The 56,409-nt window shown below is 42.0% G+C and overlaps 2 protein-coding genes across 6 annotated transcripts in view; both read right to left on the minus strand.

Moving 5' to 3' along the window:
• Positions 1 to 309: 309 nt before the first annotated feature.
• tpm3 (tropomyosin 3) lies at positions 310 to 36,276 on the minus strand. 5 transcript variants are annotated; one of them, XM_079522369.1, is made up of 10 exons: positions 35,997 to 36,276; positions 31,687 to 31,812; positions 18,665 to 18,798; positions 18,139 to 18,256; positions 16,430 to 16,500; positions 12,884 to 12,959; positions 9,915 to 9,977; positions 8,894 to 8,963; positions 8,467 to 8,545; positions 6,543 to 6,994 (listed from the first exon to the last, which is right to left on the minus strand). In XM_079522369.1, exons 1-10 carry the CDS (start codon positions 36,108 to 36,110, stop codon positions 6,991 to 6,993), a joined length of 855 nt encoding a protein of 284 aa, XP_079378495.1. In that variant the 5' UTR covers positions 36,111 to 36,276; the 3' UTR covers positions 6,543 to 6,990. The 5 variants fall into 5 exon arrangements, with proteins under 5 accessions (XP_079378496.1, XP_079378495.1, XP_079378497.1 ...); XM_079522371.1 differs by lacking the exon at positions 12,884 to 12,959 and adding an exon at positions 15,364 to 15,439; XM_079522370.1 differs by lacking the exons at positions 6,543 to 6,994; positions 8,467 to 8,545 and adding an exon at positions 310 to 1,967.
• A 9,065-nt stretch (positions 36,277 to 45,341) lies between these two features.
• arhgef2a (Rho guanine nucleotide exchange factor (GEF) 2a) overlaps positions 45,342 to 56,409 on the minus strand; it is a 47,837-nt gene continuing 36,769 nt past the window's right edge. Inside the window, exons 19-26 of the mRNA XM_079523063.1 lie at positions 56,258 to 56,409; positions 55,695 to 55,793; positions 55,256 to 55,305; positions 52,823 to 52,864; positions 51,778 to 51,828; positions 49,408 to 49,746; positions 48,432 to 48,588; positions 45,342 to 46,929 (exon numbers count right to left, since the gene is read on the minus strand). The exon at positions 56,258 to 56,409 is cut by the window's right edge and continues 37 nt beyond it. Of these exons, the coding sequence (XP_079379189.1) occupies positions 46,859 to 46,929; positions 48,432 to 48,588; positions 49,408 to 49,746; positions 51,778 to 51,828; positions 52,823 to 52,864; positions 55,256 to 55,305; positions 55,695 to 55,793; positions 56,258 to 56,409 (961 nt within the window). The 3' untranslated portion in view covers positions 45,342 to 46,858. The remainder of the gene's footprint in view (positions 46,930 to 48,431; positions 48,589 to 49,407; positions 49,747 to 51,777; positions 51,829 to 52,822; positions 52,865 to 55,255; positions 55,306 to 55,694; positions 55,794 to 56,257) is intronic.

Raw genomic sequence — 56,409 nt, forward strand, 5'->3', positions numbered from 1 at the left:
GCGCGGCGCACGCTGCAGCTCACCGCTCCTTGGCTGCGGCTCAACCGCTCCAAGAGATGGGTCAAATGTGGAGAACAAATTTCAATGCGGTAACGTGTGTGACAAATCGTATGACTTTGACTGTCACTGAGCTATATAAAATATGTTAACATATAGAACCGTGTTACTTTTGACTGATTGTCACTGAGCTATATAAAATATGTTAACATATAGAACAGAAGAATGTGCACCATTACACCATATAGTCTATGTATGTTTTATAGAACAGAAGAATGTGCACCATTACACCATGTTTCAAAAGACTTGCAATGTCAAAGAAGTATTCATTTATTTACCATTTGAGGTTAATGAACCACCAAGAACAGAAAACAATGAGTTGATCTGAAGTGTTAAAGATGAACAGAGCAGCATGCAGAGGAGAGAGAGAAGCCCATGTCAACCCAATGAGACAAAGCAAAAGGGCTGCTGTGTGATTATGGTCACTGGTAGCCACTTCAAACCAATATAGTGAATATACCATCAAGGAAAAATATAAACATTGCCAGTCCTCAAGATAGATTAAACAAATGCATTTTTAAACTGTGACATGTTGACATGGTGAACATTCATTGAGTTGGATAACTTAATCGCAAGTATAACATGCCTCCTAACATTATCCTTGTAGTATTAAGCCAAATGAATACTCCGTAGAAAGACAGTATTGCTTGCTGATGCAAATTGATTTCCAAGCTCAGTTTGTGTCAGCAACACTATTGTGCGATCGTCTGTCAATTAACCTTCTAAGGTCCGTACAGACTGGAGGTGTTATTTTGTGCAATGAATTCACGTTTCATTAGTACATCCACAAAGAATGCAGATATTAGGCAGTGATAACAGGTTTTATTCAGGACAAGGATGATTTTTCATCACGAATAAAGGCATCAACCTGAATGACGCATTACCTATGTGAATATATGTGAATGAGTTTTGATGTAACAAGTATTTGCAACAGATATAGGAACTTGTGCAGCGACCTTCGGGCACAAGGTACACTCAGGGTTAAACTGAAGAAACCCAGGACTGATAGTCAACACTATCAATGCTTTACTAATGCGTTCAAATGATCTCAACTCTTCCAAACATCCTGTAGAAAACATAAGGGGGCTGTGTCCACAGATTTTTTCAAGCTGCCAGCACCTTGCTGTCATGCATTTCCATGGTAAAGACTCAGTGGGGCACTCTTCTTACCAGCACAGTGCCTCACGTTTCAGCATTGTCACATTTCAGCACGTTTGACATTGAGGATCGAGCACCGCTCATCAATGTCACATTTGAGCCTGCTGGTCATTAAATTTACTACAACCTAGTCACATGAGTCAGACTGTTGCCTCTCACAATTTTCAAATGTTTCCGTGACAGAGATTGAAGCATAGAATCGCTAATTGAAGCACGGTAAAATGGATGGCCCTCTCCTGACCTCTCCCCGTCGCGCTTCCGTATCGTCTGTCGTGTAGATTTGTCCTTCCTTTCTCAGCAACACGGGACAATTTACAACCTGGCTTTGAATCTTCACCACAACCATGAACCCATTAGGCTATATTTGTGCTAATAATGTGCATGCGCACAGCAACGATTGATATGTTAGAACATTACAGGCGTCAATAAACATTCTGTGCACTTGGTTAAGAAGCACTGTGGACATGATATGCAAAGTGCTCAAAAACGTACTGTGGACACAGCCCCTATCTATCATACAGTATAATCGAGGTGAATTACACCGACCCACAACATTAAAAAACAAGACAGTCAACAGGACATAAAGGACGGGTGGGTTCATTGGGGGGAATTCAGGAGGGTGGGGTTAGTGAGGGGTGGGGTTGTCTCCAACAACATCCGTGCATATCATCAGAAGCTGTTGAGTTCGGCCATGGTCTGGTTGAGGTCTTCACTCAGCTTCAAGTTCTCGACCTTGACGCCTTCCAGCATGTCTGGAAGAGACGGAGTGGTGCATGGAGACAAACGGTCATCTTCAGTCGTCTCAAATATCCCACACAGTGCAAATAAAACCACATATTTGCCCAGGCTCATCATGTGACATGCAATAGAGATGGGAAAGTGTAACAGTCTCGTAGGCTGAAAGTTTGAATCTACGCCCTTTGAATGTATGATTGGGATTTTCAAAAGGAATCACATAATAATGTATTGATTACAGAGGTTCATTACCTGCCAAAGGCATTGAAGCAAAATACTTCATCAAGTGAAAGTAAAATGACGGATTTTAGAATGTTCATGTACTCAGTTCATGAGAAAAAGAGGGAGAAAAGCCTACTCTCACATCCACCCCTGGTCCGGAGATGGGCAATATGACTTCAAATGCAGTGGTGGATAGTAACAAAGTACATTTAAATTTACATTACATTTACAATTCGACTCCTCTGAATTTCTAGGAAGGTTGTCTTTAATTATTTGAGCAAAAGTCTTCAGCTATCTCAAATACTCCTATACTTCCCCATCCAGATTTGTCCTACTACTTATCTGGGGAATTGAACCGTGATGTTTCTTTTTGTTCTTTATTGTATTTTCTCAGATTGTGCCCACACAAAATGGCAGCTTCCACTAAACAACTCTGGGAGATGATGAGGCCTTGAGATAAAAGTGAACATATCAAATATCGGTTGACAAAGTCACCACAAGAGGGCAGAGCAACTCAAAGCATGGTGCATGAAGTGTGCGTGTGTACTCTTGGGTGTGTACACTTGCGTGCTTGCGTGTTCTTGCATGCGTGCATGTGCATGTGTGAGCGTGAGTGCGAGCCTTTGCATTTACTGGGGGACTTGGCAGCTACCTGTATCAACCACAACATTAATGTGTTGCATCACAGCATGTCATGTTTGCTAGTTTCTGTTGCTTTCAGGCTGCTACATACACTGATGATACCTGATATGTTTACAGCTGAGCAGGGGGCAGAATATCCTACTCAAATATAAGCAAAATAATCTGACTTAGATATTACTCAGGTAGAAGTAAGATTAAGTTAAATTGAAAGCAACTCAAATAAAACACAGCAAACACAGCTGTTCATGAAGATTATTTAACTGACTATTTAATTCCCCCCCCCAGAAGATTTTTCTTACAATAGCCGATCTACAAGCTCACAACGTAACATCATGCTGTTGCGGGTCACTTTATTCTTTTTGAATAGCCAAAGTATAAAATAATGGATAAAGTGGTTAAAATCTAAAATGAAGGATGCGTTCCCAGTCTTAATCGGTAAAAGCAAAAGTTGACAATGGCCAACTGGTATTGTATAATTTGTATCCGGTATTGCAATTTTGGGCCCACAGCCCGGAAGAAAGTTCATGGGTCGCCCAAAGCGCCTGATGCGTGGGCTCGCTATAATGGAGGTAGTTTGTGTCATAGGACACATAAGGCACACTAATGTATGTTTGTATAATGCTCTATAGCCAGGTCCACTTCTAGAAGGACTCAGGAGAGACACACTTCTGGCCTGGGGGAGTATGCGCTTGGTGAGCAATGAGTAGGCGGTGATTTTCGGAGCCTTCTCCATTTCTCATATGGCTCTAAACTATGCACACTCCTCCCTGCCTTCTTTCTCTCATTATCAACTGCTATGTTCTCTTTCTACTGTGCTATTCAGTCCTCTGCCTCATGAACCCAATGAAGCGCTTTGCCTCTGTGCTGATTGAAGCTTTGTCACCTACTTACAATTACAGTTTAAGCATTTAGCCTTTCCAGAGCAACTCAATAAGCGAGGGAATTACATACTGTACATAGAATGCAGAGAGAACAGTGTAGGCCGTAGGGCCTCAATAAACGAAAAAACCCTGGTAAAACAAAACTTTGATAAGAAGGTTGACTCTCTCATTTTCCCACCAATCCCAGTGTCTAACTAATCCAATGTGATCCCCCAACATAAATAATCATGACGGTTCTCCTTCTCTCCTCTCTCCAGTTGATGTAAAACTAATGACACAGACCAACAACCTGTGAAAATAGCCAATCTGCAAGCTCAACACATTGAATCGGGACGGGTTGTGAGCTTGTAGATCAGCCATTTATGAAAATCAATTATTGTATTAAAATTGATCATTCTTTTTCACACGTAATATTTACAATACAGACCTTGTCAGATAACTATGAAGGCAGCAAATGAAATCGTTCATTAATCTTAATCGAGGCATAAGTTTGTCCTTATTCTGACATTGATTTGAAGACATATCACCCCAGCCCTACAGCCCAGAGTCTTATACAGGCCTCAGTCATGATCCATGCTTAATACAGGTCTGTCTGCATGTTCTCCCAACCCTCTAACATCTGCTAAAGAGTAAATTGTATACATATGGTCACATCCTGAGTGTAACCATTTCAGCATGAAGAAACATTGTCAACTAATCCCTACTTTAAGAATACTTAAAAGTACCAAAAGTAAGATGTCCCATTTCAAGTTTTCAAATAACAATGTTTTGAAAATAGCAGATCTATGAGTTCACAATGTGTCACGATGCAACGAATTGTGAGCTTGTAGATTAGCTATTTTCAAATAGCCAAAATGTATATTGGGCTGAAGTGGTTAATGTATGTTTTGTAATAATAATGAATAGCAAAGTATCAAATAAATGTAGTGGAGTAAAGTACAATATTTGGATCTGAGATGTAGAGAAGTAGAAGTAAAAGTATTGGAAAAGGGAAATACTCAAGTAAAGTACAAATAACTTAAAATTGTACTAAAGTACAGTACTTAAGTAAATGTACTTAGTTACTTTCCACCACTGGAGTACTTGTAGTTAAATACTTTCCACCACTGGAGCTAGTTTGTGATATCCACAATATTTCCGATATACTGTCTGAAATGACATAATGTCACGTTTTATCTTAACGTCCATGTTTACACATTTCAACATATTTACTATGACTGTGAGACAGATTGTTGTATTTATTTGATGATTTTAGGTGTGTGCATTGTGTGTGCATTGCAGAAAATTCTAATATAGTTCTGACTTTCTTTCTTTCTTTCCTCAAAAAAGCAGCTCTGTTTCTTTATAAAAGGCATCTAGTGTGAAGATTGTAACAGATTCAGTATTCTGGATATCTTATGTAAACTTAACCAGTGATGACCTTAAGGAGAGAGATAAACCTCTCTACAGAGAAAGCAATAATAGAGTGTATGCGGCTATGAGTGTGACATCATCATCATACCCGGAAGTTATGCGGGAACGCCTACTGACTGAACAGAAAAGTCCTATCTGATTGCATTAAACACCGTTAAACTCTCTTTGCCACTGCCCTGGCATTGCCACTCCATTTGCCACCTACAGTGTATGCATGCACATACCCAGTCACATTCATGATGGTTCATCATTGCAAATAGCAAGCACAAAGCTGAGATAATTGTCATTTGTCACTGCTATTAAAATGTAAATAACTAGAATTTCGCGGGCCTTCGGCCCGCTCATCCCAGAGTTGCGTTGCCCCGCGTTGCGATACAGAAGTCCACAGATACAGAAGTGCACAGTGACACGCGTTGTATGCAGCTGTTTTGTGTTGCAGCGCGCGTGTAGTGTTGTTGTTGTTATCCATATATGCGCCTCGGTTCGTCCCGTTTGTTCCACGCCAGGTGTCGACGCAGTCGTTGGCGCAAATTTCTTATTATTGTAACTGTGTATGTAATCGCGGCTAGTAGCACACATTTTTTTTAGGAGCACGATGAAAAGTTATCAAATAATGTGTTTGAGGGCCCTCCTATATACAGCTTTAGTCCCCACACGTCTCAATATTTGCCATTGACAAAGAACAGACAAATTAGGTCGAAATGCCGCGAAATATGACGTAAATTAAAATGTATTATATATTTTTTTCTGTTTAATTGAATGTAAATACTTTACTTATAAAAAAACCTGGCAACCCGCACCCCGCGGTCATTTTCCGCTAACCGGAGCGGTGCTCCCTAGCCTGCTGGAGGGGTTCACATCATCCCATGCACCCTCGAGAGGAAAAAGAAGGAAAATAAATGCAGCCTTGAGCCTACCTACCAATGTGGTGTTGTGGAGCTTGATCACCTCCTCCTCCTCCTTTTCTCCCCAAATTGCCAATCCCAATAAATGCAAAAGTTGCCTAGTGTGAATACTTCCACAGCCTAATTACTAAAGGATAAACTATCAGTGTTCTCCGAACTCGGCCAATGTTTGTCAACTCAGCACGTGTTGACAACGCATAGTAAACAGAAGCCGTGTGTGTGTGTGACACCAAAAGTGGTGACCTATAGAATCCTGTACATCGAAGCATCAAGCGTGTTGCAGCGTGTCAGTGACGTAGTAGCTGGTGACTTTCTTTTCGTGGTTTAGCTTTTGGGCACACCTTTTCAAATGTATAATAGATGTTGTTCAAATAAACAGTTACTATATTATATTTTGATTATATGGAACTGTGTGGGCCAACATTAAAATGTGTTTTTGCTTTCAGTTGCGTTGTAAAAATCGATTGAGGCAATCTGGTATTATCAAGTCTTTAGCTAATCAGCAGAAAGAATGAAGTCAGACAGAAAAGCAAGTGAAGACAGATGCCCTCATCATATTTAACATTTATAGAGAAGAAGAAGAAGAAGAAGAAGAAGAAGAGTTACATAGAAGACAAAGCAAGAGAGCCTAGATTAGGGAGACAGAACAGGATTCACAATCCTTGATGTTTTGTACTTGCTTAGGCAAGTATCGGTTGACAAAAACATGGGGCTATGACAAAAAAGGTGAAAAAAATAATAAAAGAAAGGTGCAACTAAAAAATTACAAGGAGGCCAACTTTAAAGGAGAAAGGCTTTACAAACATTAAAAGGAATGAGCAAAGAAAGACAGAGAAAATTAAAGGGAAAAAAGGCAGAATTGGGGGAAGAGACAAACTGAGTACAACAGAAATGAAACCAAGATGGAGGATGAGTTCAGTAGCAGAGCTGCGAGTCTTGAAACCATATCTTGAGAGAGTGACACGGCTTCCTGGCTTTTATCTGGAAGTACAGGAGGGTAAAGTAACTAAATCGGTTTACGGTTTTAGCGCGGTTACGGTTACGGTCTATGATGTCTGGCACACAGCCATGCAATGATGGTGCGTTAAAGTTTTAAAATTAGTCAGTTTGATCTCTGTGACATTACATGAACTCAGTGACCAGTCAGAAATCTAAATAGCTTATTTCCTGAATGGGAGTCTATCAAAATTCAAAAGCCACTTATTGTCATTATGGTTCATTGTTCTTGCCATGTCTTTGTATATTCAATCTTTTTATTTATAATAGTGTTGTGCCTGAGCTGTTTTTCTTTTCTTTCTTTTCTTTTGTTTGTTATTATGTTCTTGTTGTGTAATGTCTGTTTGTTGTCCTTAACTTTGTTCAAACCAATAAATATACTTTATAAAAAAAAAAGAAATCTAAATAGCTGTTGTTGATGTAGAAAGTAGATCGCTGGTTCTCAACATTGGATCTGAGGACCATTAGGAGTCCAAAATTCCAAATAGACCATTAGGTTGGTCTGATAGCAAAATTTACTTTAAAAATTAATTCAACTAAATTAAACCATCTAAACAAAACCATTGTCTAATCTTAACCATCTCTAAGCTAATGTGTAAACGCAACCATTTTAACTTTATACCCACACTTAACCACCTCTAACTGAATGTCTAAACATAAACATTTCCATATAAATATACGTTGTTCCTACTGGGAATCAAACCTAGCATCATGATTGGTGTATCGTGATTGTACACAGTTGACATACCACTACACCCCAAGTCTTAATGAAGGCCACTGTTTCTACAGTAGACAATAAGCTTCCAGCTATGGCTGTTCAAAAATGTGTGATAGCTGCCTTGGACAGTGCATTACCATGCCGACTATCTACAACTATTATCTACTATTGTGATCTTCTGCAATTTGTTTAATTTGTGAGAGTTTTAAGTGCATCAAAATCACACCAGTATATGAGAGAGAGAGAGAGAGAGAGAGAGAGAGAGAGAGAGAGAGAGAGAGAGAGAGAGAGAGAGAGAGAGAGAGAGAGAGAGAGAGAGAGAGAGAGAGAGAGTTTTGCCTTTAGTCAACACAACAAAAAAGATGCAGCTGTTGGGGCCAAAAACAAACAATTACACTAATATGTACAGTTGCTCACAAGGTATTAAAGAAACACAAACATGTGAGCTGAAGCATTCCACTCAAATCAGATCTAATCAAAAGTGGATTAGTTGGAACAAAGTGGAAAAGTGAAATTAATACTGGATGTTTCACTGCACTGCAAACTGTTTAGTAAAGTTTGAAAAGTGTGCATCTTCCAGTGTATAGCATGCGCACACACACACACACACACACACACACACACACACACACACACACACACACACACACACACACACACACACACACACACACACACACACACACACACACACACACACACACACACACACACACACACACACAGAGACGGTATTTACATGGAGGTCATATCATTGAGGGCATGGTCCAACTCCTCACTAATGGCTTTGTACTTGAGTTTCTGTGCATAAAGCTCATCTGTGGCACAACCCCAAGGAGGAGAGAAGACAGTGTTGCAAAGAAATAATATTAAAATATAGGTATTAAAAGAAAAGCAATAAATAAATAATACATTCCATTGGCTTAAAATCTAGTTGTCATTGTTGGCGTATAATCTTCATCTACTTGTTTTATCAGCCACCCGTCTACTTCAGTGTACATATATCAATACACTACACAGCGGTTAATAATCTCTTAAATCACTTAAAACTGTATAATTGCATTAAACAGTGGAATGGGTGATGAGGATAACACTCTGAAAAGGTGGTTGAAGGTCTCATCATGAAGCTGTGAGGGGGAAAAAAAGGAAAAAGGTAAAGATTCTACCTTCCAGATCGTCAATGGTCTTCTCCAGCTTGGCCACAGACCTCTCAGCAAACTCAGCGCGGGTTTCAGCCTAAAGCAGAAAATAAACCAATGAGTTCAACAGACAACTGTTTGTTTACATTGTATTTTCATACTGGGGAGGTGACATAAATGGTTTCCTAAGCAATAGGCACCAAGTTTATTTTGTTTGTTTTTTAAGTGGCTGTTCTAGCAACTACAGTACCTTAATCATATTAATTAGACCCATTTGAACTCACATGGGAAATTCAGTTTTCAGCTTCACCCAGCTGATTGCTTCATGCTAAAGTGGTCAGCGTCAGACTAGAGCGCAGGGGGACGAGCACATAGGGGTTAAGTGTCTTGCTCAGAGATACCTTGAGACATTACTGGGGCCGGGAATCGAACCTGGGACCTTCTGCTTCCTAGGCGGGCTCTCTACCCATTGCATTTAGAGGTCAGAAATTTCTGGCAACGCACAGATCTGCACCATCTGGGGTGCACTTTTCTATTCTCTCTACAATCTTCATCTCACAAATGTAATCTTTTTTTCTTCTTTTTTTTAATGTTTTTTTTTTGTGGCTTTCGCCTTTATTTTATATTTTTTATGGAGGGACAGACAGTAGGCTGACAGGAAATGGGGAGAGAGATGGGGGGATGACATGCAGTAAAGGCCGTCGGGATCGGGAGTCGAACCCGCGGCACACTGCCAGACTGGATTGCCAGCCAAGGTGCCTGGACCGCTGAGCCATGGCCCAGGTCTCACAAATGTAATCTTTCATGACACCATTGCTTTTAATAGTTCCCACGGCACATTTAAACGCCCTATATACTTTAGAAACCGGGGTCCCCACAGGGGTCTATACTGTACATGTGCCCCTCCTTTTTTCCCCTCCTACCAAATCTTTTCACCAAACATAGATGATCAGCAAGCTGATAGCGTTGTGGCTATTTTCGCCAAATGTCCGCCTATTATATTACAACATGCCCAGAATGTGGAGCTGCTTAACTGTGGCCCACTCACCTCCTTCAGTTTGTCTGTCAAGATCTTAATCTCCTCCTCATACTTGTCTTCCTTCTGGGAGTACTGTGGGGAGAGAGATGCAAGAGGGATCAGTCTCCTACCAGAGAGAGATCATTCTCCCTCTAGAGACAAGTGTCCTGTGAGAGAGACAAGTGTCCTATGAGAGAGAGAGAGAGAGTTTCTGCCTGTGGTTGAGAGATACGAGAGAGATAAGTCTCCAGATAATCTCTCCCAGACAGACACAATAAGACACTCGACATCAGTCAACGTTGTTGTTTCACACATTCCTTAACACCTCATGCTGAACTGATCAACACAAAGTCTGTCAAATGAGCAACGCAAGTCATGAGGTCTGACACAGACCTCATGAGCTACACCACACAAAAGATTATCAAAATTATCTAAAATTGTGGTATACATTTTTTGTTTATTTTATTTATACATGTAGATATTTATTTATACATTTAGATGTTTGAATCTCTGCCCCTCCCCTCCCTGGTAGAAAACAGCAGACAACACTGACATCACCACATTTGGAGCGACGCCCATCTGCACTGTAGTTCACTTCACTCCCAGGAAACGTGTCTCGTTTCCGCAGGCTTTTCTTTTTGAGGCGAATGCGAACGAAATTAAAAGCCTGGGTACAGAGGCTAGTGCCCTAGTAACTCTGTTCCGTAGAATAGACGTGCTACTGTCCTTCAGATTGCACCTCTACAGTGTCTACTGAAGGTATTAACTAATTAAATACTCACCCACCAGCATGTGTGGAGCAGAGCCACCGTGCTCTCAGAATATAACCTAACAACTGTAGAGCTTTGTTTATGAACAGAACAGATTTGGACCAGCATAATAGGCAGGAATGTTTGCTTAATATGATCATAGTACATAATGTTTTCATATTTCTTTTACTGGAGATCAGGTGAATAACAGACTGGCAAATGACCCAGACATAGTCACTGTTGGGCAGAAGCGTATCTCCATTTTATTTATTATTATTTTGTAATTGTTTTTTTCAATAACTGCATGCCCTACTGTATGTTACACTTAGTCGCATGATAGTGTCGCGGAAACGTAGCCAATCTACAAGCTTTTATTTCCGCTATTTTGGAAAACATTTTGAAAGATTTTGCAATTATTTAAATTTTAATATAAAACCCATATTGACATGTCCAAAATCGGGTCACCAAGTTCAAATGGTTAAGTCTGTCTGTGAGTTTTATAAATATTGAACCAAATAACCAATGAAAAGTATTAACAAGAGCTTGTAACTAAAATAATAACACATGATCCATTGGAACACAGGTTATTTCTTTCAATTTCCTGTAAAGTAACAGTTTTGGACACGCAAGGTTTCCACCTGACAGCGACGATATGTGGGAATACTAACGTGCTTTATTTAATTAAAATTTACTGGAGGCTCAGTAAGTAACGGAATGAAAACAAAAGTGAACCAGACATGTACTTGTCCATGTCATAGGGAATCAAAGCAGCTCTGCCAGTGCTCACCCAAGCCAAGGCAATGGCTGAAATCGCCCATGCCCTTAATCCATCGTAAAAGTAACTCCATCACAGACACAGCTGGCATCTGCATCCATCATGAAACAGTTTGACCTTTTTAGAATCATGTTACAAAGGGCATGCATGGCAAGACTAATGCCTTAATGGTTAACCCATTGAGTAAATAACCCACGATTGCAATCAACTCCACTGGAATGAAACCAAACCTAGACAGTAGACACCACATCTCCTCTCGTACACAGCTACATCCTCAGTGTTTAAAACAACAATCTGAAATGTTATTTTAACCAACTCGTATAATGGTAGAGCATGATAATACAATACAACATCTGCAGTGGCTTATTGTTACTGAGACACTTAGACCCTTGTGTCCGGTTATTGACCGAAAGGTTCACAGTGGAGGAATGTACATTTACTCAAATACTGTACTTTTACAGTTACACTTTTTAGGTATCTTTTACTTTACTGGAATATTTCCAATTTTACTACTTTTACTTCTACACCACTACATCTCGGATCCAAATATTGTACTTTTTACTCCACTACATTTATTAAACATTACAAAACATAAATTATAACCACTACAGCCCTATACATTTCAACCATTTGACAATAGCAGATCTACAAGCTCACAATGTGCAACACATTGTGAGCTTGTAGATCTATTTTCAAAAGATTATTTTTTAGATTTGAAAACTTTAAATGGGACATTCTGTATAATGAGCACTTTCACTTTTGGTACTTTAAGTACATTCTGATGTCAATACTTTTGTACATTCAATATCTCCCCCGGCCGAGCAGGGATAATGGCTTGAAAGCGCACTACTGTATGTATACACGTCCATATTGCCCACCCCTAGGGGGACGGATTGCAGCTTTAACCCAGAGTGTGTCAAAAACAGACCCTCGAGGACCAATTTTGACCCTGCCAGAGTTAAACAAATACTGAGGATTTGGCTGTGTATTCACACACAAACATCAGAGGATGTAACAACCTCCCAAGTAGACTCATCATACATACTGTACAGTACAACCATCTCAACCTTAAAGAAAGATCTCATGGATGTTATATTATTTGTACATTGTACAGAGCAAAATGAATAAGTAGGCATGTAACGATTCACTCTATACTATACGATTCGATCACAATACTAAGATGCACATTTATTTTTGTTACAATACTGTGTTTTCTCTTATCCTGTTTTCAATACAGTAGCAAATGACTGGAAACTATTTTTTTCATCAATTCTCTTTCTTGTTTCTAGTTTCTTCAAGTTTCTTCACTTTTTTACATGCCCTCTGTTGTTTGTGTCGCGATAATATGTTGTATTAAATAGATTTATTGAATCGATTTTAATAGATTTACGATAAATCGTTACATGCCTATATGAATAAGACATGCTCACGTGCAACCCCTGTCTATGTCACTCAGCCACGCAAAGACCCCCTACCTTCTCAGCCTGGGCTTCCAGAGACTTAAGGTTATTGGTGACGTTTTTCAACTCTTCCTCCAGTTCAGCACATTTACTGGAGTTGGGTGAGGGTGTTTGGGACAGAGGAAGAGGAAGGTAGACAGCATATGATGGGACAGAGGAAGAGGAAGGTAGACAGCATATGATGGGACAGAGGAAGAGGAAGAGGAAGGTAGACAGCATATGATGGGACAGAGGAAGAGGAAGGTAGACAGCATATGGGTGAGGGTGTTTGGGACAGAGGAAGAGGAAGGTAGACAGCATATGATGGGACAGAGGAAGAGGAAGGTAGACAGCATATGATGGGACAGAGGAAGAGGAAGGTAGACAGCATATGGGTGAGGGTGTTTGGGACAGAGGAAGAGGAAGGTAGACAGGATATGATGGAACAACAAGACCGGCAGGACAGACCAAGAGAAACAAGATAATTCTTATGAGATAAAAGTGAGAGAAAGTGTGTGAGGGAAATGTGGGATATTTATATTCACATATCTTCACAGGGCTGAGAGTTTGAGTCGTGAATTGGAAAACAGCGATATGAGTTGCAGGAAGAAATTAAATCACATTAATGTTTCCAGTGATTGGTGAAAGCAGATTTCAGCCAGCAGTGCCTATTCATAACACAAATAAGCAGCTAGCGTGCTGATATTTAACGAACTTGAGCCAACGAGGGCCACCGAGTTGCCGTGGCGAACGTTGTGAAGTTAGATTGAGCCGACTCAGTCACGTCTGAGTTGTAACCCAATAGCAAAGAACTGTAAATAATGTCAACCCGATCTCACCCAAACATGGTGAAATAACATGGATTGGCAATTCCGTACATACACTACTAGTGAAAGCCATGCCTCCGTCGCGGTCAAAACAGTAGTAGTGTAATATGTACAGATTTTTGAGTTTTCTAGTAGTGTATGTACGGAATTGCCAATCCGTGTTATTTCACCGTGTTTGGGTGATATCGGGCTGGGTGCTGCTACAGTTAGGCTTCCACAGGACATTTTCATCCTGTTAGTATTGTGTAGCAATGCTAAGGTTAGCCACCATCTAACCGACCCCATTTGAGTTTTAAGTGTTTTAGTTTTAACAGTCCTCAGTGACTACAGCACCAATTCAAACAAATGACAAATAACCACGGGAACCCAAATGTAAAACGCTGAAGTATGCCGTATGGTGTATGCAAACAAATCCCAAACGAATCAACTCAAGATGTGTCCAAGATAAGCAGGCATGACCCTAATTCATACGTTGTAACAAGCTCTACAAAAATGACTGTGGCACTGGTCGTACAGAAGAACTTGAGAAGTGCAGTCCTTTAAACACAGTGTTGTTGGACGTGTGGAGAAAACTGTGAGTCATGCAGAGGCAGGAAGTAAACCATGCAGAGTTCAGAGACATGCAGGATGAGGCTGGGGTCGATGCCCAGTAGGTGGGAAGGGGGTGATGGGGGGAAGGGGTCTTACCCGCAATGTCAGACTTTTCTCCGGTAAGCTTTTTTTTTGCTGATTCCCACTTGTGTTTTCCAGTCATAGAACTCTATACACTGCCCTATCTGACACACATGCATGTTGATCTGTCTCGTAAAGCACTGGTTCTCAACCTTTTTTCAAGTCAAGGACCTCGCAAATGTACTGTATATGGCATGGGAGTCTTGACCCTCTTCTGAAAAGGTGTCATGCCAGGGACCCCCAGAAGAGAAGATTTATGTTTTGTAAAAATGCAAAATTATATATTAAAAAAAAGCATATTCTCAAAGAAATTCTAAATTACAAGCTCGCAGCTGTGAGCTTGTATATTTGCTATTTTTGAATAGCCAACACATAAATGGATAGATGGTTTAAAATGATTGTGATGCAGTATTAACTGGTTTTGCTGGGGACCCCCTGGAACCCCCTTGCATTTTAAATAGCGGATATAGCTGATTTACAAGCTTACAACGCGCCACGAAGTGATGCATTGTAAGATTGTAAATCTGATATTTCTGCTTCATTTTAAGTTGACGATTATGCAAATGTAGGCGATTATCTCAAATAATCGTCAGCTGGCAAAAGGGGCGACCTGGGCATGTGGGCCATGTTTCACTAGCCTGGCTTGGCCAGCCTCATAGCGGGGATTCACTGAAGATTCTTCCCCGGGAGGAAACATCAGTGAACCCTCGCTATGAGTCTGGCCGCGCCAGGCTAATGTTTCACAACCAAATAACTTCATTTCACAATACGTATTTCCCGGCAGTCACATGGAAACTACAAAAGAGAATAAATCACAGGCTGTCAGCGGCGTGGGACAAATCCACGGAAATAGCAGTGACGATCCCCTATTATCCGAACCTCAACAACATCAACCATTTTTACTACTTCAGTAACTGCCACAAATGTTGATCAACTGTCAGTCAGACAGACAGACAGACAGACAGACAGACAGACAGACAGACAGACAGACAGACAGACAGACAGACAGGATTCTACCTTGTCCTCAGACGCTTGCAGGGTCTTCAGTGATTGGTCATAGCCTCTCTGCTCCTCATCCAACGTCCTGGCTTTGCTGTTAGTGGGGGGACGGGGCCACATCATGCCACGAGGAAGGGGGGGTAATTGTATGGGGGGTTGTGTCATGCGTTGGAATGCAGGAACGGACCCCCAGGACAGACCCCAGGGCGGGCACAAAAATGCACACACACACACACGGAAACGATTTTTTCCTTTTGTTGTTTTGGTTACGGGATACACGACCATTGTTATGCAAATGAAATGATAACCCAACATGCTATAGTATTGTGGTTGACCGTGGGAACCGCCAGGGGCTGGGAGGGGCAGGCAGAGTTCACATGATGTGAGAATCCACTGTGTGTGTACTAGTGGAGCAGTGGTTCTCAAACATTTTTATGTCAAAGACCAATAAATTCATATGTATCTGAAATGTTTTTCTCTTCTTTTTTTGGCCAGGGACCCCCATTGATGATGTGTGTAAAAACGTTTTCTAAATCTTTTCTAAAACAATGTCACAATGTGATGCAAGTAGATTAGCCATTAGCTAATTTCAAATAGCCGAAGTATAAACTAGGGTTAAAGGGGACACTAACCCCCTCAAGGACCCATGGAGGTCCCTGGACTCCACTTTGAGAACAATACACTTTTCAACCAATTCAAAATTGGTTGAATATGGACTGCTCATGTGTTCCATTATTCAAGAAATTGTAATAATTATTTTGCAAGCTGTGTGTTCAGTAGAGGTGGTCCCATAGTTCACGACCTCTCCGGTACAGCTCTGCACAGAGCGTGGACGGAGCACGCGTATTTCAATTTCTGGCACATTGTCATAGCGGTAAATTTTCCAATTCATGACACTAATAATGTATAGCCCTGAAGTGGTTAATATAATTATATTCCACATCTTATCCTTTCTGGTACAATTTGAAAGGCTTTTTATAGGTTGTTGTATTGTACTTATGTGTATAATTATGATGTTGTATGCAGTGGTATTGTTGTACGCAGTATGTATGCATTGTGAATTGTTCTAAGAAGTTGAACTTACGCCTCTGACACCTCCGCTCTCTCTTCTGTGCGTTCCAGCTCACCCTCAACAATAACCAGTTTACGCGCCACCTGCACATGAACAAAACATACCACTCAAAACCGAATAATGTGACATTTTCCATGAATATTGCAATAATTGCATGAAATCAAACTTCATTTTTAGAGCTCATTTAAAACAACAGAAGCTGACCAAAGTGCTGTACAAGGTCAAAACAAACAGGCGCCCATCAGACACATATACATAGTTAAAACACATTATGAGTGCAAATAACAGCCAAAGAGAATATACTGTAGGTGGGTTTTAAGTAAGGATTTGAAAACCTCGGGCAGATCGAATGGGGAGAAGCAGGTCGTTCCAGAGCCTGGAAGCAGCAGGCGCAAAGGCGAGGCCACATCTTGTCATTTTGCTAGTCTTCAGAACGACCAGTATCAACTTATTGGCAGACCTCAGAGCCCTGCCGGGGTGTATGGTTCCAGGAGCTCAGAGAGGTAGGTACAGCGGAGCTAGTCCGTTTAAAGATTTAAAAACTAATAGCCCAGACCCCGGGGGCAGACCAAGGCACAGTTGGAGGGATTACATCGACTCATTGGCCTTGGAACGCCTCAGGATCCCCCAGGAGGAAGTTACTAATGTTGCTATGGAGCTGTTGCCCCCGCGACCCGACTATGGATAAGCGGTGGAAGATGGATGGATGCATAGCCCAGGCAGGCCTATCTGCCTATCTATCTAGTGTGCCGCCCCACACTAGATAAGTGAGTCTGCTAAATGCAACACGCTACACCATTGTACAACAGAACTTTAATTCAGCCATAAGTGTTTAAAGTGAAAGTAAAATAATGTGGGGTTTATGGCTGCGTATTTTTGGTCAAATCGTTTTGCTCCAAATGAGCATAGTTTTAAGTATCAATTGACGATTTCAGGAACAAATGATTTCTTTCTTTTGTAACTGTAATCATCTACTAACTTCATCCAACAGCCAGGGTGTGTTCGATCAAATAATGCACACATACTGTATGGAGGCTTTATTTGCTCTTGGCGAGGGAAGGTGGGGTTGATAACTAATATCGGCCCCTTCGACCATTCATGTCAAACACACGCTGTTCAAACACTGAGTTTCTGTTGTCGCTGTGTGACTAAATAAGACAATGAACACGGCAAGGATGAAAGATCACCCAAACTTTCATCCATAACCTCAGGCAACAACGAATATCTGGGTTATGCTATACTGCACTGGTTCCCAAACAGGGGGTCGGGGCCGATATGTGGCTCACAGACCTATTTTATGGGTCATGAATAAATATCTCCATATTTTGTTTCCTAGAACCTAGAATGTAGTCAAACATACAGTATGTTGTGCGTCCCTCAATGAAAGGCAGTAAGAAGAATAAATGTGATGGTCTGGACTGGTGGGGTGTCTTTGGTAGAGGTTAGTGTTGTTGGTGTTGTCGTGATGAAACTAGTCCATTTGGTCATATATATTATAATGCTCCTTTGCACCCTTTCCCCTCATTGCCCAGTGAAACAGCTCTCAAAGTCACTCTTTTAGCAAACACTAACAAATTAGATTCTACCAATGTATGTACAGTATAACATCTCAAAACCCACTATGGCTTTTTGGGCTCGATTTGCGGATCCGGATCTTCAAATCAATCAGGAAGTTGAGATGTTAGGCTATAATATAATATGCAGAGGGTTTAAAACTTCACCTCCTCATATTTGCGGTCGGCCTCCTCAGCGATGTGTTTGGCCTCCTTTAGCTGGATCTCCTGCAGCTCCATCTTCTCCTCATCTTTCAGGGCCCTGTTCTCAATCACCTTCATCCCCCTGGAAACATGCACGGACACACGCACAATCAAATGGACCGATTAATCAATGAATTACTGATGATTCGACTGCAGTTTCTAACCACGATTACTACATTTGAAGTTGGTTCAACACGTCCATGACTCGGCTCTCATGCAGTGTCCAAACTACATGGCTAGTATGACATTTTGAAAAGAAAGAAAAGGTCTGCACAAACAGTTTGATGCTTGGAAAAGTTTCGACCAATCTCAAAAGTTTCGATCAATATAGGCTACTGGTCTTCCTCAACTAAGGACTTTTTTCTTTCTTTTGATAGATTCACTTTGTCATCAGCGAGAGTCGAAATGATGGATGTGCATACCAACACCTTTTGAACTGGTAACATTTTACAATATACAGTCAGAGTATGTCGTCAGGAGGAGAACAGACCTCTCGCTCTCGTCGGCAGCCTTCTCAGCCTCCTCCAGCTTCTGCAGGGCCGTGGCCAGTCTCTCCTGGGCTCTGTCCAACTCCTCCTCTACCAGCTGGATACGTCTGTTCAGTGACGCTACCTCCGCCTCAGCCTATACGGTAAGCAACAACATAAACACAATAAACAGAAACTCAATAAACACGCTCCTCTACCAACTGGATGTCTGTTCAGAGTACAGTATGTACAGTTCCCAGGGGCCCTTGACTACCATGGACTGTGCTACAAGGCCCATCAACAGTTACTTAAATGTCAACATTGACATTAAATAGAGCATCGCAGTCCCGCCCCCAACCAGGGTCCAGGAAATGATTCCCCGTTAATTTTCCTCATAGACATTTCAAAAAGTATTTATTTAAAGACCTTTTAAGCCTCGTACAAAGCCAACTCTTGTTGTGACAAGTCATGACAACAAACACAATTTTTCGGGCCGAACAAATAATTAGAAAGAAGAAAACGGCAGGTTACAACACTTTTTGTTGTTTTTCTTCTTTGTAATTATTGGTTTGGTCATGATTTGTCACAACTCGAGTTGGCTTTGTACGACGCTTATAAGGTCTTTAAATAAATAAGTTTTGAAATGTCTATGGGAAAAATGCATTGGGAATTATTTCCTGGGCCTGGCGTCGTCATGAAAGGGGGCGGGACTGCGACGCTCTATATAGTCACTTTGAGCGCTGATGGCCTAGTGCAGGGCTATTCAACTGGAGCGCCCCCTAGTGGCCCTTGGAATAATTTTCAAAACAAATTATATATAGATATATATATTTTTTTTTTTAAGAGAGAAAGTTACAGGTATGATGTGCGCAATATATAAAGTGCTAGATTATCATAATGACAGTAATCCTAAATTATATTCTATCATATTCAAGGGCTTTTGGAGAGAAATTAGACAGACTCCTGCAGTCTGTGTGTGTGTGTGTGTGTGTGTGTGTGTGTGTGTGTGTGTGTGTGTGTGTGTGTGTGTGTGTGTGTGCGTGTGTGTGTTTTCAGCTAGTGCTCGTTGACGCTCGTTCTGTCAAATAGGTCTATTCTAAGGTATAGCTATAGCATACTTGTATAGACATATATCACCCTGTGCTCATACTGTGCACAAATGTATTAGCCTACATAGATCTTTGTGTTTGAACACAAAATGCATTTGAATGCAAGAATTAAAAAAAAAATGCGCTTTGCGCGCACGCTGTGCGGCCCTCCACACACAATCATTCTACAGTTGTGGCCCCCGACCTAATCTAGTTGAATACCCCTGGCCTAGTGGCTAAGGTGCATACCACATATCCTCTAATGCAATGACAGTGAGTTGTGTGTTTGATTCCCGAACCCGATGACCTTTGTTGCGTGCCACCCCCGTCTCTCTGTCTCTGTCTCTCTCTAAAATATATGCAGAAACCCCCACCCCTCCCCCAATGATTCACAAACCATTTTAAGGACCCCCAGTTTACTATCCATTAGTCCACAGACCACCATAACTCTGAGAGTGTATAAATGTCCCTGTAAGGGTCCATTTGATAGTCATGACTGCCAGTTAGAGGTATTATAACATGTCCACCCAGACAGTTACTGTCATTATAAGTGTATATCTATCTATGAGGTAATGTTTTATCCCTCAAAATCATGAAGGCTGATTTGACCTTTGCCCTACAAAGCCAAAGTGCATGTAACAACATTTTTGGACACATTGACTTATTTATTTGTCTCCAGAGACGACTAAGGGTCCGGGTTTGGGTCTGTGTTTTATCGTGGTCATTCGGTTCCGGTTCAGATCAGATTCTATTACCTTGGATCCTCAGTCTGTTTATCATTATGTTAAATACCCAGGAGGATACAGAGAAAAGCATGAAGTGCTATAAACTAGACTGACCTGGTTCAACAAGATGTACTCTAACAGTTTAATAGAGTACATCTTGTGTACAGGTACACAAGAGTAAAACTATGTTACTCAAACTGACTGCTGTCAGAAAGATGTCAACAGAACGTTGTCATTGTTAAACATTATAGGCAGGGTATTTTTGTTATGAATACATCAGGTTTAAAGGGGTTTTGTCTCATCACCAATCTGTGGTTTAACTAGGCTTCACGACTAGTATAAATCTAGTAATCGATTCAATGCACTTAAGATTTACACAGGAATAGAGTGGCGCTCAAATACGATAAGCTCAATTTTTTGTCCATTACACGACTGTGTCGCTTGCCCAAAATAACTAATCTTTTCGGCAAGTATAATTCGGGCATAAGCTAGTGCAAGAGCCACATCTTAAGCCCTTTTTTTGTTATTCTCCAATTGTACAAATGTATAGCCTTAGCCTAAACACCAAATAAAAAAGTAGAGCGTGATTTCTGAACTTCTAGAGTAAATGCGTGCTTTATGAAGTTGAGTACACCTCCAAATGGATGCAGGATATAACAAGTGTGGAGAGCTTTTCACGTACAGTGAGTGAATAGATTATAATTAATGTATCAGAGCAATGTATTAAAAAATACAAATTACTAAATGAAGCCTATTACACACATATTCATGCACCCTCTTGTAGACCCATTACTAATGCTGATGTATGTTTTACAGTACCTCCATATTAGGTTCAATTTGGTTTTGCCGCGGCTCCATTTTATTAATTTGTTGACTATCCTTTGATAGTAAAGGTTGCCACCGCTGAGCTAGTGCTATCCAGCAGCAGAGTGAAGTGCAGCCGCACACCATACAGCCATACATGGAGGTGGAGCGAGAACCACTGAACTGTACTGTGGTGGAAACTGTGACACTGCTTGTAAAGCCACTGTGCCTCTATGAAGGCTCTCTGAAACATTTTACACTGTACATGGCAGGGTGGAAAGGAACTGAGTACATTAACTCAAGGGCTGTTACTCGAGTACAATTTTGAGGTACTTTACCCGAGTGTTTCCATTTCTCAATAAGCCTATTTGATACATCTGTACCCCACTACATACTGTGAATATTGTACTTTTTTAATATAGAAAGTAACTAGTAACTTAAGTTTCAAATGATTGTAGTGTTGATTGTTATTACAAAACCAATTACGCCCTATTTTACACTTCCATCTGTTTGAATAGCAGATCTGCACATGGTCACAACGCGATGCGACGACGCCTTGTGAGCTTGCAGGTCTGCTATTTTCAAAATATTTTGTGAAATGGGACATTCTGCACAATTAATGTTTTTACTTTAGGTACTTAAGTTTGAACTTTTAGAGAGTATTTCTCTCACAGTATATTGCGGTAATTAGTTAAAATAAATCTGAGTACTTCTTCCACTCCCACTGTATACGAGGGCTCTCTGAATCACTAAATGATTCATAAACGACAGGAAGAAACACCTGGGATGGGGTTTTGCAGACAGGAAATGAAATCACTTCTGGTGATTGAAATGTTTGCGGCCCAAGGTCTTTCACCATGCTCATGTACAGAATGCATGTCATGGCTGTCGGGTGGAAAGCTTGTATGTCCAAAACCGTTACTTTTCGGGAAATGAGAGAGAAAAAATACATCCATCTATCTATCCCCAGAATTCATTTAAAAGTGTGAGGGGGTCAATACAAGTTGAGTGCACGCACGCACGCACGCACGCACGCACGCACGCACGCACGCACGCACGCACGCACGCGTCAGTGCTTGTGCACTGATGCACTCGTGACCCATCGCTTGTCATTGTTTGTTTTGTTTTATGAGGACTACACACCAGAGTCAGAGCCCGGTGCCAACTAAAACAAGTTGCATGCGACTGGATATACAGTGATTTATATAGTTCTGCTGTTGTTAATCTTGGACCACAGTATACGTTCTTCAACTTATCAAGTAATCGCTTCGTTTTGGGATTTTTCTGTCATCAGGAAGGAATGCAACAAAAACATCCAGGCTGAACTTTATTAACCACATGAACCCTAGCATCCCTATTCAAGGGGGTGAAGATATGGTGAAATGATCTGATCTACATACAAGCTCACAATGCGTCACATTGCATTGCGAGCTTGTAGATCAGCTAATTGTACAAGTACAGAGCCCTGAGGGATTCCGGTCAATGAAGTAGCCTAGGGTTTAAGTGGATAGTCTAATGTTCTGTTATGTTTGTAATAAGTTAAAGTATATCTTGTTACACTTGCTCTAAAATGCAGAGCAAGATTGATTGTTTGAATATTTTATTTGACAGAAATGCTAAACAGTACGAGTATAGTCAAATACTTTGTCTAAAAAGATTACAGCAAAAAAGTCATTGCGGCCGTGTTTCGAATGTGAGTGAGTATGTAATGTTAGTTTATTCATATAGATTATTAAAGTTAATGAATTAAACTTCACTTACACTGTTGGAAAGGAAATCTCAACTCTGACCAAATGAGTGGCGCCCATTCTATCTGTTTTCAGTTATGAAAGTTTGGCATTGTTCTGTCCCGTTACATCATAGGACATTTTGATTTGAATGAACTCATAACATCTGCACACTGCTGCATGGATACAGTGTGTGATTGAGATGCATTATGTTTCTGCTGCATGGATACAGTGTGTGATTGAGATGCATTATGTTTCTGCTGCATGGATACAGTGTGTGATTGAGATGCATTATGTTTCTGCTGCATGGATACAGTGTGTGATTGAGATGCATTATGTTTCTGCTGCATGGATACAGTGTGTGATTGAGATGCATTATGTTTCTGTGGTGAGATTGTCTGGAAATAACACGGCAGGATGAGAGTTATATTAGTGTTTAGACAATTTTGTAAGTCAGTCAGTCAGTCAGTCAGTCAGTCAGTCATGCAGTCAGTCAGTCCGTCACAGTCAGACACCAACTAGTCTATGATTGGTTTGCCCGCCTGTGCAGAATTTCACACCTGAAGCGCTGTCTGAACAGCAGCAGTGTCTAGGCAACAAGGAAGAGCACATTGTCAGTGTTTTTGAATGGGAGATTCTGTAAAGTCAGTAAAAGATAACGGATTAAAAAAAACTGGTTTCGCAACCCTGTTGCTACGACAGACATCCGTACGGCAGACATGGAAGGCGACTTCCATGTCTTCCATACGACTTTGAAACATTATGTCAACCCAAACACACTACTTTTCGCTCAGCACCCCAAGTCCTGGATGGCAAGGGTATGCGACCAAGCACCCCAGCTAGGGTAAAGGGAGAGACACCCAAGAGTCCAGCGAAAATATTAAAAACATTATTTGCCTTCATATGAAGAATGTCATCTATCAAATGTTACTTCACGTGACTTCTTAAAATCTAGTCTACAGCATAAATCTTGTTGAGGTGACACTGACCAATTCACCATCATCAGCGTTTCCTATCATTTTGGTTTAGGCACACACCTTTGGTGCGTGTGTGTGTGTGCGTGCGTGCGTGCGACCTGTGCGTGTGCTCAGGGCGGGGCTCTATGCTTCCTTTCGCACAGTATTGTCAGCTGCTTGAGTCATGAGTGCAAATACATTACGCATGAATAATGAGTTAAGCTGACAAACTTCCGATACCAAAAGATTAAATTCTACACAGGAACTCCCTCGCTTGGATAAATCTGTATTGTCATGCAAGGCTGCATAATGAGAGGAATGGATGCATGACTGCTTGCAATTTACACACACACACACACACACACACACACACACACACACACACACACACACACACACACACACACACACACACACACACACACACACACACACACACACACACACACACACACACACACACACACACACACACACACACACACACACACACACACACACACACACACACACACACACACTTCTAAACTATATGGACTGTTTAACTACTTCTTAGACCACCTAGCTCCCCGCAACATAGCCGATCTACAAGCTCTTGGATTGGCTATTTTAATAGAAGAGATTTGGTGGAGAGGGAAAATTGGAGGAGGGCGGCTATAGACCCCGGTCAACAGAGTTTAAGGGGTTAAGCTCTATGTTATAGGCCGAGTGGAATCGTATTAGAGAGTGGTGACACGCTTTGATCTCGCCACAAAGCGGGTGCATATGGGCTATAGTTCCAAACATTTTAACTATCCCATTGAGATAGAATGAGCACTTCCGCATTCCATTGTTACAATGGGAGTCAACGCTAGTGTCTCCACTCTCTTACTATTCTACTCGGGTTATAGGGCTTATAGGCAATCATAAAATAGCTGATATTCAAGCTCACGTCACATCATGATGCAACATGTGAGCTCTCAAATCTTGAATTTAAATGACTATTTTGAACTGAACTGTGTTGGGAAAAAGGTGAATTTTGTTTGGACAAAACCAAATCTGGGAGAAGTCAAAATAATACAGAGGCGGGAAAAAAGAGGAAAAGAAATGCTGAGCAAACATCCTGTCCAATGCTATGTGACCTACAATGGAAGGATATGGAAGGAGGATGGACGTGACATGAAAAGTGTCACGACAGTGGCATTACCAGCTGCAGCTGTCAGGGCCATAGATGCATTGTGTATGTTTATTTCTATTATTATTTGACAATTTGGCCAATGTTTGACCAGGGCCAGATTTAACCACTCCCACTGAGAGGGGGCAGGAGGAAATTGTGGGGGGCGACTTGACTTCTTCACCCAAAGTTTTGGGGTGTGTTAAATGCATATAAAACTATATCAGTAGGCCTAACTACTTTGAAGGAGGGACGTTAAGGTGGGCAAATCAGGGCAGAGCATTATTCAAGCTGGTCGGCAGAGTGCAGAGTAATCCGAGTCTGACTGAGAATTACATTTTTTGGGTAATTAAATCGTGTTGGTTTAGTGGTGGTGACAGACTGACAGTTGTAGTAGCATAGTGTTTCAAATCGTTTTAAATATAAGCCTCTAATTTGAAAAATCTTTGAAATTCAGGATTTTTGCACGTCATCAGGTTTGATGGGGCAGTCAGGGCATTTAGGGGGCATTGCCCCCGTGCCCATAATTGCCTATATCTGGCTCTGTGCTTGACCATGCAGTTTTATAGTAGCCGCCTATAGTTTGTTGATTACTTTTGATTCAGTAAACTTTTTTTTTTGTTTTTAGGAAAGTCATTGTCACTTGACTTTACTGTCATCTGATAACATGTGGGGTGGGGACCCCCATGGCCATGGGAGTTTCCCGACCCACACATGTTACTTTAGAACCACCAGGGTTATGGGGGACGGGTCCTACCTGTTCCCTGTGTGACTTCTCCTCTTCCAGCAGTCTGGTCAGGTCCTGAGCCCTGTCCTCTGCCGCGTCCGCCTGCTCCTGGAGAACCTTAATCTTCCTCTTCACAGAGTCGATGCTGTTGATTCCTGCCATCATGTTTTCTAGCTGTGCGTGCGTACGTGCCGTGGCCCGTGCGTGCGTGTGTGTGAGGAGTTGTAGTAGTAAGTAGACGATAACGTTTCAAGCAGCGACGCCCCAAGCAGCGAACAGCGGGGGAGGAGGGCGTGAAGGAGAGTCTCTGTTCCAGATCAAAAGGATGAAGAAGATGAAAAATGGAATAGATTCTTCGGGTTGTCAAAGCAAAAGATGAGGAAAATGTCGTTCGGAAGAATGAATAAAGTGAAGTTTTCACAGCAGGTAGCCGGCTTGTTGAAGCTGTAACAAATGTAACGAAACGTGGCAACAAAAGCTGCAAGTTCAGTTCCAAGACTTCCGACAGAACAGTTCAGTACTTTCCTCTGCGAGTGTCCGGATGATTCGAGTGAAACAGAATTAATTAATCTCTCTCTCTCTCGCTCTCTCTCTCGCGCTCTCTCTCTCTCGCTCTCTCTCTCGCTCTCTCTCTCTCTCTCTCTCTCGCTCTCTCCACCCAGTGTTGGCAGAGACAACGCATTGGAATGCGCTGATCTAGGATCTTCCCTGTAGCGTTACTTCATCATCTCTACTATAGTAACCTACAGGTCTATAACTCTGCGAGACTGTACAAATTATTATTATTATTATTATGAATGTAGACCTATTTATTTATTATTTTGCATTAATTTCTATTTTTGTTTTGTTTCCTTTTTTCCCTCTGGAGTTAACACCCATGCTTCTATTTTGGATTCATTGTTCTCGCCACAGAAACAACAAGTTTATGGTGATGATTATGATGCAGCCGGCTTCATGTGGGTTGTTGTTGGTAATGGTAGGAGAATGACCAGGCCTACTAAGGATTGAGCAATCCTCCTGCTGCCATCGATTATAAGTCATGGCTGTCATATATGACCTATGTATGTCGTCGTACGACAGTAAAACAGTCAATAGTCGATCTGGTAATGTGTTCATTACTTTAATGTTACTTGCAGTTGATTTTAATTAGGCTACTTTATGTGCTGCTGGGCGTAATTGTAGCCTACTAACTAGACTGATTTCAGTGATTTGCATGGAAGCAGAAACCCTGTGGATACAGTACAACTCTCTTATGGTCTTAGCGTGACATCTAGTGGTGAAGACAGTCCACTGCAGACACAACACTTGGCCACATAATGGGGTTAATGGGCGTGCTGCACGTACGTGCTAGACTAGAGTGACCAACATCAACATAAGCATGTTGGTTTATGTTAAAGGACCACTTCACCACTTTTCAACCTATCTTCATATAATAGGTCCTCACTAATAATCAATTTTTGTCTGTGTCTCATAGGAGGGCTGTGGGCAGTTCAGAAACCGTCTTCCAGTGACATCATCGATGGGGAATACAAGCTAATAAAAACTGCAGGCTTTCTAGTCCTGAAAAGTTGCAATGCAAAAATGGAAGCCATCGCGTTCTCACGATAATGAAAATCTAAACATTTTTGTAAAAAAATATTGTTTAAAAAATAATCTGCCTAATGATGATGTCACTGGAAGACGGTTTATAAACTGCCCACAGCCCTCCTATGAGACACAGACTGCATAGAAAAAGATCGTGCCATTTTATCATGATTATTAGTGAGGACCTATTATATGAAGATAGGTTGAAAAGTGGTTAAGTGATCCTTTAACAAATCCTGGTTGAGGAATGGGATCCCGCAGGAAAATGTGTCTAGGTTGGTGACCAGTATGAGGAGGAGGAGGTGCCCAGCTGTTGTGGCTGCGTAGTGTAAAATTATTAATAAAGTGTAAAAATTACCAATATGTGTAGTTTTTTCTTTATTACTGTGGGAGAATAACAAAAAGGCTCACAGCAAAAAAGGAAGATTATCTCATTATGTTTATATATTTATTTTAATGTAAAATATTTGGGGTACAGTATTCTAAGGGTCTGGGGCTTTATTTTATATATTGTTTTATTATTATTCCAAATATCAAACAAGCTTCTTAAAACACATCAAGGCTACTGCAGGCTGCAGTGGCAGGCTGCTGACAGCAGGTGGCAGCAGCGCAACAGCTGACACGTCTCTGAGCTACGAACAATTCTTTTTCATTTGACAGTAGGAAATGATTGGAGTAATTATGAATCCAATGATAACATTTTGAAAAACAGGCCTATTTTAACATGTTTATTTAAAGAGTAATGTAGGCTAATTAGTAATTTGTTTTATTATTAGTCTTATTAAAAGACTATACTCTTCCTTTTGATTTTAAAACACATTAAAAACAATTTACAGCTATTCAAAAATAGGAGATCTACAAGCTTCCAACAAGTTGCGATGTGACAGGTTGGGAACATATCTGCAATTTCTTGACATTCTATTCAATGATAGCTGATCTATAAGCAATTTTGAAATATTTGAATACTTCAATGTAGTACTGTAAGTATAGTTGTATATTGATACTTTTATGCAAGTAAAATTAAGTATTGCTACTTTTACTTGGATAAAAAAAAATCACACATGGCACAGCGAGGGCAGTATTTACAGTATATCAGGAAGATGGCGTCTTACGTTGTCATCACCCTAAACAAACATTAAAGTCCATAGACTTGGCTAGCACAAATTACATCATAATTTACCCTCAAACATTCAATTCTGTAGACTTTTTCTGGGACGGGAAATTTATAATTAGGCTCTGACAAACATTAAAAGTCCATAGACTTGGCTGGCCTATGACGTAATTTCAGAAAGCCATGAATTGGAGGGGCGCCTCTCAGAAAGACAGTACTCTTTCCCCCTCTTGTATCTCAACTAGTTCTAAAAGGGGGTCCACTGAAGGTGACTAATGATGCTAAATAGCTGCTTGGACACTTACAGAGAAGGATATCAAGTGAGGGAGACCTGAGAGGAGAACATGTAAGATTAGCAAGAGTTTCTGATCCATGATAATGAATGAGTCGGACTCGGTATCCATTTCCAAGAGTCATTCTCTTGGAACTCTGTGTTGAATTGGAGACCCCAGGCTTAGAAAGACCAGCCCAGTACAAATTATACTATTCCCGTCCCAGTGCTGGGGACAAGACCCCTGGGGCTTTCCAGTGGGAAAACAAAATGTCTGATATTGATAAATTAGATCAGTGGATCTCAGACGTTTTACTCTCAAGGACCCACATAACGCTGAGTGTTTGTTTACCCCCATAACTGTGTAGTTTAGGATACAGGCCTTGTACCACTTCTAAAAACCTTGTGTGTCCCTGGACCCTTGCATTTGACAGACACCCAGATAATGTTAGGATTAGGGTTTCCTAAAACAGCGGGTCGGACCAATGTTTGGGTCGCGGACCAATTTGTATGGGTCGTGTGTAGATATTCTCTTTTTTCGTTTCCTACATGAAAAACACAAATTATATATATTCCAATTGCTCTCTTTTGGGTCATGAACTCTGTCTGTCTGTCCGTCCTTAAAGTAGCCTACATGTATGTGGTCTACACAGCAACATTTGGAAGTGATAATTTTCAGTTAAGAGAGGAATGGCAGCTCAGGACAGGACATACTGTAAGTGGGATTCAATGCTCGGAATGTTTATCCGCGAGTGAGTCACTATGACACCGCTGAACTCTTTATGAATGTGGTAAATACACTCACCACTACAGCGAGACTGATATATCGGTTTAATTTATATATGTGTGTGTGTGTGTGTGTGTGTGTGTGTGTGTGTGTGTGTGTGCAGCATGTGTCCTGATTTTGAACCACTTTCAACTTGCCACCCCTATTTTGGGCATGTTCAAACATCTTCCAAAATGGTCTAAAATGCCACATCTACCTATCTCATGACATGTCACATTATTGCTTTAAAAGTAATGATATTGCAACATTATTACTTTTTTTGACAATTGTAATACTGTAACGGCTTCCCGTTATCAATATGTCCTGTACATGATACTTATACAAAGCCACAATTATGGCAACAGGTGTGAATATGGAGAGGCTGGCATGAATTATTTTGTGTTGACTTCCAATTACCCAAAGGAAATAGCAGCACAGTAAAATTACTGGTCCACTCAGTCATTGCTGTAGCTAACATAAAGTATTATTATACAGTTTATACTTAGTTGCAGGATTCAAAAAGAAAAAACAATGCCATCCTGTGAATGCCATCCTGTGAATATTTGAAGAAAATATAATCTCATATAGTCTCATCTTTATCACCCCGATACTGATAATGAAACATTTGTATTTGTGTTGGAAGTATGTTTTTAATAGAACTACATTATACTGTATTGGATTGTAGCCTATATTAATTTTTCTTCACCCTAGGAACTTTGTATTATCTGACCTGTTGCTATCCTGTTTTCAAGCTTGCTCTTCATTCTATCTCAATTCAGCTTCCACTGGTTTGGAAACTACATACGATATAAACCTGTGATGACAATGAAGCTTGTTCAGATTCTACCTTTCCTCACTGCAGACGGTGGATTAAAACCTGATTTAGTTTTATATGTGCGACACCACAGCCGTGAGTAGGCTACAAATCAAGCATCTGACGACAGAAAGACAAAGCTGTCACTATGATGAGAGGAGAGCGATCTTTGTCCCTAAAATGGGCTGGGACCACGGTGGGCTCACTGTCAATGCCAGGCTGGCTGACGTCGGGACTAAAATAGGGGCTGTGAAGCCCCTCGACAGCTGGTCCATGCAGACTAAACGCACAGACATCTAGGGAATCAGAATGATGCTGTTGTTGCAGAGGCCTGTTATGATAGTGTGTCTCATAACATGAGTGCCTGCATACTGAGTTTATGTTAAGTTTATATATGTTGACAAGGGTGGCTTTCCCCTCTAATATGTTGCCTTTATTTTGATTAAGATTAATTCTCAACTTTATTTTATTTCAAGGTCTACAATTTGATATCATTGCTGTCAGTCAGCATTAGCAACCTTGTATCTCTCTATATTTAATTTTCTAGTAATTCGACCTACAGTTTAAGAGGGTTTGTGATTTCCAAAAAGTTCTGTCTATAGCAAGTTTCATGTAAATGGGACAGAGTTCCAAACCTTTTGAACTTAGACCTAAGAATAATTCACTCAACTTCCAATGACTGATGAGAATGTAATCTCTACCATGCTGTATCTCATGGGGATTTTCTAAACTGCAAAGAGAAAAAATGAGCACAAAAACAAAAGGATTTGATCCCATACATATGTGTCACTAGGTAACCAGAAGGGATCCAAAATTAGCACCAGCTGAGCTGTAGTCAGTTGTCATGGTTACAATGTTAGACATTTTTTCCACATCACCACAAAAAAGTGCTCCTGGCAGAATTCTCTGCAGCCCCAAGTGCTGCATTATGTAACCAATATCCTTTAAACAACATTAAGGTAAATACATCATACTTTACTGATAGACTGTAAATGCAAATTCATATTAATACCCCCTTCTTCAGGGCTGGGTGACACTACACTGTCCAATCACTCGTATACCTGTATGTCCATTCATAGGATACAGATGTACATTCAAGCACAGACTGTACATTATACTTATTAATTGATCAAACATGTTATCTCAGTCAGACCAAGTGTCCCCTTTGATCTCCCAATATGAAATGAAAGTTAGATATTTAGAACATAGCCATGGCCTACTGACAGTGTGCACAAGAAATTTGCCACTGATCGACTGAACAGCACCAAACTTCTTCCGACACACAGTCATACGAACTAGTGGTAGGATGTAGGACTCACGTCAGCGGCTTTCTTGTCGGCCACCTCCAGCTTCTCCTGAGCGTCCTTCAGGGCCTCAGAGTATTTGTCCAGCTCATCCTCTGTGCCCTTTAGCTTCTTCTGCATCTGCAGCAGCTCATCTTCATGCTAGACAGAGAGGAAGGTCACAGCGTATCAGAGACATCTGCAGCCAGCAGCACATCTTTATGCTAGACAGAGAGGAAGGTCACAACGTATCTGTTTGGCGAGGGAGTTGGTTTTGTTTTAATTTGTAACCAGGTTGTTTTAGAATCCATTTCAAAAGGTCGAGGTTCATCATAATGGAAGTGGTCTCTCGTATAACAACTTGGAACTGTCCGAGTTATTTCGCTATAGTTTCTTATGAACCGAAACCAGCTCAGTGGCCTTGAAGTTAGAGTGTCGATGCCCGGCAGGGTCATACCAAAGACTGTAAAAATGGGACCCAATGTCTCCCTGCTTGGTACTCAGCATCAAGGGTTGGATTCGGGGGTTAGATCAACTACAAATGATTCCAGAGCGCGGCACGGCTGCGGCTCACCGCTCCAAGAGACGGGTCAAATGCGGATAACAAATCTCACATACAACAATGTATGTGACAATGTGTGATGTATGTAGGACTTTAACATTTTAACCTTTAACTTACAAGCCAATCCCCAAGTGAAATGGCATTTCCATTGTAGCCTATGTTTCTTCAAATGTACTCTCACATTCAGACAGGAGCGCTGTCAGCAGCTGACTTGCCAGAAAAATACAATGCAATGCCAATGATTTCTCTGGCGACCGGGCTGGAATTTCTTTGTTTCTTACGTGCAAAAAGGTGAGTCTTTTACCAATTTCCAAGTCTAGCTTCAGGGAGGCCTTCTGGCCTTGTCATCCTGTTAGAGACCACCATGATAAAAATGCCTCGTGAAGATTACTATAATGCACTAGGGGGTTCCAATGCGCCTCAAGCCAATTTTAAGCTGGTCCGGTGCATCTCAGGAACAGGACTTGGTATAAGGTCAAAAGGAAGGCACTGGAGCAGACTCGGACAGTTAAAGCCTTAATTTGGCAGGGTGCAAGTAAAAGAGACAACATTTTGATGTAACTATAACATCTTCGTCAGGTCATTACTATAATGCTTTTGTATTCAGGGTCATTCAAACCTTAAAGCCAAAATCAATTCATAGCACCCCAAGTCTCTGATGGTGCTACATGTTACTTGTTTTTAATATGATTTAATTTAGTTTTCTAATTACACGGACTGCTCTATAAATTATGACTTCAGGCCTTTATTGCTTCATCTATCTTGAAACCATGTCATTTTCATCTAATCCCATAATTATTTGAATTTTGTCTACTTGATTTATAGTGTTCCTCCAAGTAGTATGCTATAGTATAGGCTGTGTATAATTGTATGGGAAAATGAAACGGGTAAGGAAACAGGTATACCACCTTCCGGACGGTTATGCACAGCGCCCATGCTAACATACTGTGACTTTTGATAAGCCTTTGATTACTTAGTGAGCTCAACTAGCATCGCAGTGGCCAGAGCCAACTACTACCAACTACTTCCATCACAGCAATCTGTGTCTCTATTTCTCTAAGTACAGCGTGTCTACTTGACTATTAGCCAGAAAAGTCATTGTAGACTATCGTCAGTTTCTGTTACTGCTGCTGGTTCGGTATGGATTGGAATGAAGAAGGCAAGGACAGAACCTCAAATTTGATAACTTATGCCCTTGCCTCCTAAATTTCCATTTACTAATTGAAGGATTGAGCATCTAGTTTGTAGTTTGAATCGTGAGTTCCGCGTTGTATCTAATTTTCAGTTGGGCCAAGGCCAGATTCAACATTTCACCGCACATGTTAAACAGCATGGTGTCATTATGTACATTTAGAATCTCAACACCTCATGTATTAGCTGGTCAGCTCGATTTACAATACACATTTACAATTTAGGCATAGCAGAAGCTCTCATTCAGAGTGACTTACAAGTGTGAATGGCCCCTGCCCAAAACAAACAGGAAGGAAATAGCGGTTCTAAATTTATAGTAACGGTTTACTTGAAGGTTAATGCAATACGTGTGCATGCTTCTGTCAATCAACGCTTACAGGGCAGTCATGCTTGGAATAATGGCCCAGTTTTTATAAATAATATACCATGTGTGGACAATCTCCTGTCTCCTGTCCAAAGGGATATCAGCGATACATCGCCCCAACAGACCTTCTACCAATTTTATACTCTGTTGTAAGACGGAAGTGTGTTGTGCCAAAATAGCCACAGCCACAGGTTCACAATATGACGTGTTGTGAGCAGAAGACAGTGATGGGCAAGTTACTCAGCATGAGTAAGACGTTATTACACCTTTAAGAAGTAATTATATTACATTATGTATGACTTAATATCAAGAGTAAGAGTAACTACCGGTACAGATATATTACTTTTGCTACCAGTCATGTAATGTACACAGTACGTCTTCATTTTGTGAGAGCTACAAGCTAACATTTAAACGAATGTTGCCATCTTGTACAGCTGTTCTTTTCATGCATGTGATAATGCATGGTAATCTCCTACTATGGATGGAGTATAAATTACAGGCTTAATATAGTCTCTGTCAAAAACAAACAAGATTCATCGTAAGTTAGTAACTCAAAGTTAAAGTTATACTGTTTTTGGCATTAAGTTACTCTATTAGTTACTTGGGAAAGTAACAATATTACAGGAAAAACGTAATTAAATAATGTCTAACACAGCGTGTGGACTGGCTATTTTTGGCAAGCGACAGAAAGTATGAACTTGGCCTTAGCCTTGAATGCTAGACTGTCCTGGCTTTGGAATGCAAATAGCAGTAAGACACTAACTGCTACTATAGTCTCATCAACCACACAGCCATGGGTATGCGGTTCGTTTGACCTCGAGACCTTTGGGACGGGCAGTTGGCGCAGACGGTCCTATTCTTGAAACTAGCATTGTCAGTGACACTATAATAGGTTTCTGAAATGTCCTGGACCGAATTGGGAGAGACAGGTGCAGCCTAGCCCTTGACAATTGAACACTTTTATGTGTCTTCTTCGCACTGTTTGAAAACAATTGAAAGTGTGAAAGGGTGCCTTTTAAATGCCAATAGGTTAACATTTGTCCTCCATTGATTAAATGGTATTGCACAGGACCTTCGACAATTTAGAGAGACTGAAAGAAATGCATATACTTTCTTTTGTTTCATGTTTTGAAACAAATTCAGTATACCGGTAGCAGAAGTTTACAAATTATACGTGTAAATTGCGTTAGTTAAAGAACATTTGACCTTTTTCAACTTCATCTCCATATACAGGACTTCAGAAATGCTCACTAGGATGGCACCATTTCTGTCTAGATGCTCTGTGTTCTCTGTTTTAATACGTGCCTACCCATGACATTATGGGTGGTCATTAAAAAAAAAAGAAGAAAAGTCTGAATTTGATTGAGTACCAGTATTAAAAAATCAAAAGTCAGCACGACAGCTTTGCTCCGAAAAATCTAAGACAGAGACCAGATATTCTCAAACTTAAAATGTACCTTTCAAGGATCCCCTGTTTAATAGGCATTAAGCCACGGACCTTTAAATTAAAATTTGATTAAAATAATAATAACTCAATCACACCAATCAACGCAATACAATCAGTGTAACTTTAACTCAGAGACAACACAAATCCAAATCCTGAATTCGTCAAGGACCCATGGGGGGAGGGGGGGGTGGGGTTCACCCCGCACTGCTAACCACTGCTAACCACTGGAGATATGGGGCTCCATTTTCGTCACCGCTAAACCCCTTATCCCTAAACTTATTTGCCTTTTTTTACTATTTTGAAAAACATTTTTGAATAGTTCAACTAGCCAATCTACATTGACACGTTGTGAGCTTGTAGACTGGCCATTTTAACTATTCAAAAATGTTTCGCAAAATAGTAAAAAAAGGCAAAGAAGTTTAGGGATAAGGGGTTTAGCGGTGATGAAAATGGAGCCCATGGTGTCAACTTATAATGCTCATTAGTGAGAATTATACAAAGGTGAGCTTGAAAATGGGCAAAATGCTCCTTTAATGCAATCCACAGCTCGATAGCGGTCGTTTAACTTTAAGTCCTAATAAACCGAGAGCCTCCGCAGATCGTTGAACTGAAGACTCTGCATGTACTCTCAGAGATACTGCTGTGTGGATCCATGTCCAGGTACCTGTAGACCAGAACCTATGCATGCTTAAAGAGCTTTGTAAGGCAAACTCAGATTGAGGTAGAAGGAGACCCGACACTGCTGTCATGTCAGACCCTGATCCCGGACACCCAGGGCCCACCTGCTTGCTCCTCTCCTCGGCCCCTTTCTTGTCCGTTTCGGCCTGTTCCGCCTGGTCCAGAGCGTTCTCCTTGTCCAGCTTCAGCATAAGCATCTTCTTCTTGATGGCCTCCATGGTTGATGTTTTGGGGGGTCTTCGGCTGAGTCAAAAAGCGTAAACCGAGAAAAAACAAACTAAGAGGTAGAGAAGCGAGCGAAAGAGGCAGGAGAGATGAGGAGAGCACTGGCGACCCCCAGAACCTTGGAGAGGGAGAGGAGGAGAGTGAAAGGGGAGCAGAGGAGAGACCAAACTCCAACAAGGACAGAGGGAGAGCATTTATATGACAGAGGAGGGAGGTGGCAGGGACACTCCCACTCTAAAGCCCCTCGTCTTCTATCCCCCCCTGACCAGTGACCATCAGTGGTGGACAGTAACCAAGTACATTTAGGCTACTGTACGTATTTAAATGTTTTGACTATTTGAGTTATTTTATTTATTTAATGTTTTTACAATATTCTTGGAACAGACCCACGGGAGCCAAACTTACAAAACTTGCATTTTTAATTAATTAACCCGATTAGCCCGATTGAAAATTTATATTTTCACAATTTTGTATTATTTTTTCCAGGCGCATTGACACGTCGATGCATTAACTTGACTGGCTGTATTCGAGTAATACAATGCAATTTTATGTCTTATATACAGTGTATTTCCACACCACACCAACTATAAGGTACACGCACTGCATACACTCATGTATCCAACACTTATTTAAAAATCACACCTGTGTGAACCGAGCGGTGCAACTATACATTTATTTTATAGTTACTGTATTGTGCTCTGTACTGTACTTTGATTATGTTTGGAAAATATCTTCGAGAAATTACAGAGTTACCGTGTGGGGGGTCCTCTGAACATCCAGACCCCCCAGGAACACGCCCAGGGGGGCGGCCTGGTTCCGACGAGCCGTCCCGCGTCTGAAACGGTAGAGAAATGACAGAGTTACCATGTGGGGGTCCCCGGAACATCCAGACCCCCAGGAACGCGCCCAGGGGGCCGGCCCAGTTCCGGTGAGCCTTCCCGCGTCCGAAACGGTTGAGAAATGACATTGTTAACTTGTTGCAGCTTTCCATGCTTGGACAGACACGTACTGTACACATAGGGACACACATAGCTGCGTAATGGAGCTGAGGCACCGCTCAAAAAGGGCAATATCTCTGCTAATGGCTAGGTCCTTTAATGTAATGTAGCCCATGTCAGTTCTCTCTGCTTCCTATCGTGAGTCTTGTTCTCTGCAGCGGGCAGCCCGATTGGCCGAGCCGAACATGAGACAAAAGAGAGGCAGGTGACAGGAAGTACAGAGACAATGACAAAAGCCATCATAAAATACGCCGGCCGTTTCTATTCCTGTCTTGACACACTGGACTCAAATGACACAGTAGACTTTACTGTACCTATACACAATACTGTACTCTGTACGCTATTGTATGGTACAGTATGGTACAGCAATGGTTCTCAAACCTTTCAGGCCGCGACCCCCCAAAATTATCATATTTGAACTGGGGACCTACAATGTTTTGTTTTTTTCTTATGTACTGTAATACTTGACAATTTGGCAGATTTGGTATTAAAAAGATCTTAAAAGTAATTAAATTGTATCTTTAGAAATGTGTATACCCTATAACTTATATTGTATGTTGGACTGGTACTGTTGAGTGAGAAAACAATGTTGCACATTAAGCTAATCATCTGGGGACCCCCGGAAAATCATTTGGGGACCCCCAGTTTGGGCACCACTGTGGTACAGAATTGTACAGTCCAGTAATAATAATAATAACAGTTAGGTCCCCACACCTGTATTTTTGTCACTGTATATTTACCCACGTATTTTGCTCAGTTTGATACTTGACACATTGCTGAGGCGTGGAATCGAACCTATAGGATCTTTTTTTCCTTCCCAGGCAGCCGCTCTAACCATTCAGCTATGGTGGCCAGCAGGTATTGTATGGCAGTACAGTATATTACAATTACAGTATCGTACGGTACAGCACAGTACGGCAAGCAATTGAAGTAAGTAGGTAGTTTGTAGTGGCACATTTTCTCTATCAGCAAGGACTTAACTAGGGTATCATACCTCTTTAGACCGCAGGGAGATGGATTGGCTCATCATCACACCTGCCATCAGCTCCCTTTTTGAGAAAATTGAGTTCTTGAGCAATTGGAGTGCCCTTAATCACATTCACAGCTCGTGTTGCTCATGTTGGCAGACACAAAACATGAAAGCATGAAATGCCTGGTGAAGTAGAAATGAAAAGTGACACTTGAGAAGAAATATAAAAGTTGGGTTGTTGCTGAAAATTTCTTTTGCACAAAATAGAATCTTGAGTTACCAACATTGTTCCTATGATGGCCTAGTGTTCTTACCTACATTTGATCAAATGAGGCACAGACTGTACAATAGTAGTTGAACACAAGTAGTGAGCAGTCAGTGTATATTTTGCAGCCTCGCCACTGAACACCATGTTATGATTTGTGTGGCTTCATTCACAAACTGTACACAACTGGTGAAGGGTTCCCTAGAACAAATCTACCCTTTCCTGTAATAACAGATGGCTTATCAAACAAAACTAAACTGTACTGTACTGTATAAGACTATATGATTGGGTCAACCAAATAAATCACAACACTGTCTTGGGGGACTGTCTGCATGGTGGAAACATGGCCGAAGGAAAAGAAGGGGCAGGTACACAGTTGATTTAAATATAAGGGAAAGGCTGGAGAGGATTGGTGGACCAATGACTGGAGGACCAACCAGTGGTGAGAGGCGGAGTTGACTGTTTATTAACTGATTGAATGAGCTATAGACCTGTAGGTGAGAGACAGACAGAGGGCAAAAACAGAGGGGAGGAAAAAAGAACAGACACACATGTCCCACATCAAAACACAACGCCTCAGACACAAACAAAATAATGTTTATGGCTAAACAACAAATAAATTAAGCCCTCTAGGATTTCTTACCTCACCGTGCACAGCTCTGTAAACTTTCCCGTGGAAGAGAACTATCATATCATGCATATGTATACATGTTCTGTTGTGCAATAAATCAACAACAAACAAAACGTCAGAGAGGGAACACATTCTGATTCTCAGAACCATTCATTAGACAAGATTAGAATTCTACACTTCCTGGATAGAAAAACGAAGGTGTTGTGGTCTGTATAAAGCTGTGCACAGTATACACCTCAACATGTTGTAATTCAAACAGAAGTGCCAGTGTTTCCTTCTCTATAGTCAAATACCTGAGCTGGTGTATGAGTGTGAGTCTGTCTGAGAGTGTTCTAAAAAGGGGCCATTTGTACACTCTCAGAGCTGAGGGAACTCTGGATTTTACAGAGTAGGTTGGTTGGGTTTAACTTGACTCCGCCAGATGGGGCAGCAGAGAGTACACTGGGTTCCCCCCTCCTGCTCCCATCTGGGAACTCTCAGGCAGACTTGATGCCCGGCCACAAAAAGGCCTGGCCAATCAGCGGCAGCTAGAGGCGGGATCAAGGCAGCACTGTGTATGCCTTGATCCCCATCTGGCGGAGTCAGGTTAGGTTGGGTTCCCAGAGGTATCAAATCTGGGTCTGTGGCCAACACGTATCCAAATGGCACTCCTTCAAAAAGGTAGGTAGAGAAACCCTGGGCTAGGGTGTCCCGTTTATGTAGCACGTCGAGGAGTAGGATCCATATATCTGCCCCCTTATCACCCGTCCATGTAGTAAATTTAGAAGCAGACTTCAGAGGTATACAGGGGAGAAGATGTTTTTGTGAACTGAGCGTTAGTTAAAGGTTGAACAGAGAGGTATTTTTTTGAACTAACAGAGGAAACAAAATACCCTCTAAATGTGTTCTTGCGATGCAATCCAATTATTATAGTTATACTTATAGTAAGATATTTTGAGTACATTTGACCAACCCACTGAGGACATAACCTGAGTACTTGTGGCATTACACTGAGGTGAATATTGTGTTATAAATAATTTGTTGTAAATTGACAGGCATAATTACATGAACAGTTGACTATGCAATTCAACGACAGCTGTCCGTTCGGGGAAGGGTTGGCTGTTGAGGAGATCCTCACACACACGCTTCCATTTGACTGTAAAGTTGATAGCTGGAGACTCGGAAGACTGTGTTAAAACGGTTAGCATAGCAGCATAGCTGTTAATGTTAGGTCGAAGGTCAAAGGTCAAGTGCGTCAACACCAAGCTGCAGAGGTCAAACAAAGAGTTAGTTGTGAGATTTCAAGCAAAGGTTAGTCATGTGTACATTTATTATGTGCCTTAGACCAACTTTTTTTGAGGGGATTGGCTGATCACACCATAGCGATGATTTGATTGGCTGAGCAAAGTACATATTGAAGATAAAAGTGTGGGCAGAAAAGTGAAGGCGCCAAAAGTGATTGGCCGGAATGACATTTGATGTATGATGTATGATCATAAGAGCTCCCCTCACTTCACACAGGTGTGATTCATTTTCATACCATTTGTATCTCTGGGATACTAATCTACACGTAAAATCTTCAGTATGGGTCCATTTGGTTCCTATCTACCAATTATTTTGCTGGGGACCCCCACTTTGAGAACCATTGCCATAATCAGGTAAATGTCTATGTAATGGAAATAAATCAGCACAACGTCATTGTAGTCTGGGATAGCAAATAAAGGATTATCTTAGTTTTTTTCTTTGTCATAAGAATGATATTTCACTGGGCTTGAGCCAGTATTTGATAGCTATAGCCTACCTCAGGCAATTGCTTTTCATAAACAGCCATAGCAATGGAGAGAGAAACACACACGCACACACACAAAGTAGGGAGGAATGTTGATCTGTGTAACCCAAAGCCTGGCCTTCCTTTCACAAGCCTCGTCACCTGGCCCTGCCAACGGTGACCTAGCTGTCCATAATGGGTCTGGTGGCCTAGTGACAGAGGCCGGGGGACAGTGGAGCCCCCAGGTCCACACACTGTAAGTCACTATGCCAGTTATGTACCCCACACCGCCCCACCAGTGATATTAATACACCTCTCTTGGCTGACATTGTCCTCCGGATTAGAATAGGGGACGGCCTCAGCATTAGGCCGTAGAGTTCCGGAAAGAAAGCACAGTACGTCCAAGAAGAGAAGTAAGCAAAAAGTATATTAAAAGTGTGCCGGGTTATATCTCCGCCGGGGCGGGTTGCATATTCAGGGCTGTGTCAATCATGGGGTGCAGCCATCAGGACACGAAGAGGCTGCGGGGAGGGGGGGAGGGGTGGGGGGATAGTTTGTATGACAAACGGTTTGACCTTTCATGTTTGTGGTGCCCCCTATGGGCAGAAGTGAAAGTGTGCCTGGAGCCGCTCAGAATGTTTGAATGTTTGTAAAGTTGTAAACGAACGCCGGTTAGAAAGTCTATGGACGTTTTCACAATATAAAATAAAGTGCCCATATAGCTATATCTAGAAAAATAAAAAGAGCTTAACAATATATTTATAATAGTCATACAATTGTACAATTGACAAGTGTCTTGTTCTTCCAGACATGAGGTTAACTCATTGACGACCGTTGCATCCATCCAAAGCCCACATGCAGTGGTGTAAATTAAGTACATTTACTCGAGTAGGCTACTGTACTGTACTTACGGTAAGTACAAATTTGAGGTATTTGTACTTTACTTGAGTATTTCCAATTTCCAATACTTTTACTTCTACTTACTTTCTAGCCAAAATGTGTACTTTTACTCCACTACAATTATTTGAAAACTTTAGTATCTTAGAAAAGATACATGAACCTTAACGCTTCTACCCTATATACATTTCAGCTATTTGAAAATAGCAGATCGACAAGCTCACAATGCGAGAAAACATCCCTGTAGCAATGATTGGAGGATCGTACTGGAGATAAACTAGTACTATTTAAAATGTATGGAAAACAGAAAAAAAATCGCTGGCAGTGGGTGAATTATTTATTTATTTACTCCAACAGTAAAAGAGTTCATAAATAATACTGTTGGTCATTGGTCAATAGGGGCCCTAAGGCTCATCAACATGTGATTCCAATTTGGGGATGATTGTGTGATGCCGGTGTTCCATTCACGAGCAAGGGGGTGGAGGTTCGCTTTCAACACTTCTGCCATTTCGCTTGTAGTTACAGCGAGCCAGACACTCAAACATAAATCAAACAAACTGCAGCCTTTCTGGTTCCTCCCCATGTGTTGGCTACAGTGTTATTTTAACTCCATCTATCTGTTATGAGTCGCTATTGTCACTACTTCTAGCCATGCATTCTATGTATGTATAATTATCCAGTATCCACATATCTTACTATCTTACAGTATCCACATAACCACCTCTATTCTTCATTCTTTCCTGAAAGGTAGTCCTGCAAATGTTGGGAGCTTGTGCAAAAATGTATTTGTACCCACTTCTTTATACCTTGTGTAAACCTTTGATATTAGGGGAATACTTCTGCCACAGATGCCATGTGTGACCGACTGACCATAGCCTAAAAGGGCATAAGGCATGCAGGATGTGTGTCTAGATACGGTACCGTAGGGGTGGACATTGGAGGGTCCGTCGCACTCACCTTGTCCGACATTCTTTAGCATTTAATCATGTGGTAAATACAACACAAAACTTAATCAGACAGAGTGTGTGGGCACTGGGCAGGAGTGACCTAACAACTTGCCACTTGGTTTATAGACATGATGCAAAGCGGAGTGCCTACAACCTTCTTTGCTGTTCTAGTCTAGAATCACTTTAAACGACGGCCTTGCGTTGTTGTTTTCTAATTCTGTGTAATGTTCTGTTATACAATTGAATTGTCCTGTTAACCACATCCAACCTGGTCAGGTGTCTAAATGTTATAAAAAATAAACTCCTTCAAACATGTTTGAATATAGTGAAAACCCATCACATGGTGACACGTTATGAGCTTGTTTGTCGTACAACAAATTAAACAGGGCACAGTGGTTAATTCCTCACCGACTTTAGCCTGGCATTGATCCAAGACTTGATGGCTGTGCTGGTATCAGTGCATTCCTAAGGTCCTGTCTGTCAACAGGACATCAGAAGGAGACAGTTAAGTCCATCCAGGCCTGGCGGCTCAGCCAGGCCGCCATCTCTTTGTCGGCCCGAGTTAAAATCCGACTCCCTGGTCTTGTCTTGCATGTCCCTCGTCTCCCTGCCCTTGGTTTCATGTCTCAGTACTCTCTACTATCAGACAGCTGACGATATGTCTATTCAACATCCTCGCCTCGGTCAGGGGAACAGTCTTGTCTGTAAGTGTCCTTTGCCACACAAGATGTCTCAGTAGGTGAGAATTGTTGTTTTGCTCAGTCATACAGAGCTCAGTATGGTTCTGGAGCCCACTTTATCCTGTAGGTGTGGAGAAACACTGATTTAATGTACACTACGAAGAGAAATATAGACTGGGGCAGAAAGACAGACAGAGAGAAAGAGTGACAGTCCAGCTTTGACTAGCTTTTCAATGCTGCCTATACAGATGTTGAAGCAGGTTCAAGCCAAGCAATGCTGGTACACAAACTTAGGCGGTTCGGGCATCTAGTATAAGGATGCCACCTGACCTTGAGGATCCGATGGGGGGTTGTATATCTCCACACTGGCCTTGGAATGCCTCGGAATCCCTCAGGAGGAAGTGGCTAATGTTGGGCTCTCTGTTGGAACTGTTATCCCCGCAACCCGATTCTGAATAAGCGGTTGAAATTGGATGGATGGATGTAAGAAATAAGGTTAGTTGCATCCAAATACAGTTATATTGTAAGAAATAAGGCAATTCTATATTGAGGAATAAAATAAAATAACGTGGGACAGTATTGAAAAGATTATTTATTTAGGGTAATTTTCTATTTCACTCCCCCCCCCCCCCCCCCCCCCCCTGCCAGCAATACCTTTGTGTCTCACTAGGGGGAGCCACATAGCACTCTTATTTGTCCCATACTGTCTTGTTATAAAACAGTAACACCTTAAAAATGAACAAACAAAAGAAAACATACTTTGTAAATTCAGTAATAGTCATTTCGGACTAAGAACTTAATACTTGACTTTATAGCAGTTGAAGACTAGAAGATACTTTATAAACGTTTAATTTCTAGTATCACCTCCAGGGGGCGCTAACCAGTTCCAGACAGTCACCTTTGATCTCCTTAGTGATTGGTATACATACAGTACATACTTACGTACATATAAGTACATATTCAACAAACAATGAAAAATAAAGTACAAAATACCGGCAGGAAGAAATGCATATCATTAGAAGACACATCATTTATATATTTGGGAAATACAAAATGGCATCTTGTGATTTCTAAAGATCCAAAACAAACGAAAAAGTATCCTTTCAAGATCAAAAACATGAATAAACTGTAAAGTGAATTATTGACCTTGTATGCGTTATGCGTGCCAGCCTCATACACAGTTAAACCGTAGTGTTCATTTAACTCCAAGAGCGTATGGGTCCATTTGTTCTATTTACACTCTGTCACATTGACAAAGTGTACACAACTAAATTGAGTATTTTACTGTGTACGAGTCATTTTGTATTTAGTCATGTTTCAGGCCTTCCAGACCTGAATATTCCACGATCCAACATTTTAGGATGTATTAAACAATAACAAATCCTAAGTATATTCAAGGACCCTGAACTCATGGCAGTGTTTCCAGTGATGTGACATATTTTAGTAGCAAAGAGGACATGATTGTAACAAATCCTTCTCTTTGGTCTCTTTGAACAACACATTATTGAATGTTTTTTTTACTTTATTATACTAATGCATTATTGCCACAGCTGAATTGTTATCTTGTTTCATTGTCTACATGTTTTCAATGTCATTGTTAGCATTTAGCTAATGTAAACAAGTTTGCAACATACTGCATCATGTTGTCACCAAGTAAAACATTTGTTTGGTTCAAGGTTCAGTGTTTACTTGCATAAATTGGACTGATAATATAGCTCAGGGGTGGGCAACTGGCGGCCCGGGGGCCACATGCGGCCCCCACCTTCACTTAATGTGGCCCTCAGGTTAATGTCAGGATACTGATATAATATTGGTTTCAGCTGTTTCTACGACATGCAAACATGACCCGCTTTAATTACTCTAGTCTAAATTAGTAGCTCATTGCTCAACACACGTATAATTAAAGGCATTTGGAATTACATAAAAATGTTAATTTTCAGGATTCCAATTCAAAAATAGCAAAAATCTAAGATTTCAATTCAAATATAGCAAAAATAGCCGATCTACAAGGTCAAAACGCGTCGCTATTTTTGCTACGACAGTAATATATGGCCCTAGGGTGTGAGTGTGGAAATATAGTGGCCCTCTCCATCGTCAAAGTTGCCCACCCCTGATATAGCTTGAACTGGTCTCAAATTAATTCAGTTGAACTGAATTGATAATGCATCACAAATCAAGAACAGCTAAGAGATTAAATAATCTCTTCAAACTAATATCACAACTTCATCCAAAATGAAGTTTCTAAATGCTAGTTGTCATTCAACTGTCGTCACAGGTAATGTGTTTGAAATAATATCTTGACACCAGCAGAAATTATGAGTTGCACACATTTCAGACAAATGGATTGAAATACTGCCATCTGTGTTTGAAATTAGAACTTCACCATTTTGTTCCCATCTAGAATATACAATTCAAGAATTGCCTTATTTTTTTAAGAATTGTTTCTTCTAAAATGTCTTCTACTAAGTAAAATGTCTTTCATTCTATGTACAACTCAAATAATATTTGAAGTCCTCACATATATTTGATCTAAGTGTATATTGACCTATTGCTGATAATGTTTGATTGCGGTTTAGATAAATGCTCAGCATACATAGAGAAGAGAATACATGTTTTTCTATGTGCTTAAATAAAATACAAAATAAATATAAATCATTTACACAATGAACATTAAAAAGGTTTGGTAATCCTAATTTACTGAAATATCAGACGTTCAAGTATCTAAATACCTATTTTGTGTGTGTGTGTGTGTGTGTGTGTGTGTGTGTGTGTGTGTGTGCACAAGCTGCAAAATATACGCACTTACGCAGCACATTTCCAAAACCTTTGTTACAAACTCCAGTCTTCCACATTGGTCCAAGTCTTGGTACAAAATGCATTTGCAGGTAATTCAGACACAGGTAGCTATAAGGTTCCGCTACCAGGCTGCTCTTTGTGTTTCTAATGTTCTTCTTCCCCCCTCTTTTGCATAACTCCTCCCCTTCCTGTCACCCACAGAAAGGGGGACAGCTCATTGGTGCAACGATTACAACGAAAAGGAAGTTGTATGAATCCAGATAATCCACACTGAAGCTGAAGTTAAGGCCACACATCGCCACGAGTCAAAACATTCAGACTGCCATAAAAGCCACAGAAATAATCATTCTATACGTGCAGAAAAGTAAAAGTAGTTTCGAAGTCATTGTTTCAAAACAAACAGTTAAGCCTAGTTCAGTGGTTCTTAACGTGGGGTCCAGGGACCATCAGGGTTTGCAACACTCAGAGTGTTGCAAATAGAACCACATTTGGTTCCATTTGTACACTCTCAGGGTTATGGGAGGGTCTTTGAAATGTAGAAGTTGACACTGCAGCATACTACAAACAAAGCCAAGGCATTTCTCAGCTTGGGCAGGGTTTCCCCGAGTCCAACAGAGTTCGACGAGTATAACCGTTTTATACTCGCTGTGGCTCTGCTCTGGCTCCTTAACGTTAGACTCAACAATGTTGTTTTATTGTTATTGACCTGCCAAAGACAAAAGCATATTCGAGATCATTTGAAGTATGCTGCAGCTCTTTGTCTTCTGTAGGAACCATTGTGGGGGAGTCTTTGTTTCGAGGGGGGACGTACTAGCAGTGTGACACGGTAGCCTGGCGTTGTTCAGCTCCGCTTTCACTCTCCTCTGGAATATCTTGAAGATCTGGAAACAAGAGACAGTAATTCAAATGTTATTCATTTCTGCAACGTCAATTTACCTCGTTCTAAAATTCTTTATTTAGATTGGGCAGTGAAAAACAGAAAAGGTTTGGGGACACATGCACACACGCACATACACACAAATAAAAGTATTCAATCAATCAAAACTAAGGAGTGACATAACGATTTATCATAGTTTGTAACCAAACTACTCAAATTTCATTGTACGACTACTCACTGGAAATAGCGGACCTACAAGCTCGCAACACATCAGCCCACAGGCTGAGAATTGCTGGTGTAGATCTGTAGATCTAGGTGTAGATCTTTTTTCTTTTTTTCCCCTAAATCTTTATCCCACAATTTTTGTAACCCAATGTTTTCACCAAGTGTCAATTGTCTAATGTAATTCTGGGCTCTAAACTCTCTCTGCAAACCTGGGGAGAGCATGACCTCATGCTTCCTTTAATGCATGAGGAGTCCAAGCTGCTTCTTTTCACATGACAGGGGGGAGTTTCCCCGGTTGGACGCAACGCGTGGAAGGAACACGTCGTTCCAACCAGTTCCTTTCCCCGCCGTCAGATGCCCCAGCTGGCCAGGGGAGGCATTATTAGAGGCTCTATCTATTCTACACTGTTTATGAAGAAATAACACATTTCATTCTTATTTTGTTCGATGGATGAGGAACAATGTCTCAATTGCAATACTGTATTGTCCCTTCAACCTGATATACTGTACATAGTTTACATCTAGAATGATTCTGTGAAACCATTTGCATAGTGAAGAGGGAGAGAGAGAGAGAGAGAGAGAGAGAGAGAGATAACAAGATAGATGAGTGTAACACAGGGAAAACGGAAAGACTTTTCCACCCACACATCTGAGAGAGGGCACTCATTCTCTCTCTCTTGCACGCACGCGCACACGCACACGCACACGCACACACACACACACACACACACACACACACACACACACACACACACACACACACACACACACACACACATGAGACATTATGTGCCTCATTACAAATGTCAATGCCTTATACTGTATAAGCAGGTGTGTGTGTGTGTGTGTGTGTGTGGGGTACATCTTTCATTCCTCACTAAGGAGAGTTGGAGATTCTTCATGTTATTTAACGTTATTTTCTTCCTTTGGTTGAGAGAGGCGGGACTGCACTGAAACCCACATCAACACATCCCATAATATACAGAACCATCACAGAAGTGTGGATGGGTCAGACTGGGTTTTGCTGGACAGAGAGGGTCTCAGGAGGAGGAGGGGACAGTCCATTGTTGGGGTGAGAGGCGTCCTTGATGATACGAAGGGCCTTAGACTGTGGTTGGTAGATAGACTGCATGCATCAGAATCCCTATTGTATGTAGCAGTACTGATTTGGTATCTTGAAGTGCAGTAAGAAGTGAAGTGTGTGTGTGTGTGTGTGTGTGTGTGTGTGTGTGTGTGTGTGTGTGTGTGTGTGTGTGTGTGTGTGTGTGTGTGTGTGCATACCTCTGGGACTCTCAGAGCGTGCAGGGGACTCTTTCCCGTCGTCCTCGTCTGATGTCATGTCCACCTCGCCGTCACTGCAGTCCTGGAGGCCATCTGATTGGTCGATGGAATCCTGGCTGGCCAATTGCGAGTCGGCGCCATGGTCAAGTTCATTTCTCTGCAACGACAAACATACAAACAATCAAACAAACAGGACAGTTTTTCTTAACGATTAAATCTGCATCAGAACTGTAGATTTTCGAATTCACTCCTTTGCTAGCCTGAGCTAGTTTAGGTTTCTGGCCTAGAGGGGTGGGTCGCGACTGAGATTTGCGCACGCCCTGATTGGATCTCACCGATCTGTCTGTCTGCCCCGGCCCCTCCTCCCCCCCCCCTAGTGCAGCGCTACGTCACATCATTTGGAGCGACGCCCACCCAGAAGGGTTGACTCCCACTTCCAGACCAGATCGGCCAATGCGTTTCCCCAGGCTTTCAATTTTTGCGCCGACGAAAATGAAAGCCTGGGTACCGAGGCTACTCCTTTGCTATTCATAATCACACAAAATGTATCCTTGTTTCATCCAGAATCCAGATTTGGCAATGACATGACATATAATATAATGATGTCATTGTCATTGTCCTTTTAGCAAAACATTACAACAAATATTATTTGTTGTAAATGTTTTGCTAAAAAGACATGAATGAAGTACATGTAATAGTGCAAGTATAAAGTTATTAAATGTCAGTCATTTCTTTGAATATTGAAGTTATTTGGCATATCTGCCCTGTGCATCTTCAAACAACAGAAATGTACATTTTATTCATTGAGAATTTACTGTATATTCATTATGTGCCTTAGTGTTCAACAACAAAAAATACGATTAAATCGTGAATCTAAATTGTTAGTGTCACCAATTAATCGTCATGTAAAATGTCATAATCGTGATTCGTGACATTTGGTTCCAACAGATACTCATTTACAAAAAGCCATTCTAACCTCAGAGGAGTGCTCCCCCGCCGTCGTGGCCGAGCCGCCGCCGCCGCTGCTGGCTCTCATGTCTCGGACCTGCCTCTCCAGGTGGGCACGGGCCCTCTCGCTGTCCTTCAGGCGGCCATCGGACCCCCGGAGCCTCATCAGCTCCTCCTGCAGCAGGCTGTGCTGCCTCTGGAGCAGATTAAGCTCGCCCAGGGGGGACCCGGGCCCCTGTTGCTCGGAGCCCTGGGGCCCCGTGGCGTCGCGGGATAGAGAACGCCTCAGGCGGTTGGGGGGCGTTTGGGCCGAGGCCTCCGGGTGCAGGCACAGCTCTACGATGGAGTCCTGCTTGATGACCACACCCTGGAGCACACAGGAGATGATGATAGGAGGGAAATAATAACACGATACAAGTGGACCTTAACCCATTTAGACCAGGGAACGATTCTACAAATGTCTTCTAAATCCTGACAGTTTTTTGAAAAACCCCATGTTTCTATGTCAGTGGTTCTCAAACATTTTCATGTCAAGGACCCCCAAGATTATATGTAATTGGCCGCCGACCCCCATCTGAAAATATGTTGTTCCAGGGACACCCCAGAAGCAAATATTTGAGTTAAAAGCGTTGAAAGAATATATATTAAAATATTTGCACTACATTTTCACGATTAAAAAAAAATAGCAGACCTACAAGCTCGTAACGTGGCACTCGGTACCACGCTATGAGCTTGTAGATCTGCTATTTTTCAATAGCTAAAGTACAACATTACACTTAAAACACCAAAAGGGGTTCCCGCCCAAAATGGGTTAAAGGACAATTCCGGATTAACCATCGTTTTACATTAATCTGATGTTTATTATACAGTATGCAATAACGAGTGGAACAGGTAGAAGCTAACCTGACTCCGCCAGATGGGGCAGCAGAGAGTAGACTGGGTTCCCCCCTCCTGCTCCCATCTGGGAACTCTCAGGCAGACTTGATGCCCGGCCACAAAACGGCCTGGCCAATCAGCAGCAGCTTCTAGCAGCTTCTAGCAGCAGCTTCTAGCTTCTCAGCTGCTGCTGATTGGCCAGGCCGTTTTGTGGCTGGGCATCAAGTCTGCCTGATGGGAGCAGGAGGGGGGAACCCAGTGTACTCTCTGCTGCCCCATCTGGCGGAGTCAGGTTAGGTAGAAGCCCCTTTGGGACAAAACACTGTGCATCGTATCTGGACATTATGAAAGACAGATGTGTAGTTTTGTTTTTGTTTTTTCTCAGAACGATCAAAATAAGCGATTTAGCGCATGACCCAGCACCGAGGTGGGCTCTGTTTGGAATTATGTAATTTTTTACCACTCGTTATTGGATATAATAACATCAGATTAAGGTACGAAAATTGTTAATCCGGAATTGTCCTTTAAATCAAATCGCATCAAAATGGAGAGCGCGGCACTCAAAATAAATGATGCAAGATTAGCTCAGATGCAATTCCTCATTTATTGAGAACGCTTACGCGTTTTGGCCTCAGCCTTCCCCAGAGCAGATTAAAAAGTGATAATGGGGGTGTCTACTGTATTGTACTGTAGGTCCCTCTTTTAGACATACACATAATCATCCCCACCTAGGGGTGTAGGGGGGAGGTCCTAATCATCCCCACCTAGTGGTGTAGGGGGGAGGTCCTAATCATCCCCACCTAGGGGTGTAGGGGGGAGGTCCTAATCATCCCCACCTAGGGGTGTAGGGGGAGGTCCTAATCATCCCCACCTAGGGGTGTAGGGGGGAGGTCCTAATCATCCCCACCTAGGGGTGTAGGGGGGAGGTCCTAATCATCCCCACCTAGGGGTGTAGGGGGGGGGGGTCCTAATCATCCCCACCTAGGGGTGTAGGGGGGAGGTCCTAATCATCCCCACCTAGGGGTGTAGGGGGGGGGGGGTCCTAATCATCCCCACCTAGGGGTGTAGGGGGGAGGTCCTTGCTTGACACTAGGTTACACCATATCACAGTCACAGTCAGATTAGCAGTTCACAACGGGTGCAGACGTGCAGTACTTAGTTTAGAGAGTTTTTGGTTTAGACTAGTCATTGGTTAGACCAGTCATTAGTCCTACAACTACAACCTATCTCAAACCCTCACCCTAAACCTAACCTCCCACGGGGCAGCACACCTAAACCTAACCTTAACCCATGTCTAACCAATGACTAGTCTAAACTAAGTATGCACCCCGTTCACAACAATACAGTCAGTTCGCAAAATCACTGAATAAAAACAGACCATTGCAATAAAACCTTGCTGTCATATGTATGTATGGGGTATGATTGATTTCCTTGGCAGGTACAGTATGCTGTAGGTCTAGAGTCAATAGCAATACTTCCTGTACAGTATATGTCATAAAATGTGATGATGAAAGCCACAAACCTGGAGCGCATGGAGATGAGCACTGACATTCATCAGCCTCTGGCTGATCTCCTGCAACACAGATTATTTATTTTATATTAGCTGTTTATTCAAAATGCATTAATTGCTTGCTTTAAAATACTGCAGGCATAATAATAGCTTGTCTTTAATTGTTAAAAACAAATTGTTAAAATATGGAGTCTCCATAATACATCAAGCCACATTGTGTCTGTATTTCTAGGTCTAAAGGGACATTCACGGAAAGAACTAATATGGCACTTTAAAAATCGTCCACAGACACCACAACTATATCGACGACGATAATGGCGAATGATATCGTTTGGATCACTGTCAGTGATTTCATGAATGACATCAACACTGAAAGCCAATAGAAGGACATCTGGGTCTCACTCACCCACGCTTTAAAATTGTTAACGGAGAAGAGAAGATGAATAGATAGATAGTAGACTAGATGGCTCAGGTAACCTACTGTACCTACTGTATCCTCCTTATAATTCATAAACATAGTGATATTATTCACAAGTCACATTAAAATGAAATATTTATAGTTATGGTGGTTGCTGTGAAAGGCTCTTTACGCTGTAATGCAGTGTGGTATAATTATATTTGTTCATTCACCATACATTACCATATATTTGCCTAACGTGCACTTTTCCACTGGGTATGTTTTTTTTTAATGATTTGTACTTTATTAATTTTCTATTGTATATGAAACATTGACAGACATAGACAAAACACAACCAAAGAAATGCATAACAAAACAAACACATAACAAAACAAAACAAAACAATATAACAGAGATGCACAGAAATATCCCGCAGTCCACCCCAGCCCCAATTCCAGACATATTCCTTCTGTGTATTTTTCTAAAGTTGCAGCCCGTTCAGAGCTCACTCAGAGCCAGAAACTAATCAGAGTCCTGATACGTGCATATGGTAAAAGCCCCATTATAACTGTGTATATGTTAAGAATTGACAGCATGTACATGTGTACATGTGTACATGCTACATAATATGTATATGTGTACAAGCATGAATCACTGTACCTCGCTGGGGGTCTTGTCTCGACTACCGCTGTGGTCCTGCAACTACAATGTTATAACCATCAGAAAGACTGCACTTCTTATGGGAGAATACTGCTTGTACAGAACTGTTAGAATGACAATGCTGTCGGGAAGGAACCACCTATGTCCAACATTTTTCAGGAAATGAAAAAACCTTATAATTTTAAAACAAAGCAATACTGCCCCATCAAAGTTGGTATTCTCACTTTGTATATTGTCAGTTACTTGCATGTGTCATTATTATATTATAATATAATAAGTGGTGATAATATTATTATCACCACTTCACCCGAATCCAGCTCAAGTGGAGAGAGGAGCTTTTCCGTCATTGACAAGAACAGCTGATAATAGATCTCCAAGCTCACACAATGCATCGCAATGCCGCGATGCTTCATGATGACACTGCTTATATACAGTAGGCCTACAATAATAAGCACTTCAAATATTACAATAACTTATGCAAAGAGGAATTCACAGAGACGGAGTTGCAGTTTCAAGATAATCTTCCGCTCCGCGAGTCTGACTGCACCAGCCCTGAGGCACGCAGAGGAGAGGGGGTGGAGTTAAGAGTCTGACTGCACCAGCCCTGAGGCATGCAGAGGAGAGGGGGTGGAGTTAAGAGTCTGACTGCACCAGCCCTGTGGCACGCAGGGGAGAGGGGGTGGAGTTAAGAGTCTGACTGCACCAGCCCTGTGGCACGCAGGGGAGAGGGGGTGGAGTTAAGAGTCTGACTGCACCAGCCCTGAGGCATGCAGAGGAGAGGGGGTGGAGTTAAGAGTCTGACTGCACCAGCCCTGAGGCACGCAGAGGAGAGGGGGTGGAGTTAAGAGTCTGACTGCACCAGCCCTGAGGCATGCAGAGGAGAGGGGGTGGAGTTAAGAGTCTGACTGCACCAGCCCTGTGGCACGCAGGGGAGAGGGGGTGGAGTTAAGAGTCTGACTGCACCAGCCCTGAGGCACGCAGAGGAGAGGGGGTGGAGTTAAGAGTCTGACTGCACCAGCCCTGTGGCACGCAGAGGAGAGGGGGTGGAGTTAAGAGTCTGACTGCACCAGCCCTGAGGCACGCAGAGGAGAGGGGGTGGAGTTAAGAGTCTGACTGCACCAGCCCTGAGGCACGCAGGGGAGAGGGGGTGGAGTTAAGAGTCTGACTGCACCAGCCCTGTGGCACGCAGAGGAGAGGGGGTGCAGTTAAGAGTCTGACTGCACCAGCCCTGAGGCACGCAGGGGAGAGGGGGTGGAGTTAAGAGTCTGACTGCACCAGCCCTGAGGCACGCAGAGGAGAGGGGGTGGAGTTAAGAGTCTGACTGCACCAACCCTGAGGCACGCAGGGGAGAGGGGGTGGAGTTAAGAGTCTGACTGCACCAGCCCTGAGGCACGCAGGGGAGAGGGGGTGGAGTTAAGAGTCTGACTGCACCAGCCCTGTGGCACGCAGGGGAGAGGGGGTGGAGTTAAGAGTCTGACTGCACCAGCCCTGAGGCACGCAGGGGAGAGGGGGTGGAGTTAAGAGTCTGACTGCACCAGCCCTGTGGCACGCAGGGGAGAGGGGGTGGAGTTAAGAGTCTGACTGCACCAGCCCTGAGGCATGCAGGGGAGAGGGGGTGGAGTTAAGAGTCTGACTGCACCAGCCCTGTGGCACGCAGGGGAGAGGGGGTGGAGTTAAGAGTCTGACTGCACCAGCCCTGAGGCACGCAGGGGAGAGGGGGTGGAGTTAAGAGTCTGACTGCACCAGCCCTGTGGCACGCAGGGGAGAGGGGGTGGAGTTAAGAGTCTGACTGCACCAGCCCTGTGGCACGCAGGGGAGAGGGGGTGGAGTTAAGAGTCTGACTGCACCAGCCCTGTGGCACGCAGGGGAGAGGGGGTGGAGTTAAGAGTCTGACTGCACCAGCCCTGTGGCACGCAGGGGAGAGGGGGTGGAGTTAGGGGCTTTCACAGACAGCCTGAGGCTGCAATGGAGTTGAGTCTGAGGTTCTTTCCGAAGCGGTTTTTGATACTTTTCATTTAATTTCATTTAATTTTCAAAACAACACACAGATGCAGAGGGTGTTTAATAGCATTGATTAATAAAAAAAGGAGTTAAGCGGTAGCCTCCCGTCACAGGGCCGGCCCTGAGCAATTTGGTGCCATAGGCCGGATTTTTCGTGGGCCTTTTCTACTTTGGGTTTTCTGGTTCAACAAGTTTCAAAGGGTCATATCCTTTTCAAATATTTTCCAATTTCAATGAACAATACATCATATGAAAGCTTACATTCTGTAGTTTCATAATGTGTAAAAAGCAGAAAAATGACCATGGCCCTCAATTTGCCATTCACTGTATGCATGTGCATACCGTCTATAGGGTTTAAGTAGTTAACAGTATGAGGTGTGATGAAATAATGACTAATATATGTCAGAAACGTCATGTGTATAAAAGGCTGACCTTCACTGCCGGGGACACGTGTGTTCCGTTGACCAACACCTCCTGACCATCTGTATGCACACGCACACGCACACGCACACGCACACACACACACACACACACACACACACACACACACACACAAACACGTTATCAATGATACTAATCAATGCCCTGTTCCATTCTGGTCAAACAGAGTCAGGGTGCTGATATTGTGCATGTTGGCTCACTGGAAATACCAGTAGCTCTGCTACACCAGTGGGTCTCAAAGTGTGGTCCAGGTACCCTCATGTTCCCTTGAGGGGGTTTCAAAGGGTCCCTTACAGGTGTGAAACTCTGAGTGTACAACTTTGTACACTCAGATTTTTGGAGGTCCATGAAATCAAATGCCTAAATTGTAATTGTAAGGAGGCTTCACATGAAATATTCTGGGGTCCAAAAACAGTGGAAGGGAACTCACTGATCGCTAGCGCCCCTGTGTGGTTGAGGTTGCTGTTGGCGGTGCAGGGCAGAGGGATCTCCAGGTTGGATCCTAGCAGTAGATTACTCAACCTGTCAACTGAACAACCCACAAGATAGACACTTGAAACAGTTCAGTGAATACTTCTACAGACTGTATTGTATTGTTTGTAAAACCTGTAAAACCTGTACCTAAAATGTAGCCGACTGCGACATGCCGTAGGCATTTGGTGTTGAGAGAAAAAAAGTAAAAGTAAAGGATGTAAAATAGACCCCGGGGGTAACCCAGTTAACAAAGTATAAGTATAAGATATGCTCTCACTGTGACGATCTTTATTTTTCATTTTTTATGAATGTCATTAAAGTCATTACAGTATAACATAAATTGAAGTAGTCTTTTGGACAAAACCAGGTTACTCCAAGGCTCTATACCAGGTTTGCCAGTATTATCCCTCTACACAAAATCTCTGCCGAAAACAGCCAGTCTACAAACTCACAATGTGTAGACTAGAGCTTGTATTTCAAGTGGTTCAAGTTCATTTCTCTGTGCTCGTGCGTGCGTACCCTCGGCGATGGCGTCCAGTAGGAGTCTCTCGGCGCGGGGTGCCTGGGGGGTGTCGGCCCTGAACAGGTTGCGAGTGTTTGGCGGCAGCGTGACCTCGTGACCCCCCGTGACCTCCACCAGGTCCGAGAAGAGGTTGACCCTCTCCTGTAGC

Source organism: Electrona antarctica (genome assembly GCF_951216825.1).
Source record: "Electrona antarctica genome assembly, chromosome: 15".
NCBI classification, from domain to species: domain Eukaryota; kingdom Metazoa; phylum Chordata; class Actinopteri; order Myctophiformes; family Myctophidae; genus Electrona; species Electrona antarctica.

Bases quoted from the DNA above. Each gene is read 5' to 3' on its own strand.
- tpm3 (XM_079522370.1), bottom strand. From the start codon at position 36,110: ATGGAGGCCATCAAGAAGAAGATGCTTATGCTGAAGCTGGACAAGGAG. The intron at 18,257-18,664 runs GTCTGTTCTCCT...GCATGTTTCCAG, and splicing joins GCTGCCGACGAGAGCGAGAG to GGGGATGAAGGTGATTGAGA. The intron at 16,501-18,138 runs GTGAAGTTTTAA...GTTCATGTGCAG, and splicing joins CCGACCGCAAATATGAGGAG to GTGGCGCGTAAACTGGTTAT.